Below are 72,089 nucleotides of genomic sequence, written 5' to 3'. Positions count from 1 at the left end.
TCAGCTCAATGACCAGCCAAGATCTAATTTGTGCACGCGCCTCCTCCGGGAGCCATGTTCCTTAAGTCCGCTGCTGGGAGATCAATGAGCCAGAGGCGGCGGGTGCACAGATGAGATCTTGAGCTGAGGGCTCTATCTGCACATGCACTGATTTTGGGCACCATTATTTGAACCCCACACCGCCGCCATTTTCAAAATGGCCCGTGCCGGTGTAATAAGAAAATGGAAGACATACATGACCACTGATAATCTCCCTCAACCTGGGGCTCCACGCAAGATCTCACCCCGTGGGGTCAAAATGATCACAAGAACTGTGAGCAAAAATCCCAGAACCACACGTGGGGACCTAGTGAATGACCTGCATAGAGCTGGGACCACTGTAACAAAGGCTACCATCAGTAACACACTACGCCGCCAGGGACTCAGATCTTGCAGTGCCAGTCGTGTTCCCCTGCTTAAGCCAGTACATGTCCAGGCCCGTCTGAAGTTTGCTAGAGAGTGTTTGGATTATCCAGAGGAGTATTGGGGGAATGTTATATGGTCTGATGAAACCAAAGTAGAACTGTTTGGTAGAAATGCAACTCGTCGTGTTTGGTGGAGACAGAATATGTGAAATATGGGGGAGGCAACATCATGCTTTGGGGATGTTTCTCTGCAAATGGACCTGGACGACTGATCCGTGCACATAAAAGAATGAATGGGGCCATGTATCGTGAGATTTTGAGTCCAAACCTCCTTCCATCAGCAAGGACATTGAAGATAAAATGTGGCTGGGTCTTTCAGCATAATGATCCCAAGCACACCGCCTGGGCAATGAAGGAGTGGCTTCATAAGAAGCATACAGTTATATGAAAAAGTTTGGGCACCCCTATTAATGTTAACCTTTTTTTCTTTATAACAATTTGGGTTTTTGCAACAGCTATTTCTATTTCATATATCTAATAACTGATGGACTGAGTAATATTTCTGGATCGAAATGAGGTTTATTGTACTAACAGAAAATGTGCAGTCCGCATTTAAACAAAATTTGACCGGTGCAAAAGTATGGGCACCCTTATCAATTTCTTGTTTTGAACACTCCTAACTACTTTTTACTGACTTACTAAAGCACTAAATTGGTTTTGTAACCTCATTGAGCTTTGAACTTCATAGGCAGGTGTATCCAATCATGAGAAAAGGTATTTAAGGTGGGCACTTGCAAGTTGTTCTCCTATTTGAATCTCCTATGAAGAGTGGCATCATGGGCTCCTCAAAACTACTCTCAAATGATCTGAAAACAAAGATTATTCAACATAGTTGTTCTGGGGAAGGATACAAAAAGTTGTCTCCGAGATTTAAACTGTCAGTTTCCACTGTGAGGAACATAGTAAGGAAATGGAAGAACACTGGTACAGTTCTTGTTAAGCCCAGAAGTGGCAGGCCAAGAAAAATATCAGAAAAGCAGAGAAGAAGAATGGTGAGAACAGTCAAGGACAATCCACAGACCACCTCCAAAGACCTGCAGCATCATCTTGCTGCAGATGGTGTCAATGTGCATCGGTCAACAATACAGCGCACTTTGCACAAGGAGAAGTTGTATGGGAGAGTGATGCAAAAGAATCCATTTCTGCAAGCACGCCACAAACAGAGTCGCCTGAGGTATGCAAAAGCACATTTGGACAAGCCAGTTACATTTTGGAAGAAGGTCCTGTGGACTGATGAAACAAAGATTGAGTTGTTTGGTCATACAAAAAGGCGTTATGCATGGAGGCAAAAAAACACCGCATTCCAAGAAAAGCACTTGCTACCCACAGTAAAATTTGGTGGAGGTTCCATCATGCTTTGGGGCTTTGTGGCCAATGCCGGCACCGGGAATCTTGTTAAAGTTGAGGATCGCATGGATTCAACTCAGTATCAGCAGATTCTTGACAATAATGTGCAAGAATCAGAGACAAAGTTGAAGTTACGCAGGGGATGGATATTTCAGCAAGACAATGATCCAAAACACTGCTCCAAATCTACTCAGGCATTCATGCAGAGGAACAATTACAATGTTCTGGAATGGCCATCCCAGTCCCCAGACCTGAATATCATTGAACATCTCTGGGATGATGTGAAGCATGCTGTCCATGCTCGGCAACCATCAAACTTAACTGAACTGGAATTGTTTTGTAAACAGGAATGGTGAAATATACCTTCATCCAGGATCCAGGAACTCATTAAAAGCTACAGGAAGTGACTAGAGGCTGTTATTTTTGCAAAAGGAGGATCTACAAAATATTAATGTCACTTTTATGTTGAGGTGCCCATACCTTTGCAGCGGTCAAATTTTGTTTAAATGCAGATTGCACATTTTCTGTTAGTACAATAAACCTCATTTCAATCCAGAAATATTACTGAGTCCATCAGTTATTAGATATATGAAACTGAAATAGCTGTTGCAAAAACCCAAATTGTTATTGTAATTATAAATTAAAAAGGTTAACATTAATAGGGGTGCCCAAACTTTTTCATATGACTGTATAAAGGTCCTGGAGTGGTCTAGCCAGTCTCCAGATCTCAACCCTAAAGAAAACCTTTGGATGGAGTTGAAAGTCCGTGTTGCCCAGCGACCGGTCCAAAACATCACTGCTCTAGAGAAGATCTGCATGGGGGAATAGGCCAACATACCACCAACAGTGTGTGCCAACCTTGTGAAGACTCACAGAAAATGACTGACATATGTCATTGCCAACAAAGGATACATAAAATATTGCGATGACCTTTTGGTATTGACCAAATACGGTACTTATTTTCCACCATAATATTCAAATAAAATCTTACCACATCAGACGCAGTGATTTTTCTGGATTTGTTTTCTCATTTTGTCTCTCATAATTGTGGTCACCTATGATGTCAATTACAGGCCTCTCATCTTTTTAAGTGGGAGAACTTGCACAATTGGTGGCGGACTAAATACTTTTTTTTTTCTCCACTGTTTGAGAAAAACTGCTGACACTTAGACCACACTGTTGAAAATTACTGATGAATCTGTCCGTTTTATTTTTCTTGTGCATGAATAAATTGGATATCTGAATGAGGCCTAACAATCGGGTTTTAATAGAGCCTGTAAGCACTGTTGTGAAGCTGACTGTGTCCTACCAGCTCCTTTTTGTGTGCTTGCTTCGATGCTACAAAGGCAAAACTGCCTGTTATACCAGCATCAGAGAGCGCACAGTTTGAGCCGGTAGAATGATTGTGCTGCTTATCCAAACTGTCAATCAATCGGGGGTACATCGCCCCCCCCCCCCCCACCCGATTGTACTATGCAGTCCATGTCATTGCTCCAGGAGTGATCATCGGAGGAATGCATATGGACGGTGTTTCTTGACTGAAAGATGATGTCTTGCCCAAGCATATGCTGATTCTTACCAAATGTAAGTGATTGTCACAATTAAACACGCTCATCAGCACTGACGTAACCACCAAGTGGTGTGAATTATAGTGGAGCCCAGTACAAAGGTCTCGCATCCAATGCTAAAACGCATGTGCCTATTCCAACTCTTACTGCACTGGTCTGATGACATGGGTGCCTGTGTCTAGGTGTGAGCAAAGATTAGGGGCTGCTGCACACTTATTCAGTGAGTGGGGGGGGCCATAGAGTTCTTGCAATCTATCAAACTATGTAATGGTAAAGGCTGGAGGGATATGACTGGGAGTGTTTAATGTGAATTATCTGTGTCTCTGTACAGAACTGCTTTCAACAATAACCTAACGATTGCATATGACGGCCTCAGTGCTGGGGGAAGAAAGAAAAAGCCTGGCCTGAATGGGAAGACATACAGTGAGGTCCTCACCAAGATCTGTCAGGAAGGAGGCCTGCCCCCCGAGATATCCTCTTCTCTTCTGAAGAAGATCCAGTGCCGAGATCATGAAGCCGTTCCTTTTGATGTTTTCCGTTATGGGGTGCTCACCTGCTTTGTATTGGTGGAGTTCCTATCTAAAGCAGACGCTCTGTTTAACATTCTAGATGGGGACAACCAGTCTGACCAAAGGCTGTGCCAGGCTGTGCTGGACACTTTAGAAGAAGCACTTACTGCTAGTGACTTATCTGTGCCAGCTAGCTACCTGGAGGCTGGCTCAAAACTAGGACCCGACTGTTTGGCAATCGCTATGGACCGAGCTCTCCAGAACAAAAAGCCTGGTATTCCTATGGAGCGTGGTGAATTTTTGAAAGAGGCATGCTTGCTGTTCCTTGACAAAGTCAAACCAGTTCAATGAATGACCTGTGCACCCTCTTGTCGTCTTACCAACTTCATGGCGTAATGTCTTACACTCAATTAGGTTAGGTTATGTAATTTTGAAGTTCTACCCCAATAGCCAGCCACCTATAATATTTATTAATTTATATAGTGCTATTAATTCCACAGTGCTTTACCTACAGCAGTAACACTGTCCCCATTGGGGCGCACAATCTAAGGTCCCTATCAGTATGTTTTGGAGTGTGGGAGGAAACTAGAGAACCTGGAGGAAACCCACGCAAACGCGGAGAGAACATACAAACTCCTTACCACTGAACCACTGTGCCGCCTCTGGCATTCCAGCTGTTGTGAAACTACAACTCCCAGTATTCCTGCGTCCGCCTAGGCATATTTACTGTTATAGAAAACCTCTAAATAGTATGAGTATTCACCAAAAATGAAATAAATTATATTAATCTTTCTTTTTAAACAAAAAGTAATAAAAACATAAAATAGTTTAAAAAATGGAGATATACACTAAGCAATTACACCTCAATCAAAAAGTTGCCCACATATAAATAAGCATTAGAACACCAATGTAATGAAATTATAACATAAAGAGCAGAAACACACAACACATCTCTGCAACTGCAGTCAGATGATTAGAAGTCTGGGAAAATATCCTTAAATGCGGTATCTAGAATGACCACTAGAGGCCCTCAGAGGAAAAGGAAGCAAAGCTCAACAGGATTTACCAATTCATATTAAAGGGAAGGGGTCGCGTTTTTTTATTTTTGTATTAATAATAGTGATTATTTTTGTATTAAAAATACTTGATTTCATAAATTCATTGTTTATTTAGTTTTTATTTAATTTTAGTTTTACTGAAGCACTGGGGGCTGCCATCTTGGTTTTGCTGTGTGTAATGACACTCAGATACGGCAGCGCCCAGGGCATAGAAGACAGTTGTCGGTTTCTGATCCTATTCTCTAACACTGACACTGCTTCTGCTGTGACCTGGACGCGCCCCCTGGGATGTCCAGATCACAGCAGAGGGAGGAGATCGGCGCCATCTCTGTGGAGCTCGCAGCATATGCTGTGTGCTGCACTCCCCCCGCCGGGATGTGTGAGTACGGGTGCTCACACATCTTTTTGGAAACACCCAGAACAGGAGGGGGAGGTGACATCACAAACAGGAGAGCAGATTCTGCCCACTTTTACTGCAGCTGTAATGTTGTTGTTATTTATTATAGCGCCATCAATTCCATGGCGCTTTACATGTGAAAGGGGTGTACATAATAGGGACAAGTACAATAATCAGAAACAATACAAGACACAGACAGGTACAGGAGGAGAGAGGTCCCTGCCCGCGAGGGCTCACAGTCTACAAGGGATAGGTGAGGATACAGTAGGTTAGGGTAGAGTTGATTGTGCGGCGCTGTATCAGACTGAGGGTTACGGCAGGTTGTAGGCTTGTCGGAAGAGGTGAGTCTTCAGGTTCCTTTTGAAGCTTGTCAAGGTAGGCGAGAGTCTGATGTGTTGAGGCAGAGCATTCCAGAGTATGGGGGAGGCACGGGAGAAATCTTGGATGCGATGGTGGGAAGAGGAGATGAGAGGCAAGGAGAGAGGGAGGTCTTATGAGGATCGAAGGTTACGTGCAGGTAAGTACCCGGAGACTAGGTCAGAGATGTAGGGAGGAGACAGGTTGTGGATGGCTTTGTATGTCATGGTTAGTGTTTTGAACTGGAGTCGTTGGGCAATGGGAAGCCAGTGAAGGGATTGGCAGAGAGGAGAGGTTGGGGAGTAGCTGGGGGACAGGTGGATGAGCCGGGCAGCATAGTTTAGAATAGATTGTAGGGGTGTGAGACTGTTAGAAGGGAGGCCACAGAGCAGGAGGTTGCAATAATCCAGGCGAGAAATAATAAGGGCATGTAGTAGAGTTTTTGCAGCTTCTTGTGAAAGGAATGTACGGATCCGGGAAATATTTTTGAGTTGGAGGCGGCAGGAGGTGAAGAGGGCTTAGATGTGTGGCTTGAAAGAGAGATCAGAGTCTAGGATTACTCCCAGGCAGCGAGCACGTGGCACTGGGGAAAGTGAGCAGCCATTGACATTGATGGATATGTCAAGTGAGGGGGTTGAGTGAGGAGGAGGAAAGACAATGAATTCTGTTTTGTCCATGTTCAGCTTTAGGGATCGAGCAGAGAAAAAGGATGAAATAGCAGACAGACTTTGTGGGATTCTGGTTAGTAGGGAGGTGATGTCAGGTCCAGAGAGGTAGATCTGCGTATCATCAGCATAGAGATAATACTGAAAGCCGTGGGACTCTGAGCTGTCCCAGGCCGAAGGTGTAAATGGAAAACTGCAGGGGTCCAAGAACTGAACCTTGGGGGACACCGACAGATTGGGGGCGAGATAAGGAAGTGGTGTGAGTGTGGGAGATGCTGAAAGTTCGGTTGGTTAAGTATGAGGAGATCCAAGATAGCGCCAAGTCTGTGATGCCCAGAGATGAGAGAATTTGTAGTAGAAGGGAGTGGTCCACTGTGTCAAAGGCAGAGGACAGGTCCAGGAGGATGAGGACAGAGTAGTGTCGCTTGGCTTTTGCGTTGAGTAGGTCGTTAGTGACTTTGGTCAGTGCAGTTTCAGTTGAATGATGGGGTCGGAAGCCAGATTGTAACCGGTCAATGTGAGCTAGTTCTACAGTAGGATTTCAGGAGCTGCTCCCCCTAGTGTTTAAGAGTGGAAAATATCAAACTTTTTAGTTTTTGGTTTTTTTTTAAATATTTTACTTAATTAAAAATATTTAAACAAAACATTAATACTTTACATTTTTTCAGTTATTGATTTTTTTTTTTATATATATATTATTTTGGACAACACCTTCCCTTTAAATAAAGGAAAATGATTGCACACTGCTCATAAATACATAGTCTCATAAATCTATTGTAAGAGGGGGACAATGTGGAATAAGGCAAAATAGAATAAGGTGCAATGTCCTAAAGGAAAGACCAAAAAAAAAAAAGAAAAAATATATTTTGTATAGGGAAGGATATTGCACATTGCCGATAATGTCCCAAAAATAAAGTGAAAAAATACTTTTATATGTATAAAGGGAAGCAGCACAGAACAGATAATTCATAATGAAATTATGTTTCGTCCAAAGAGAATAATGTAGATCCTTTCTCATGAAAAAAAGCAATCAAAGAAAAAGTGTAAAAGTGACAAATTATAAATCCAATGAAAAGCAAATATTACTTAAGGACCAAAGTAGATACCGCAGTAGAGGTGTAAGGGGGATCAATAGTCAGGCTGCTAATAAAGGGCAACATGTCGTGAGGAATAAGGAATCGCCATTGATGCGCGTTTCACATCTGCTTTCACCCTTTTGAGAAAGCAATCACTGGCTTATTTTTGGGGCAGTCTTATGGGCAATGTGCAATATCCTTATTCCACATTGTCCCTCTCTTGCAATAGATGAGACTTTATGTATTTATGGGGAGTCTGCAATCACTGCATTCTGAATTTTTTGTTATTGTGTATTGTCTCATCGTCTGTACATGTCCCCTCTGAATTGTAAAGCGCTGCGGAATATGTTGGCGCTATATAAATAAAAAATACTATTATTCGTCTTTTAAAGGGAACTTGTCAGCAGAAATTTCGCCCAAAACCTAAAAGATTCCCCCTCTGCAGCTCCTGGGCTGCATTCTAGCAAGGTTCCTGTTATTATTTTACCCCCAGTGAGACCAAAATAAAGACTTTATAAAGTCTTACCTTTCCTATGCAAATCTTTTTTTATAATCACGGGGGCAGGCTTTCTGGCGTCCGTTATTCTCCCTCCTGGTCCTTTATGCCGTCCCCCATCGCTCATTTCCATAGCTGATGATGACACCGCCTAGTGCTTCAGCGGTCCCCACGCATGTCCAGTGCCAGTCTCACGGGACTGAGCACAGAGTGACCGCTGGTGACATGTGCGCGGGCATGACATTATGGGCGGCGCTGTGATTGTCATCAACAAGTACCCGCCCATAATGTCGTGCCTGCGCTTTCCCCTCTGCCTCCACCGTTCTGCGCAAGCGCTGGCCATATGGCCCCACGTCACCTCTTACCATCTTTCCCTGGAGCAGGAAATAGATGGGAGGTGACGTGGGGCGATATGGCCAGCGCTTGCGCAGAACGGTGGAGGCAGAGGGGAAAGCGCGGGCACGACATTATGGGCGGGTACTTGCTGATAATCACAGCGCCGCCCATAATCTCACACCTGCGCACCCGTCACCAGCGGTCACTCTGTGCTCAGTCCCGTGAGACTGGCACTGGGCATGCGCAGGGACCGCTGGAGCACTGGGTAGCGTCATTAGCTATGGAAAGGAGCGATGGGGGACGGCATAAAGGACCAGGAGGGACAATAACGGACGCCAGAAAGCCCGCCCCCGTGACTATAAAAAAAGATTGCCATACAAAAAGGTAAGACTTTATAAAGTCTTTATTTTGGTCTCACAGGGGACACAATAATAACAGGAACATTGCAAGAATGCAGCCCAGGAGCTGCAGAAGGGGAATCTTTTAGGTTTTGGACGAAATTTCTGCTGACAGGTTCCCTTTTAATATGAATTGGTAAATCCTGTTGAGCTTTGTTCCTTTTCCTATGAGGAACTCTAGTGGTCATTCTAGATACTGCATTTAATGATTCATTTTCCCAGACTTCTACTCATCTGACTGCACTTGCAGAGAATCCATCCTTCAGATGGATGTGTTTCTGCTCTTTGTTATAATTTCATTACATTGGTGTTCTAGCGCTTATTTATATGTGAGTAACTTTTTGATTGAGGTGTAATTTCTTAGTGTATTTCTCCATCTTTTTATCTAATTTATGTTTTCATTACTTTTTGTTTCAGTAAAGAGTATTCTATTTAATTTTGGATGAATACTTGTACTGTTGGTTTTTTACTTTGCCTGAAAGATGCGCCAAATTCATTATACGTTGATTGCCTATTAATGTAGTTGACACATCTTAGAAATGTAAAGCTTTCATTAAGTCTGTTGTAAATAAATGCTTTTCTTTACTGTTGTCACCAATTCACAATCCATTCCATCAATCCATCAAAAGCCCAACAGTGAAAACTCAATCTAATGGCCGCTTTCACAGATCAGCATTTTGCCCAGTGTCTTGCGTTGGTATTTGTAAGCTGAAAAGAGGAGTGGGTCCAAAATACAGAAGCGGTATAAACCCTTCATTATTGAATTGTCTGTTTATACATCATTCCTGGTTTTGGCTTAAAGGGGTTTTCCAGAAATAATGTTTTAAATTCTATTGGCCGGCGCTTGGCTAAAATACTGTAAAGAGCTGTTAGTGCCCTTAACCTGCTACTGCTCTAGCTCTTCCCCGCTGCTGCAGTGATTGTTTACAAGCCGCAGCAGTGATGTCACAACTTTAGCGTTATAAACACTACTGCCAATCACCGATGTACGGCTGCAGCCTGTAACAATTACCAGCGCTTCCCCCTGTGGAGGGTAACAGCTTTTTTTAATTACTTTTGCTAAGCTCTGAGTGAGTGAATGTAAACGCTATTCTCAGAAAATCCCTTGAAAACACTGAATGCAAAATGCAGACTGAACACTGCCATATGAAAGAGGACTGGAGGACCCGTGACCACATGTTTCACATTGAACTGGACACACGATGTAATAGGTGATGCAGAGCACAATAAAGATCTATTTTGCCGCTCTGTTGCAGAGAGATAAGACATGTAAATATTTTACTCTTTTTATTATTTTTCATTAAGTCTAAGTAGGCGTTACCAGTCAGATTCCATTGGGGAGTGCACTTGTTCTTCATACAGACAGTGACCAATCATAAGCAGGCAGTGACACACTGGAAAAGAAAAACTCCCCCACAATAGCATTGATGCCACCTCACTGCAGAGTGATGACGTGCTGGAGCACAGCAGACCTGAGTGTGATTACCTGCAGCTTTCCGGTCTCATCTATGGCAGTCTCATTATAAACACTTCTAGTAGCTGTCCTCTTATAGTGCTGCCAGTCATAAGCAGACATCCACATGCCCAACACGTCACTTCTACAGCCTAGAATAGGCTCCGTGTGAGACCTAATGACACGATCCGTGCTCCTCACTGCAGAATGTTGACGTGTAGAAATACTGCCTATGTGAGCGTGAGTGACATCTTTTATCTCCATTAGTGTGGGGGGGAAGTACAGCAGTTGACATCCTAATGTGTATTTGAACCTTTCAATAAAGCTCATATGAATTTGAGAGGAGAGAGCTACTAGTAGTGTTTATAATGACACACAACTCTGCAGCACTGCCCCTTACCTCACACTGACTGCCATAGATGAGCGCTGAAAGCTGCAGGTAATCACACTCAGGTCTGCTGTGCTCCAGCACGTCATCACTCTGCAGTGAGGTGGCATCAATGCTATTGTCTCACACTAAGCCTGCTCTAAGCTAGTTTGGGGCCATGTTCTTTATTCCCTAATTTATTGCAGCTTGTTTATAATTGGTAAGCTTTAGAAAGAAGAGTACATGGCCCCCAGTGAAATCTCTCTGACTGGACTATGATGAGCGGTGGAATGATGCCCACAGTCCAGTCACTCAGGAAGACTGGGGCCGGCCACAACTGGAAGTTGACATGACATCACCAGATCCTGGGAGGGGTCACTTCATGGGGATGAGCGGACCGCAATAGCAGCACTCAGAGGCAGAATTTGCTGATCAAGATATTTAGAATGCCTCTCCCATCAGTTTTACAGGGATGTGCCCACTATTGCAGCGTAGTGAAGCACCCCTTTAAGTCTAAGGTAATCCAAGCACACAGAATGCCCTGCTCTACAGTAATGGAAAACCAGCTACATTCTGTAGCTTTAAATGGAATTGCAAAGAGAAAAATGCTTAAGTAGTTAATTTGGTTACTGTTTGGGCCAGGTTCAGATAGGTGTATGAAAAATCATCCGTTATCTAGGAGGAAACAGGATTGTCATCCTTGTTCCATCCATATGTCCTTTATTTACATGTGTATGGTGTTTTTATACATTAATATTTAAAAATATTTACAAGTCTAAATACAGTTTCCTATGTTAATAATTGCAAAGTATCCATAACAGTTGGATGTAATACCAAGGGGTCTGTATGGAATCCATATTTTTCTTTTCATAGACTTGAATGTGTGTGTAGGGAAAGAAATGTGGATTATGGGAAGAGCGAACTGTCATTCCTACTCACATGAGACCGCACTAACGCCTAAAGACCCCGGCAAGACTTTACATTGGTGAACTGACTTTAGCTGCACATGGTAAGATTGGAAAATCAATGTTTTTGAATGATTTCTTTTTCTATTTGGTACACATGTATAACGTTTGGCAGCTGTTTACCAAATACTTCTTTCTCTGTATCACCATTGCTCCTGGCATAATTGACTCTTAGGAAATGGCATTTGGGCATTAGTTCTGTAGTCTCAAGATGAAGACAATCCTGTGTGGACATCTCTTTATACTGTATTTGGAAGATGTTAAATCATATAAAGGGGAGTGGTGTATTCCAATCCAGAAGAAAAACCCCAACTTTGTATCCAAAGTCTTACAGCAAAACGTTTGGGTCCTAACATATAACCTTTTATTTAAATATTTCCACAAATTCAATTTTGAAATAAATGGAATGATAGAGACTCAATATTGAATCATTGCGAAGTACCAAGAGTCTTAAAGAGATGATAAAATTACATTTGTGACTACTACATATTATTTAAAACAGAATGTTACATGTATATGTATTTTTTTTAATCAATTATCTCAGTGAAATGAAAGGATAATCCGCTGTGGCAGTATTAGGTCACAATGCCATTCCTAATATTCTAGGGACACACGATGTGAATGATGCGTTATTCCTTTCTGCATATAAAGTGCTGGTGCGTTAACTATATATTGTAATTGTGCTTGTTTTTCATGTATCGGTCCAATGCATAGGTAACTAATCACTAATGCAATTATAAGCAATGTCGCAAGCATTAAGCTCTATAAAAGGGCACTCGCCTCTAAAGTTGGGATCCTCGCTGCTCAGTCTGTAATGTAGTCTGATGTATAGAAGGCTATCAGGAACCCCTACATCTACACTAGTTTTTTTTGTATTCATGTGTATAACATTTCCGCCATTTAATTTTCATGAAGACGGAAAATAGGAAACATCTTCTTGAAGACGGAGAATAGGAGTACATCTTTGGGACATTACAAACAACAAAGACACTCCCTTAGCTAGACATGAAAATACATTTCATAAGGGACATACTTAGTTGTGAAAATTCTTGGGCATTGATAAAATTGAAAAACCAACAAGAGGAGGGGTCTAGGACAGATCTATTCTACAATAAGTGACGAAGTGGATATATTGTCTATGTACCTCCACTCCCCTGGGACTGAATGAACACCTCTCTTTTATTTGTTTCCTCGAGGCAAGGGACGGATTGGGATAGGAAGTTTAGGGTGAGTTGAAGAGGAGTGGGGATGCTCTCAGCAGTTGGGTAGTGTTCAACATAGTCAGGGGTCTAATAGGGACACATAGGCACATCCTTTATTAAACCATAGATATGATGATTGATGGTCAACACGAACCTCTCTTCCTCCACATGATTCCTAGACACCTTTTACTTTACCCTTCCCTATCTTCTGTTAGCTTTCATTTTCCTTCCTATTAAATAGTCATCTTTTTTTTCAGAATTGACTCTTACGTTTTTGTTCATTTCACGTCTCTCATTCTTTTTTTTTTTTTTTTTTTTTTTTTTTTTTTAGTCCATTTCATTTTAAAAGTACCTTTTTTTTTTTTAGTTCTTTCCTTTCACAATACACCTCTGAAAACATGCTATTTTTTTTATCCTTCAGCAATTTTGTCATATCTCAGATTTGTGACACCTGTCGAACTAGTACTCTTTATACATACAGTAGTGTTTAACCCATACAATTACTTGAAAGGGTTAATACTTTCTCCCTTGCTTCCAGCAATTCTGCTTGGACATCCACAAAAATAGACCTTCAACCCCCCCCCCACCTCCCGCTGATGTAGCTGGCAGAAGATATGGGCGCATCAGGCATTTGCATTACCTCTCCAGATACTGAGGTATCTCATGTATTCCATGGTATGCATTCCATTCCAGATACAATATCACTAAGTGCTTTGTGCTTCAAACACCGTATGTGATGCTTCACAGCACAGTTCGCATACCCGGCCTTTCATTTCCTTTTTGCATTACTTTATACCTGAAATCAATCCATAAGATAAAGGCTGTAGACATATTTTTTCCTAATAACCTGTTAGTCAAATGGAATTGTCATGTTGGAGATTTTAATGAGTGTTAATGTTCTTTAGAGTCTATGGGGAAAACTTTTCTCCTTGCGGAGACTAACCAACCAATCTGGCTGTCAGTGTTGAGGAGTCTTATTCAAGGGGCTGCTGATAAGTCTTTGGCTTTACCAAGAAAGAAACGAGATAGGATGATGAAACTTTACATTTATTCTACATACTCTCCACTAATGACAACACACTTCTTACGTCGGTATTCCAAGTTCTGTAAACCTAGCAAAAAGAAGGATTTCGGTTGTGCCTCAAACCAGGCATCCGTAGCAGCCATGGCATCAGAAATGGTGTGAAGTTTGGTACCCTTGAGGTGTTTTTTTAGGTTTGGAAATAGATAAGTCGGAGGGAACTAGATCTGGTGAATAAGATGGGTGGTCAACCAGCTGGAAGCCTGGCTCTCCCAGTTTTGCCGTGGTCGCTTGTGCAGTGTGAGCGGAGGCATAGTCTTGCACGACAAGATTCCTTTGGACAGCTTGCCGCGCTTTTTGGCCTTCAGCGCTATCTTCAATTGGTCCAAAAGTTCATTGTAATACTTTGCATTGATGGTGGAACCCTTTTGAAGGTAGTTCACTAGCAGTATGCCCTCCTTATCCCAGAACACAAATGCCATTTCCTTAGTGGCCGATTTTTGGAACCTGAACTTTTTTGGATGAGGAGAACCACTGTGCCTCCACTCTTGACTGCTCCTTGTTTTCAGGGTCAAACAAATACATCCAGGTCTCATCCATAGTGACCAGTCGATCCAGGAAGTTTTTATCAGTCTGAAAACGCTGACAAATAGACCGGGAACTTTTCACTCGCATGCTTCCCTGATCGGTTGTCAAACATTTTGGGACCCACTTTACAGATGGCTCCCTCGTGTCCAAATGTTCATGGATAATGACACAAACCCGTTCATGGGAAATCCCCATGATGTCTGCTATTGCTTTAGCTGAAATTTGTTGATTCTCCTTTATGAGAGTCATGATTCAGGCAAGAATCTGCCTTGGCAGTGTTCCAGCTCTGGCCTGATCATGTCAGGGGTTAACCTATCTCTGCCTCGTTCCTGCTTTCGGCACGCTATATCTTGGTGCTGCAACTCTTGTGCAGCGCCAGTTATAGTCTATGCATACCGCGTGTGTAGCTGGCTCTGGTGAGTTCCCTGATCCGTCCTACTGCATTCCCCTGACTTCCTGACACGTGTCTCTCAGCCCGCTCCCGGACCCGTCCCTCCTACCTTATCCCCTTGTGTATTCTGATTTCCTGGTACTTGACTTATGCTCCGTCCCCAACTTGGTTCTGTCTCCTCTGATATCTCTGTGACTTACCGACTCCTGACCACGTGGCTTGCTTCTGACGCTGAGTTTAGTTTTCCGCCTTGTACTTTGACCTCTGGTTACCGATCTGGCTCTCTGACTATTCTATTGCCACCTTGTTGTGGCTTCCCTGTATTACTCCTGGTCTGCTATTAGTGAAGGTTCACTTGGATTTATTACCACTCTGCCACCTTCTAGTGGAGTTTGCGCTGTACTGCTTCAGGACATCTTGTAGTTCAGCGTGACAATTAGGTTGTGCACAATATCGATGATCTCCGGAACAACAATCACTCTGTCATCCAGGACGTTCCTCATTATTGGTGCTGAAGTGACCCGTTTTAAATTTGGCAACCCAGTTCTTAACTGTGAATATCCTTTGTGGACTTTCCTTGCAGAAACGCCTTTTATCACTCCTCTGCTCTCAGTTGCTGTGAATATAAATTAGACTCTGCCATTTTGTTTTCCCGCGTGCATAGAACACGGTTACCATAAGCAACAAACACAAAATTTTGAAAACATATATTAGACACAAGGCTTACATGTGATCTAATGTTCGTTACCATAGAAACAAAAAAAAATCACAAAGCCAAAGACTTATCAGCAGCCCCTTGTAGCTGCAATGCTTCTCTGGGAAATATTCAAATTGTCTCTTCAGGGAGGAAGGAGACGAACTTTAGCGCCACCTATTGGAAGTAGCAATCCTAAAAGTCAAAAGTGGCCCTTTAACAAGCCTTTTCATATGACCTAGGATTTATGCCAGATCAAAACCTCAATTTGCAGTGTTTCAGGATGATTGTCCCTCGTCAGTGCAAAGTATGAGATCTGATCTGGCTATATGAGAAGCTATATAGTGGGGTCTAAGGGGAAAAGTGTTATCCTTGCGGACACTGACAAATCAATCTGGCTGTCAGTGGTGAGGAGTCTTATAACTGCAATGATCCTCTGGGAAATATTCAAATTGCAGCTATAAGACTCCTCACTGGCAGCCAGATTGGTTTGTCAGTCTCCACGGGGAGAAACGTTTTCCCTTAGACCCCACTATAGCTTCTCATACAGCCAGATCAGATCTCATATTTTGCGCTGACTAGGGACTATCATCCCGAAACAGTGTCTGTAAACTGAGGTTCTGATCTGGCATAAATCCTAGGTCATATGAAAATGCTCATTAAAGGGCCACTTTTGACTTTTAGGATTGCTACTTCCAATAGGTGGCACTATAGTTCATTGTTCTTTAGAGAAAACGTGAGTCTGACCAACACAGCCAATGTTAAGAATATTTACATAAAGGTTGTATTTTAGGACCCATTATTTCTTGTTATAGCACTATATTTGGAAGACTGCATGAGCTGATGTTCATTTTGTTGAAATATTCTAATATGCACCCATTGGTTTATTTCAACACGTTTGGCTAATTATACCTTCTGCAGGATTGTACTGCATGTTGTAAAAAGAATACAAACTGTCACATCTAAAATAAATTTGATTGAGTCAAATATTCACCATACCGTTTGAATTTCGTTTTATTTTGTGAGTTGTTTTTTTAGTGTTCTAAGTCCATTCCTCACTAGATTGAAGGTAGCTGCATAATCCTAAGAATTCTGAGCAATAATGCATGATTACAACTTCATAACTGATTGTAAAGGTATGTGGCGTTTGGTCTTCCCCTGATTTGTCGCTCTGGTTCCTCAACTTTAGAAATGAGCAAACCTGAAGTTCAGTATGAACTCCGATTTTTAGATATTTGGTACAGTCAACAATATTGTACAAAAAAGCAGAAGAAACATCTAATATCAGTGTGCAGGAGAGAAGGGCAATTCACAGCCTGAAGAAAAACAAGGAGATCACTATTAAGCCAGCAGATAAAGGGGCGCCATAGTTCTCCTGAATACAACGGACTACATTAAAGAAGCAAACAGACAACTGATGGATATAAAGTACTACACCAGACTGGATGATGAGCCAACCCCAAAATATGTGAGGGAGTTGAAAAAAGTCATCAGATGTCTGGGTAGAGATTTCACAAACCTTCTGGACCTAATACCTGAGAATCCAAGGATGGGATTTTTCTATATGCTATCCAAGATTCATAACCCAGGGAGGCCAATCATCTCAGGGGTGGGAACGCTTACTGAAAAACTCTCTGGGTGGGTAGAAAATGTCCTTAAGCCACTGTTGAGAAACACAGCCAGCTATATACAGGACACCACTGACCTTTTGAAAAATCTATCTACAACAGGTCCCCTACCCGAGAGTACCTTCTTAGCCACCATGGATGTGGAATCCTTATACTCTAACATCCCACATGAAGATGGACTAACCACCTGCCAAATGTTTCTTGTAGCTAATGGGATCCCTCCTGAGTCTGTATTAAGACTCACCAAATTCATCCTCACGTTTTCTCTTTTTGCGAGGAGCTATACTTACAACGCACAGGAACTGCTATGGGGAAACAAAATGGCACCACAGTATGCCAACGTTTTCATGGCTAAACTGGAAAATTACTTTTTAGCATCCTGCAACTTCAAAGCATTGGCCTATTTCCGTTTCATCGATGACATCTTAATAATCTGGACCGAATCTGAACAAGAGCTTCTAAAATTTTATGAAAAATTCAATGCATTTCATCCTACCATAAACTTGACATTGGAACACTCAAAAACAGAAATCAGCTTCCTGGATACAACCATAAAAATTCAAAATGGTTCAATCCAGACATCGGTGTATCGGAACCCTATTGACCATCCCATATACCTCAGATGGGACAGCTTTCACCCCAAACACATTAAAAAGTCCATTGTCTACAGCCAGGCCCTCAGATATAATCGTATCTGTTCCAGCCCTGCAGACAGGGATGAAAACTTAACTCATCTTAAAAAGACATTTCTAAACCAATGCTAACACCCCACCTCCATAGATGATCAGATCATTAGAGCAACAAGGACCCCTAGAAGTGAACTGCTTCAATACAAACAAAAATAGGAAAATAGTCGAGTACCTCTGGTGGTGACATACAACCCACAGCTTGAGGTACTGAGAAGCACGGCCAAGAAACTTCACCACACTCTACGCAAGGATAACCGGCTAAAAACAATATTTAAAGATCCTCCATTGCTGTGCTACAGGCAACCTTTTAATTTAAGGAGCATCATGATCCGAAGTTCTATGCCCTCAGACACACCAAGAGCAACTTATCCTTGCAATGTAAAGAGCTTCAAAACCTGTACTCATGTAGAGACCAAAGACCGGATACAGATCCCTAACACACAGAAGGACTATAAAATTCCTGGGACATTAACACGTTCCTCTTCCAACGTGGTGTACTTAATCCTGTGCACTATATGTCCTATTGGGGGTCTCTATGTTGGAGAAACAGGACAGAATCTGAGAGCGAGGATGAGATCTCACCGCCACAGAATTAGACAAAAAAATCCATTTACCTGTGGCCAAATATTTGTGCTTCAGGACACAACATAAACCATATGAAAGTTGTCATATTAAAAGGCAACTTCAGATTACAGAGCCATCGCAAGGTCTGGGAATACAAATTCATTAAAATGTTTAACTCTGTGGACACAGGACTTAACCTGTCAGGAGGATTTATGGCCCATTACAAAATCTGAGGAGTCTATTCCAGAGACTCACCAGACCTCTGATCCTACATGGATATTGGGACAATAAAACTCTCACACCACTAATCAAAGCTAATTAAGGATTCACTTTCTAAGCTCAGTGTTTGTTTGTTTATTTAAATGTCTTTTATTATGCCATCCCTCTGCTCTGTTTGTGCATATATTTGTGTTTCTTCAGATATTTTGTCATACCATGCCTGAAGAAGGGACCTGAGATGTCTTGAAAGCTTGCTTTGTAACATCACTTTATTTTTTTTTAGTTAGCCATTAAAAGGTATCACAAGATTAGAATTTTGTTCCTCTCACTGAAAACATTCAATAATTTTTCAACTGGCTAACACAGTGCTTATACCTTTTCACTTGTAACCATGCAGGAAGACACAGTCCAGTGGAGCACTTATGAGGTGTCAGGCCGGGAGCAAGAAAGTCCAAAAAGGTGACTGTTGTAATCCAGCATTCTGAGAGCTCTTAATTACATGTATCGGTAAATACATTGGACTTTCACAAGTACGTACACAGCTGGGAAGTATTTGTTCGGTGTGTTTGTGTATTTAATCCATGTTCATGGGATATTATTATGGTAGAAATATGCAGAAGACACAAAGGTACATTCTGCAGCTGTTTACAGTCATATGATTAACTCATTAGATAGGACATATCGTATTTGCATTCATCTCCTTTTTCTATCTGCATGCTTCCGTCACAGCAGACCTTTTGTTGTAGCGTCAGTTTCCCCTTCGGGCACTAACCGTCATTTCTCAGCCGTTTAGATGTTAAGCTCACTTGATTTAATATTTCACTGGCTGTTACTTAGGCTTTATTCACATTATAATACATACAAGTATTACTTGTTTAATATTCGGATTTTACACTTGATAGTCAGTGACTGGATGAGGCCTGGAACCCTAAATACTGAATTACCTCCCATGAGATGCTTCACCACTTCTGTTGCTGCTCCTTGTTTGTGGGAATTTCAACTTTTTCTTTTGTAACAATTAATTTACATGGATTGCAAATTAGCGTTTTTAAGAACTGACATTCCTGATTATGGTCTCATGATAACATGCCACAGATGAGTAGTGAGCAAATCACTTGTCAATTTTTTTCATGAGTCATTAAATGAACATTTTAACATGCCTTCTGTATGGGTGACAAACTGCTGTCAGCGTGCATGTTACATAGAGACAGGTGTAGTAACAATCATTCTGTACACGTACACTTTGAGTTAGCCTGTGTGAATGGGCCAAAAATAAGGCCTAATAACCCCTTTGAGAATTTTAACCCCTTAAATGGCGCTGTCAGTATGTGACCGCCATAATAGCGATTGGGCTATAACTTTACTCACAAGGCCTCCACTGGAAGTCACGTGACGTGATCACGTGGATCCGGTGGTTGTCATGGTAGCACAGGGTCATGTGATGAATCCTGTGCTCACATAACTAAGGTCCTGTAAACAAACAGCCGAGTACTTGCTGTTACAAGATCATTTCTCCCGGTCTGAGCAATGCTGCTCTGATCCGGAGAAATGAATGAGCGATCAGACAGCTGGTCGTTATAGCCCCCTAGGGGAACTAGTAAAAAAAAAAAAGTTTTGAAAAGTTAAAAAAAAAAATTCAAATCACTCCCCCATTCGCCCCATTGAAAATTAAAGGGTTAAAAATATATATATATATATACACATTTGGTATCGCTGCATTGAGAAATGCCCGATCTATCAAAATATAAAATCAATTAATCTGATCAGTAAACAGCGTAGCGGCAAAAAAATTCCAAACGCCAAAATTACGTTTTTTGGTCTCCACAAATTTTGCGCAAAATGCAATAACTGGTTCGATCAAAATGTAGCATCTGCACAAAAATGGTATCGTTAAAAACGTCAACTTGAGAGGCAAAAAATAAGCAGTCATTGAGCCATAGATCCCGAAAAATGAGAACGCTACGGGTCACGGAAAATGAAGCAAAACGTGCGCCACTTTTTTAGGACAAACTTCTGATTTTCTTTTTAACCCCATAGATAAAAGTAAACTTATTCATGTTTGCTGTCAATGAACTCGTATCGACCTCAGGCATCAAAACACCATATCAGTTTTACCATATACTGTAGTGAACACTGAATAAAATATCTCAAACAATAGTGCAATAGCACTTTTTTGCAATTTTTCCGCATTTGGAATTTTTTTGCCGGTTTCCAGTACACTATATGGTAAAACTCTTGGTTTCCTTTAAAAATACAGCTCGTTCCGCAAAAAACAAACCCTCACATGCCCATATTGACTGAAAAATTTAAAAAAAGTTACGTGTCTCGGAAGAATGGCGAAAAAAAACAAAGTGCAAAATCGGCCGGTCGTGAAGGGGTTAAACTATTGGGTTGCATTTGTTTTGGGTTGTTAACCCCTTCTCACATTAGTACTTGAATTGATGACCTGTGAGGGGGGGAGGCTGAGGAGCTCTGCTTCCACCATATGCATCAGATACTAGCTAATGTATGTTACAGCATCTGTCTCTAAGGTCCAGAGCAGAGTTCTGTGACCGCAGTGTGTAAATGGAACAAGACCTGTTTCCCATCGACCTCCGCATTGCAATTGTGGGTGAACCATGGGTTACTATGACAGCCAGGGGTCTGCTGGAGGCCCCCTGTTCATTGTCATTTTTGTTTTCTTGTGAAGCTCTGCCGTAGGCTGAGCTCTATAGGAGACCGAGATTTTCACTATATACTGCGGTAATGTGGAATTACAGTATATAGTATAAATGATCAAATGATTGCAGATGGAATTGGAATATGGAATTAATAAACCTGATCAGAAGAATCAAGCCGCCAGATTTGTGGTTTTTTTTGTCACCTCCCTCAAAAATAATATAAGAAATAAAAACCGCTTATGTACACTAAAATGGTATAAATAAAAACATAATCTCACCACGCAAAAATACAAACTCTCATTGAGCCCCATCCACAATATTCCGCATTTTTGTTTCATCACGTAAACAGAAAAAGAAAATGAAGCCTGTTTGGTATTCCCATAATCGGACTGACATGGGCAATCATATATCTAATGCCCGCTTTACACGCTTCAATAAATCTTTCAATCCGTCGTCGGGGTCAAGTTGTAAGTGACGCACATCCGGCATCATTCGTGACGTATTTGCATGTGAAACCTACGTGCGATCAAGATTGAACGCAAATACGGTGATCGTATACACGTCGTTTATTCCTCATACATTGGACGCTTTGTTGTATGAACCTAGGCAATTGTAACGTGTGACATCCCTCATACGATTTTGGTGTCTGATGCTATGTGCGCAGGTGTGCGCTCTGCACCGCAGCTTAAAAAAGGTCCGCTTCAGAGCGCAGCTGAAAAGCTGCGTTCTGAAGCACCTCACAATGTCTGTCATTCACTAATCTCTGTCAGTCGGTCACTATCTCTATCCCTCACTCTCTGTCCATGTCAGTCTATCCCCCTCTCTCATATACTCACCGATCCCCGATCTCCGGCTCTGCACTGCATTCACACTGCTCCGGCGGCTTTTACTGTTTTGAAAAAGCCGGCCGCCCATTAAACAATTTCGTATTCCCTGCTTACCCCGCCCACCGGCGCCTATGATTGGTTACAGTGAGACACGCCCCCACGCTGAGTGACAGGTGTCACACTGCACCCAATCACAGCAGCCGGTAGGCGGGTCTATACTGTGTAGTGAAATAAATAATTAAATAATTAAAAAAAACGGCGTGCGGTCCCCCCCAATTTTAAAACCAGCCAGATAAAGCCATACGGCTGAAGGCTGGTATTCTCAGGATGGGGAGCTCCACGTTATGGGGAGCCCCCCAGCCTAACAATATCAGCCAACAGCCGCCCAGAATTGCCACATACATTATATGCGACAGTTCTGGGACTGTACCCGGCTCTTCCCGATTTGCCCTGGTGCGTTGGCAAATCGGGGTAATAAGGAGTTATTGGCAGCCCATAGCTGCCAATAAGTCCTAGATTAATCATGTCAGGCGTCTATGAGACACCCTCCATGATTAATCTGTAAATTACAGTAAATAAACACACACACCTGAAAAATCCTTTATTAGAAATAAAAAACACAAACATATACCCTGGTTCACCACTTTAATCAGCCCCAAAAAGCCCTCCATGTCCGGCGTAATCCAGGATGCTCCAGCGTCGCATCTAGCGCTGCTGCATGGAGGTGACCGGAGCTGCAGAAGACACAGCCGCTCCGGTCACCTCCAAGCAGCAACTGAGGTGAGAAGCGCGATCAGCTGAGCTGTCACTGAGGTTACCCGCGGCCACCGCTGCATCCACCGCTGGATCCAGTGACAGCGGGTAACCTCAGTGACAGCTCAGCTGATCGCGCGGCTGTCTTCATTTGCTGTGTGGAGGTGACCGGAGCGGCTGTGTCTGCTGCAGCTCCGGTCACCTCCATGCAGCAGTGCTGGAAGCGACGCTGGAGCATCCTGGATTACGCCGGACATGGAGGGCTTTTTGGGGCTGATTAAAGTGGTTAACCAGGGTATATGTTTGTGTTTTTTATTTCTAATAAAGGATTTTTTCGGGTGTGTGTGTTTATTTACTGTAATTTACAGATTAATCATGGAGGGTGTCTCATAGACGCCTGACATGATTAATCTAGGACTTATTGGCAGCTATGGGCTGCCAATAACTTCTTATTACCCCGATTTGCCAACGCACCAGGGCAAATCGGGAAGAGCCGGGTACAGTCCCAGAACTGTCGCATATAATGTATGCGGCAATTCTGGGCGGCTGTTGGCTGATATTGTTAGGCTGGGGGGCTCCCCATAACGTGGAGCTCCCCATCCTGAGAATACCAGCCTTCAGCCGTATGGCTTTATCTGGCTGGTTTTAAAATTGGGGGGGGGGACCGCACGCCGTTTTTTTTAATTATTTAATTATTTATTTCACTACACAGTATAGACCCGCCCACCGGCTGCTGTGATTGGGTGCAGTGAGACACCTGTCACTCAGCGTGGGGGCGTGTCTCACTGTAACCAATCATAGGCGCCGGTGGGCGGGGTAAGCAGGGAATACGAGATTGTTTAATGGGCGGCCGGCATATTCAAAACAGTAAAAGCCGCCGGAGCAGTGTGAATGCCGTGCAGCGCCGGAGATCGGGGATCAGTGAGTATATGAGAGAGGGCTGCTCAATTCAGTTACTCAGGGGATTAGCGGTCACCGGTGAGTCCTTCACTGGTGACCGCTAATTAGGGCGACACAGACAGAGCCGCAGCATGACAATGAAGTCGGGTGAAGTTCACCCGAGTTCATTCTGACAGTGCGGCTCTGTCTGTGTCTGCTGTCATCTGCCATTCAGCTCTGCTACATGGCTGTCTGTGTCTGCTGTTAGCGGCCATGTAGCAGAGCTGAAAGGCAGATGACATAGTAAAAACGCATCCCTACACATTACACACGCTTGTCAAGTCAATAAATAAAAAAAAAAAAAAAAAAGGTGCCCAATGCATACGTCACAGAACACATGATCTAAAGGAACGCACACAAAATTGATCAACTTAACATAGACTACTAACGCTCGTGTGACAGCAAATGAACGACCTACGTGCAATCTCATTCAATCGCATATGCGACCTGGGCGTGTCACATCGCATACGAGATCGCATACCTAATTGTAAGGTGTAAAGCTGGCTTAAGTCATTTTTACCACACAATAGATGCCGTGTAAACAAAAAATAGTTGAGGATTTGCATTTTTTTTCACAATTTCATTTTTTTTTTTTCTGGTTTTCAGTAAATTGAATGGTAAATGAATGATGTCATTCAAAATTACAACTTGTCCCACAAAATATAAGCCCATATATATATCATCGTCGACAAAAAAAATAGATACCGTATTTTTCGGATTATAAGGCGCACTTTTTGCTACCAAAAATTTGGGAGGAAAATGAGGGGTGCGTCTTAAAATCCGAATGTAGCCTACCAGGGGGTGCTTGAGAGGGGACACCGGAGGCAGGGGCTATGTTATGCAGGGGCTGTGTTTGGCGGCGGAGCTGCTGTGGTCGGCGGCGGCTGGCGGAGCTGATGTGTGCGGCAGCGGAGCTGCTGTGTGCAGCGGTGGCAGCGGTGAAGCTGATATGTGGGGCGTCAGCCGGCGTAGCTGCTGTGTGCGGCGGCGGCCGGCGAGGTACAGGTAAGGACTTCAAATAATGGCGCACTGAATCCGTGCAGATGGAGCTCTTGGCTCAAAAGGCTCAAGCGCTCCATCTGCGCACGCGCTGCCTCTGGGCGCCATTTGTTTGAAGCACATCTTCAGAATAACCCTTGTCTCGCCGCCCCCCTCACAGAACAGAGCCTGCAGAAAGCAGAACAAACACAGAGCAGAGCCAGCACAGGGCACAGCAGAACCAGCACGGAGCAGAGCCAGGACAGAACAGAGCAGCACAGAGCAGAGCCAGCGCTGAGCAGAGCCTGCAGCCCCAGCACAGCGGTAAGTCACCACTGGATTATAAAACAGACCCCATATTTTTTATTTTTTTTTTTTACCTATTTTTTTTTCCTCTGAATTTGGGGTGCGTCTTATAATCTGGTGCGCCTTATAAAACGAAAAATACGCAGATATGAAACATTCTCATGTCCTTAAAGGGTTAAATCTGATCAGTTATGCATCATTTGACAGAATGCTAGTAGTGTAGTCCTGCTACTTCTATGCACAGTCACACTATCAGTAAACGAGTGACCCTCAGTAATAAGTTGAACGGATCCTGCCGAGATCTGTTGGCAAAAAGTTCTGCAAAAACAACTTTTTTTTATTTGTTGTTAAATAACTGTCTTCTGCAGGATTCGATTCGGTTTTTGTTGTTTTTTTTTTTTTTTTTTTTTAATGAAGTCTATGGAGAACAGATTTATTACAAATGCAAGAAAAACGGCTAAATAGGAATCTGTAAACTGATCCATTTTCCATAGACTCCAGTGTTACATCAAAAATGGATCCATATCTTTTTACTATTTTTACTAGTTCTATGGATGCAGGGTTTTGTGGTGCATATGCATTTTGAGGGGTGTATACATGTATGTATAGATTTTAATGATCTAACACATGAATATCTATCGTGTGTACCTCTATATATATATTTATATACATATATGTATAATAATAATAATAATAATTTTATTCATTTATATAGCGCTATTAATTCCACAGCGCTTTACATACATTTGCAACACTGTCCCCATTGGGGCTCACAATCTAGAGTCCCTATCTGTATGTCTTTGGAGTGTGGGAGGAAACCGGAGTACCCGGAGGAAACCCACGCAAACACGGGGAGAACATACAAACTCCTTGCAGATGGTGTCCTTGGTGGGATTTGAACCCAGGACCCCAGCGCTGCAAGGCTGCAGTGCTAACCACTGAGCCACCGTGCCGCCCATATGTATGCGCCACAATGATCTGCTGTGTGAGACCTATATGTACAAATCCTCATTAACTACATATCTCTCTTCTCTTCTATTTTATCTATTCTATTCTATTTTATCTTTTCTTTTCCTCCGTTTGTCTCCCCTCCTGCCTTCACTGCTGGCTTGAGCTGCGGGTGTTGCGTAGTGCGCATGCGCACACTCGCTCTCCTGTCACTTACAACTGATGGTGTTGTTCAGGGCGCGCGCCTCCACCCTCCTCCCCCCTGTGTTCGCTCCTGATGGCCTCCGTAACGCTGACACCTTGCGTCATCGCTGGAGAGCCGGAAGTGACGCGACCCGGGGGTGCGGCTGTGGACACGTGCGCCGTGATCTGAACAAGACTGACACTTTTCTTGACCTATCAGCACTCATGGCTTGATTCAAAAACTCCACCTTTCCAGGCACCCCTTACTGGCATTCTCTCATGTTCACTCCCCCCTTATGAAGCTTGAGGCGAGACGCGTAGGGGCACACGCTGTGTGATTTCACTGGCATAATCTGACAGATGGGTAAGCAGTATTTGGCTAAAATTATATTTGCTTAAAATGAAATGCTACGGATACATTTGTGTTGGCATGCATTGATGCAGCCACTTATATATGACATGATATAAGGAGATTTCTGCTACTTAGATCTGGAGAGTGTTTGTTGTTCACCTCTGAACTTCTATCCATTCAGCCAAACTGGCTTACCCTGCTATTCCCATGGCATGTCACCTTGATATATGATTTACCTTAGTTCCATGGGTTACTTCATCTTTAGCCTGTCATACTTTACATGTATGGGTGAATGTGCTACATCTTTCTGTCCTCATTTTCCCTATGTTCTTTAAAACACTGTATCTAATCATACATTATGGAAATCCAACCTGCTTTTATATATTGTACAATAAAAATGTCTTTTATATGCATCAATTAAGGTTGGGATTTGGATTTGTGATGACTTCTTTATGCACGTTTAGTCCTTTTGCTCTTTGGTCTTCAAAAAAAATGGATCCGCCAGACATCAGCTATTTAACAACGGACAAAACAGTTGTGTTTGCAGAACTTTCCCAACGGATCTCTGCAGGACGATTACTGGACATGTGAAATCAGATCCTGGGCCACTGATTGCTACTGAGAAAATGAAGCCTGGAAGAGAAGAACAGGCAGTCTACCAAACCTGCCTTAGGGCTCATGCACATGTGACGCCCTGGCCTATCAGGTTGTCACAGGGTATTGTGCAATCTGCCCTCCTGTACAATATCCACCTCCTCCTTGGTTATGGGTCCCTGACCTTTGGTGTTGCCAAGAACAAGCTAATCAAAATCCTAGGAACACTCTGGACCACACCCACCAGACACACCAGTGGACGGCCTGAGTGGAATAGGGTCGCCCACTTGGAGGGTTGGTTAAGGGGAGGTCAGGAGTGTTGGGAGCAGAACAGTGTTGTGTTGGAGGTGAAAGTGAGAGGACTTCAGGAGCTGGGCTCCTTGGAACTACTAGGTGGCAGATGTTAGTCTAGGCCTGGTAGGAGCTGGACCCCGGTCGCAGGGGATCGTGACAAGGGGCACGGACTGTCGATGAGAACAGCCGGCGGCCTTGTGCCATCACCGGGCAGGGGCCAGGGCACGACTGGGTACGTGGACCCTAGGTCAGGAAGTAGCTTCAGGCGTCCTGGCAATTAACCCGACGAGGCCGGAGCCTTCAAGATCTGTTCTCCACCTGCTCCAAAATCAGGGTACTAGCGCAACGAGGGGGATAGGACTTTCCACTCACACGGTCCAGAAAATCCCAAGCGTGAACCCTGAGAGCAAGCTCACCCAGTTAGCCACACTGGTGAGCGGGACCCGATTAGTTCCACACTAAAGGGACCAACTAGAAAACGAAGTGCCAAGGCAAAGGTCACAGACTAACAGGCAACACCAACGGGCACGGGATCCAGGCGTGCTCCCTCCCAGCGACAGCGGTGTCAAGAACTTTGGTTTACCACAGTTGTCGGTGTCAGCGTTATTGGACTGAGTGAGTACACAAGTGACCCTTACCGTCCCAAAGGCACCTCCCCGTCGCCCTCATCGAGTCCCAGGGTATTCCCCCTACCTGTGGAGGGAATAAACACCTGGCTGCCCACTCCATCGCAACCGGGTACTCTGAACTGCAGCGGTGGTCCTCCACCTTACCACACACCACGGGTGGCGTCACGAACTTCAAACATAACACCCCATGTAAATATCCCCCCTTTATTCCGAGTGGCCGTGCGACCCCCGACCCTCGGGTCCGGAGATCCCTCGAGCCACCGCGGATCCGGATCCGAGCAGCCCGGCTGCTGACGCGGGGGCAGCACACGCATGTAACTGCTGAATATTCTGCAGCGATGTTACAGCACATGTGCGCTTCAAATCGCTGCAGAAACACTGCATAATGGATGCAGTTTTTCTGTACAAAAAAAGCCGATTTCATGCGCTATGGCTGCTGCCTCCACCATAGACAGAGCGGGAGCTGCATCCATAGCGCACAAATAATTGACATGCTCATTTTATGAACGCATGGATTTGGGTCAAAATTTTAGCACCCAAATCGCTGCGTTCATAAAAGCATTGTGCGCACGTGTCATGCACAATCTACATTGTGCAGGGGACGCAGGACGTATGCATTTACGCTGCAGTGCAATACGCAGCGTAAATGCATGGAAGTACGCAACGTGCGCATGAGCCCTTAGGGTATGTGCACAAGTATTAGGATTTGGTGAAAAATTTTCTGGATCTCTTGGCAGACATAAAAAGCAGCTGCAAAAATGTGTTTTTTGTGAAATGTGCAGGAAAAATGCTGGAAGAATCGACCTGCTGCAGATTTGTTTCTGCACAAAATCTGCAAGGTGAAAATAAGCATTGTGTGCACTATACTCAGGATTCACCTTCACTTTGCTGGTATCAGGAATCCCTTCAGGTGTTGTGACAAATCTTCACTCAAAAATGCATAAAAAAACCACTGCAAAAATGCAACATGTGCACACAGCCCAAGGCCTCCTACACACATCCAAGTCTCTGGTACATGTGATGTCAGTTTTCACATGTACCGGAGTTATGGACTTGGTCACACATGCCTCTTTTCACAAGGACTGTGTCCCCGTGTGGAGTACATGCATGTCTGTGTGCTCCACACGGTGACATGTCAGTTTTCTGCCTGCAGCATGGGTGTCACATGGACCACCACACACTGATGTGATCGGTGTGACACGTACTAAAAAAAACACCGTTCACATAAAAAAAAAAAAAATTATACTTGCCTGTCTCCAGCAACAGTCTCTGCCTCTACTGTTACTTCGAGGCTAACTCATCATGCTCATTACATATTCACTGCACTGACCGCGGACCCGGAAGTAACAGCAGCATCGGGGACAGGTAAGTATACCAGCTCATGCTGTCCGTGTGCTATCCGGATGTCACACAGATAACACAAGGACAGCATATATAAAAAAAACACACGTACGCACCTTCACCACGGACCGTGCAAAACATTTGTTTTGCACAGATGTTTGAAGGAGGCCTAAGGGGTACTTTGCACGCTGCGACATCGCAGGCCGATGCTGCGATGCCGAGCGCGATAGTACCCGCCCCCTCGCAGCAGCGATTTCCTTGTGATAGCTTCCGTAGCGAACATTATCGTTACGGCAGCTTCACATGGACTCACCTGTCCTGCGACCGTCGCTCTGGCCGGCGACCCGCCTCCTTGTTAAGGGGGCGGGTCGTGCGGCGTCATAGCGACGTCACACGCCAGGCGGCCAATCGGAGCGGAGGGGCGGAGATGAGTGGGATGTAAACATCCCGCCCATCTCCTTCCTTCCGCATATCCTACGGAAGCCGCAGTGACGCCGGTAGGAGATGTTCCTCGCTCCTGCGGCTTCACACACAGCGATGTGTGCTGCCGCAGGAGCGAGGAACAACATCGGACTGTCGCATCAGCTTAATCATGGATTACGCCGACGCTGCACCGATGACACGATTACGACGCTTTTGCGCTCGTTAATCGTATCATCGAGCCTTTAAACACTACGATGTCGCATGCGATGCCGGAAGTGCGTCATTTTCAATTTGACCCCACCGAAATCGCACCTGCGATGTCGTAGTGTGCAAAGCCCGCCTAAGGGCCAGTGCACAAGTTGCAAATGTTTTTTTCTGCTCAGATTTGTAAGTTTCCTGATACCAGCAAAGTGAATTAGAATCCGGAAGTGTTGTGCACATGTTGCTTATTTACTCCTTGCAGATTTGGTGCAAAAAATAATCTGCAGCATGTCAATTTTTTCAACGGTTTTGTTGCAGATTTCACTCATACTTATGAGGGGAAAAAATCAGCACCAAAAATGCTTTGAAAACATGGCAAAAACCATGCGCTTTTTGTTGATGCATTTTTCCTACCAAGAGATACAGAAATTTCTGCACTTACCGTGTGCACATAGATTAACATTCTATAAAAATCTAGGCCCCAAAATAGACATTACCACAGCCCTTAGCAAACTATGCTTTGAAAAGTAGCTTCAGTTTGAGATTCCTTAGGCCATGTTCACACGATTTGTCACTGATCCTTTTTTTGCTACAGTTTTTCCAAAAACATGGTAAAAACCTGTCAATTCTACTGTTTATAGAAAGTTGCGTCCAAATAAACACATAAGGGTACTTTCACGCTAGGTTTTATTTAATGTGTCCTGAACGTTTTTTTAACACAAAAACGTATCCAGTACAAATGCGTTTTCATTTCAATGCATTTGCAATGGACTTGCGTTCATGTGCATTCACATGTGGTTGCGTGTGGTACAGTCAGGATCCAGCGACTTCCAGTATTTTAACTTTTTTCAAAACCGCTACTTGTAGTGTTTTTTTAGCTGCGTCCAAATACTGCAAGTCACTGGATCCTGACTAAACAGCACGCAAACGCATGTGAACGGTGGCATGCTGATAGACAGGATCCTGCTTGCTCTACTGAGCATACCCAGAAACCAGCCTGGCGTAATCAGTATCTCTCTGCTCTCTTTCTCTCTCTCTGCTCTCTTTCTCTCTCTCTGCTCTCTTTCTCTCTCTCTGCTCTCTTTCTCTCTCTCTGCTCTCTTTCTCTCTCTGCTCTCTTTCTCTCTGCTCTTTCTCTCTGCTCTTTCTCTCTCTGCTCTCAAATTCAAATTCAAATATGCTTTATTGGCAGGACCAAAATACAATTAGTGTTGCCAAAGCAAGAGAAATACAGTAAGTGTGGTGGGAGGGGATCAGGGTTATGGGGAGTTGGGGGGCACAATTTGGGCTCTGACAGTCCATTTAGGGGTCTTAGGTTCCCCTCAGCTTATGACATGTGGTGACATATTGGGCGGCGATCTCCACCATTGATTCCTCTTCCCCCAGTAGGAAGCGGAGTTTCATGTCCTCATCCATGGATGGAAAGCCCGGGCTATGGGTGGTAAATTTCTGGAAGTGGGAGCCCCTCACTGCTGAGTATTTGTCACAGTGCAGTAGGAAATGCGTCTCGTCCTCCAGAGCCCCCTGCTGGCAGTGCTGGCACAGTCTGTTCTCTCGCGGCTTGTATGTCTGTCGGTGCCGCCCTGTTTCCACCTCTAGGCTGTGGGCACTCAGTCTGTACAGGCTCAGGGTCTGCCTGTCTTTGGGGTGGCGTAGCCTTTCCAGATATGGGGCCAGAGTGTAGTCCCTCCGCAGTGACCGGTAGATGGTGAGTTTCTGGGAGTTCTCTAATTCACTCTTCCAGTCCTCTATGTATTGCATCTTGCAGCTCTCTCTCTCTGCTCTTTCTCTCTGCTCTTTCTCTCTCTGCTCTTTCTCTGCTCTTTCTCTCTGCTCTCTTTCTCTTTGCTCTCTCTCTCTGCTCTCTTTCTCTCTGCTCTTTCTCTCTGCTCTCTTTCTCTCTGCTCTCTTTCTCTCTGCTCTCTTTCTCTCTGCTCTCTTTCTCTCTGCTCTCTTTCTCTCTGCTCTCTTTCTCTCTGCTCTTTCTCTCTGCTCTCTCTCTCTCTTTGCTCTTTCTCTCTGCTCTTTCTCTCTGCTCTCTCTCTCTCTTTGCTCTCTCTCTCTGCTCTCTTTCTCTCTGCTCTTTCTCTCTGCTCTCTTTCTCTCTGCTCTCTTTCTCTCTGCTCTCTTTCTCTCTGCTCTTTCTCTCTGCTCTTTCTCTCTGCTCTTTCTCTCTGCTCTCTTTCTCTCTCTGCTCTTTCTTTTTCTTTCTCCTCTTTCTCTCTCTGCTCTTTCTTTCTCTCTGCTCTCGCTCTCTGCTCTTTCTCTCTCTGCTCTTTCTCTCTCTGCTCTTTCTCTCTCTGCTCTTTCTCTCTCTGCTCTTTCTCTCTCTGCTCTTTCTCTCTCTGCTCTCTTTCTCTCTCTGCTCTCTTTCTCTCTCTGCTCTTTCTCTCTCTGCTCTTTCTCTCTCTGCTCTCTTTCTCTCTCTGCTCTCTTTCTCTCTCTGCTCTCTTTCTCTCTCTGCTCTCTTTCTCTCTCTCTGCTCTCTTTCTCTCTCTCTGCTCTTTCTCTCTCTGCTCTTTCTCTCTCTGCTCTTTCTCTCTCTGCTCTTTCTCTCTCTGCTCTCTTTCTCTCTCTCTGCTCTCTTTCTCTCTCTCTGCTCTCTTTCTCTCTCTCTGCTCTCTTTCTCTCTCTGCTCTTTCTCTCTCTGCTCTTTCTCTCTCTGCTCTTTCTCTCTCTGCTCTTTCTCTCTCTGCTCTTTCTCTCTGCTCTCTTTCTCTCTCTGCTCTTTCTTTTTCTTTCTGCTCTTTCTCTCTCTGCTCTTTCTTTCTCTCTGCTCTCGCTCTCTGCTCTCGCTCTCTGCTCTCTCTCTCTGCTCTTTCTCTCTCTGCTCTTTCTCTCTCTGCTCTTTCTCTCTCTGCTCTTTCTCTCTCTGCTCTTTCTCTCTCTGCTCTTTCTCTCTCTGCTCTCTTTCTCTCTCTGCTCTCTTTCTCTCTCTGCTCTCTTTCTCTCTCTGCTCTTTCTCTCTCTCTGCTCTTTCTCTCTCTCTGCTCTTTCTCTCTCTGCTCTTTCTCTCTCTCTGCTCTCTTTCTCCTCCCCCAGCGGCGTGTGCATTTGCAGGCTGTTCGGTTGACTCCCGATCACATGACTGCAATGCCCGTCCATAAACTGCAAGTGAAAGGATCCTGTATATAACACATACGTTTTCATGCGTTTTTCTTTGGAAAAACAGGATCCGCTTTTGCTGCAAAAAAACGCAGGACACGTTAAAAAAACGTAGTGTGAAAGCAGCCTATGTAACTCTTTGTGTGAACACGCTTTTATACCTCAACTAGCTTTTTCTGTATGAGATGTATACACTAGGGAGCGGAGTATGCACATAACACAATTCCGTGGGAAATTTAGCAATCCCCAACCATTTGTCCTGTCACATCTTGCACAAGGAAAGAATTCTGAGGTCAACCACTTAACTTGATTTTAATGCTCTTAAGTGGATTCCTGGTTTTCATAGTACTAATTTTTATTTTTTTAACGTGTCCAAGAACTAACAGGCAGGTAGCAATTGTGCCCAATGCTGATCTCTACCGGCAATTCAGCTTACTTTCTGTACACCGTTGTGCTGATTGACAGCTGGCTCCCTGGTGCCCAAGCTGGCTGTGAGTTGGCATGACATTGGCAGGGCCACCGCGTCGACAAAACAGCCTATTGTGTTTTTTTTTTTTTTTAAGTGTTTTGTTCGACTCTGAAACGCTTAGATTAATAAAACTGCTCTTGTTCAGCACCGTCATCTGCATTAGATATCTTGACCAGCAGCACAGCAGAATTATCCATATATCCCTTTCTACTATAGCAAATTGATAATGTGGGTACTATTCTCTGTGCGATAGTTTTTAATTTAGGCTATTGATGGCCTGAATTTCTTGCCATGAAAATTAACTTAACCCCTCCATGACCTTGGACGTACCGATATGTCCATAGTCGTGACTGTCCCTTTAATGCGGGCTCTCGCAGCAACCCTGAATGCTTCTCTGCACATGCCTGTTGATCTGATCAGCCAAGGTGTTCTGTCCTCCCTACATGTACATGAATCTCAAAATACCTTTAAAATAACCATGAAAGGTCACAGAAAAGGGAATTGAGTTTTTTTTTTCTCTTAATAAAATGTTAAATTTATTTACATTTTTAAAACTGCATGTAAAAACATATTCAACATCAATATAGGACATGATCTGATAATCCAAATAAATTGGCAGCGGTAAAACAGGAAGAATAAATAACTGATGTGAGGACCAATCATAAAAATATCTATCACTTGGTATATAACATATAATTTACAAAGTTCAAAGTGCATATATAGTTATGTATAATACCAATAGTGGAAGGTATATGAGCTAAAGTATAAAAGAAGTGACTTGTAGTAAGAAAGTGCATGTGCTGTGCAAAGGAATTCTTTTAGAGTCTGATATACCTTGTGAATGGTCCAGGAAATCCTGTGTATCGCTATAACCCGACGCGTGTTTCAAGCGTGCTTTTCTTAAGGGGTGCTAAAGGGGAGTGATGCTGATGGCTCTTAAATACTTTGCTTGGTTTGAAATTACCGCCCGTAATTAAGAACAGGTGTTGTTTCCGGTGCCGGAGCTTTTGTGGCGCATAAAGCACATGAGTACCTTCACTATTATTGACCTCCCCCCGTTGGTCACGAGACGCATAACAACCCGCGTCATCATAGTAATAGACGGTACGGAATGTCAGCGTGTATTTGCCGGCGGTGAACGGAGGTCAGTGAATGGAGCATGCGAGAGATGCGCACCACTGTATATGAGAAACAAAAACTTTGAGTTTGCATTCTAAATGTAGCCCACTAGTAAGGAAAAAGTATGTGAGTGTAAGATAATGAATTTAAAAAGTGAAATGCAATGCATAAATATAAATTGATAAGAAAATACATTCAATATTGGGCAAAAATTATATAAAAAAAAGTGAGTGTGTGATTGTGATTATAATAAAGTGGTGTGTGGAAATTAAATGAAATAAGTGAGAACAAATTATTTCGTTAGATAATGAATTGCGTATTGATAGCAGATGCAATGTGAAAATTTGTAAGCATACACTGAATAAGTTAAACGATGCAGTAAATATATATAACACTAAAAAGGAATAAACTATAAGTTGATATCATTCCTTTACAGTTTTTAAAGTAATTGTTTCTCCTTTTCTTGAGTGATTTTCTTCTGTTATATCTTTCTTTATTAAGCATCACGATATTATTCTTCAAGTGAAGTCAGAAGACCAACATCTTGCACAGATGGGAAAAAAACACGGGCCAAGATCCAGGTAAATTGCAACCAAACAAGAGAGGTAGATGGAACCTATAATGGAATATCAAATAATTAATAACTATTCACAAACTTTTTTTATTAATTTTTTTTTTTATCTATGTTCATGAAATATTTCTCAAATTTTTAACAAAATTCTTTAAAAAAATCTCTAAAAAACAATTTTAAGAAAGATACCCCTATAAAATTCACTTTATTTGTGTAATCAAGAATAAAGACTAAGATTTAAAAAAAAAAACATGTTAGGCAACCACGAACCCCCCCACCCTAAAAAAATTGTCCAATTCAAATGTAATGAAATTAGCTCCTAAATGTAAAATAAATGAATAACTCCTATTGAAAAAATCTTGCTGAATGAATTACAGTTATGAAGTCACCGCTATAAAATCGATACTATACAGATATTATAAAAAGGCCCCGAACCCGAAATTTTCATTTAGGCCCAACGGAGCTATACTGTTGAGTCTGTATATCCATTTGCTATCCGTTCGCGCTGGAGTTTTTTTCAAACAACCCCCTCTAAAGGCCCAGTCACACTAAACAACCAGTGATCCCAACAACGATACAACCTGATAGGGATCGCTGGTAAGTTGCTAGGAGGTCGCTGGTGAGATGTCACACTAAGCAACGCTCCAGCGATCCCACCAGCAACCTGACCTGGCAGGGATCGCTGGAGCGTCGCTACACGGGTTGCTGGTGAGCTGTCACACAGGCAGATCTCACCAGCAACCAGTGACCAGCCCCCAGCCAGCAGCGCTGTGTGGAAGCGATGCTGCGCTTGGTAACTAAGGTAAATATCGGGTAACCAACCCGATATTTACCTTGGTTACCAGCGCACACCGCTTAGCGCTGGCTCCCTGCACACCTAGCCACAGTACACATCGGGTTAATTACCCGATGTGTACTCTGCTACGTGTGCAGGCAGCAGGAGCCGGCTTCTGCGGACGCTGGTAACCACGGTAAACATCGGGTAACCAGGAAGCCTTTACCTTGGTTACCCGATATTTACCTTCGTTACCAGCGTCCGACGCTCTCACACTGCCAGTGCCGGCTCCCTGTTCCCTGCACTCCTAGCCAGAGTACACATTGGGTTAATTACCCGATGTGTACTGAGGCTACGTGTACAGAGAGCAGGGAGCCGGCACTGACAGCGTGAGAGCGGCGGACGCTGGTAACGAAGGTAAATATCGGGTAACCAAGGTAAGGGCTTCTTGGTTACCCAATGTTTACCGTGGTTACCAGCGTCCGCAGAAGCCGGCTCCTGCTGCCTGCACATTTAGTTGTCGCTCTGTCGCTGTCACACACAGCGACGTGTGCTTTACAGCGGGAGAGCAACAACTAAAAAATGTTCCAGGACATTCAGTAACAACCAACGACCTCATAGCAGGGGCCAAGTTGTTGCTGGATGTCACACACAGCAACATCGCTAGCAACATCGCTCGCTGCTACATCACAAAAGTTGTTCCTTATTAAATTAAAGTCATTCCATTGTTTGTTGAAGTCCGCTATTAGTCTTACTCCATTTTCCATAGTTTTAGTTTTGAAGGTTTGTTTATAAAGCAAATAATTCCTGTTCATTTTTTTGCCCTAGAATAAGCCTGCTTGATACATTTCTTGTTATAACCTCTTTCCTGGAATCTTTGTTGTAAATTCTCTGAGTGTTTCTCAAAAGATTGGTTATTAAAACAGATCCTTCTGGCACGTATAAATTAGCCAACCAGAATTCCTCTAATGGTGGCCCTGGGATGAGAGTAATCTGCTTTTAAGAAGGAGTTGGTGGCTGTTGGTTTGCGGAAAATCTCAGTAGAGATATCCCCATTGTCCATAATGGATATGCCAATATCCAAAAAATCAATCTTCTTACCAAACTTATAAGTGAGTTTCATGTTGATGGTATTATTGTTTAATTCTAACATGAATTTCTCCAAATCAGAGGTGGTACCATCCCAGACAAAGAGAATATTATCAATGTATCTCATCCATTGATGAACTTGTTCAATGCCCTGTATTTGTTCACTGGTAAAGATTTCCCTTTCCCAGACCCCCAAAAATAAATTTGCGTAAGAAGATGCGCAAGAGGCACACATTGCGGTCCCTTGTTTTTGTAAATAGACCTGTTTATGGAAGTAAAAACAATTATGCTTTAGAACTAATTCTTCTACTTTTAGAATTTATTTTGACATTCCAGGATCCATATTACTACTCTTAAGGCCACGTCACACTAAGCAACATCGCTAGCAACATCGCTGCTAAGGAACAACTTTTGTGATGTAGCAGCGAGCGATGTTGCTAGCGATGTTGCTGTGTGTGACATCCAGCAACAACCTTGGCCCCTGCTGTGAGGTCGTTGGTTGTTGCTAAATGTCCTGGGCCATTTTAGTTGTTGCTCTCCCACTGTGAAGCTGTGTGTGACAGCGACAGAGCAACAACTAAATGTGCAGGCAGCAGGAGGCGGCTTCTGCAGACGCTGGTAACCACGGTAAACATCGGGTAACCAAGAAGCCCTTACCTTGGTTACCCGATGTTTACCTTTGTTACCAGCGTCCGCCGCTCTCAGCGGTCAGTGCTGGCTCCCTGCTCTCTGCACACATAGCCACAGTACACATCGGGTAATTAACCCGATGTGTACTGTGGCTAGGAGTGCAGAGAGCAGGCGGACGCTGGTAACGAAGGTAAATATCAGGTAACCAAGGTAAGGGCTTCTTGGTTACCCAATGTTTACCGTGGTTACCAGCGTCCGCAGAAGGCGGCTCCTGCTGCCTGCACACGTAGCAGAGTACACATCGGGTAATTAACCCGATGTGTACTGTGGCTAGGTGTGCAGGGAGCCAGTGCTAAGCGGTGTGCGCTGGTAACCAAGGTAAATATCAGGTTGGTTACCCGATATTTACCTTAGTTACCAAGCGCAGCATGCTTCCACGCGGCGCTGCTGGCTGGGGGCTGGTCACTGGTTGCTGGTGAGATCTGCCTGTGTGACAGCTCACCAGCAACCTGTGTAGCGACGCTCCAGCGATCCCTGCCAGGTCAGGTTGTTGGTGGGATCGCTGGAGCGTCGCTTAGTGTGACATCTCACCAGCGACCTCCTAGCAACTTACCAGCGATCCCTATCAGGTTGCATCGTTGTTGGGATCACTGGTAAGTTGTTTAGTGTGACTGGGCCTTTAAGAAACCAGGCAATTCCTTTGAGGCCATCTTGGTGTCGTATAGAGGTGTAGAGTGCCTTAATATCTGCTGTGACCAAAATCATGTTCTCTGTCAAATTTAATTGGTCTAAGTGCTGCAGGGCCATAGTGGTATCTTTTAAGTAGGAGGGTAGAGAAGCAACAATGGGTTTAAGGAAATAGACTATTCTTTGGCAGATTACCTCATTGAGGTCATCATTGCCCGAGACTATGGGTCTGCCTGGGGGGGCCTGTAAATTTTTGTGCACCTACGGGATGATGTAAAAAGTGGGCAATTTGGGATTCAAAAGACTGATATGTTTAACCATTTCTTCAGAAATAAGTCCTGTTTCATAAGCTTTTTCAAGAATAATCAATAATTCCGCTTTGAATGACATAAGGGGGTTTGTGGCAACTTGGCGTAACATTTCTTGTCCTCCAGCAAAATGCGGGCCTGTTTAATGTACATGTGGTTAGGCCAAATTACCACATTACCCCCCTTGTCAGCCTGTTTGAATACCACATCATCCCAATTTTTCAATTCTTTAAAGGCTTTTTGTTCCTCCCAATTCAAATTGTGTGTCCAGGATGGTTGTTTTGCAAGCCTCTCTATATCTTTAGTAACCATTTTGGTAAAGATATCAACCAAGGGACAAATGCCTAAGGATGGAAATGTTTTGGATTTATGGTACAAATGTGATGGAAATTTACTGACCTCAGTTGAGAGTTCATTTTCATCAAGGAGAGATTCCAAAGTAACCAATGCCTCCAGTTCCTCCCTGGTTTGGAAAAGAGAATTTGATTTGAAATGTAGTTTTTAAGGAGGACCTTTCTGGCAAATAAATGGATGTCCTTAATCGTTAGGAAAGGATCTAGAGAACGGGCAGGAGAAAAAATTAGGCCTTTGCATAAAAGATCATATTGTGCATCATTTAAATGTGCTTAGATAAATTAATCACCTTAATTTGCTCCCTGGGTTGTTTCTGCTTGCCTGCAGTCTTTGATTGAGGAAAGTTTTTTTTTTCTTTTGCCAAATTGTCTGGTAATAAGGCCATAGGAATTATTGGCCTCATGGTCACTGGCTGATGTATAGCCTTCTCCAATGGAACTAGAAGAGGTTATGGAACCTCTGCGCATCTGAAGGTTAGCCTGAGGCGATTTTTTTTATACTGCCAACGAAAGATTTTCTTATTCTTGTAATCCTGAACATCCCTAAAAAATGTTTTCTTTTTATTGGTACTAATGTCTTGCTCCCATTTTTCTAAGTCTTTATTAATTTATTTACTGTAATTCTCAAAGGTTTCCTTATCCATATTATTTTGTAAAGAGGATTCAATTTTGACAATTTCCTCTTCAATCTCTTGTAGGGCCTGATTATTATGTTAATTTATGATTTGCAAGAAAGTAAGTGAACAACTGTTAGCGGTTTCCATCCATCTTTGTAAAAGATTTAAATTTTTAAACTCAAAAGTTGGAAAAAGTTGAATCCTGAGGCCTCTAGTTATAATTTTTCGGGAAATATAACTATCTAATGTGGTTATGGTCCACCACATTCTGTTTTTTTGTGTAGAGCATTTTTATAAGTTTTGATAGTTTCTTTATTGGATGAAGACAATTCATTAAAATCATGGAATGATCACCGTCCAAATAGATCAGTGGCCTTAATTTTCCAGTTCAATTCTCTGGCCTTCATATCCATTTTCCACATTGTGGAGACAGAATAGATACTGTTATATAAACAGAAAAAGGAAACGAGTAATCAAAATATTCCGTATTAAAAACCTCTCAAAATACCTTTTAAAATAACCATGAAAGGTCACAGAAAAGGGAATTGATGTTTTTTTTTCTCTTAATAAAATGTTAAATTTATTTACATTTTTAAAAATGCATGTAAAAACATATTTAACATCAATATAGGACAGGATCTGATAATCCAAATAAATTAGCAGCGGTAAAACAGGAAAAATAAATAACTGATGTGAGGACCAATTATAAAAATATGTCACTTGGTATGTAACATAATTTACAAAGTGCAAAGTGCATATATAGTTATGTATAATACCAATAGTGGAAGGTATATGAGCTAAAGTATAAAAGAAGTGACTTATTGTAGTAAAAAAGTGCATGTGCTGTGCAAAGGAATTCTTTTAGAGTCTGATATACCTTGTGAATAGTCCAGGAAATCCTGTGTATCGCTATAACCCGACGCGTGTTTCAAGCGTGCTTTTCTTCAGGGGTGCTAAAGGGGAGTGATGCTGATGGCTCTTAAATACTTTGCTTGGTTTGAAATTACCGCCCGTAATTAAGAACAGGTGTTGTTTCCGGTGCCGGAGCTTTTGCAGCGCATAAAGCACGTGACTACCTTCACTATTATTGACCTCCCCCCGTCGGTCACGAGATGCATAACAACCCGCGTCGTCATAGTAATAAACGCTACGGAATGTCAGCGTGTATTTGCCGGCGGTGAACGGAGGTCAGTGAATGGAGCATGCGAGAGATGCGCACCACCGTATATGGGAAACAAAAACTTTGAGTTCACATTCTAAATGTAGCCCACTAGTAAGGAAAAAGTATGGCGAACCTATGCCATGCTGTCGCCACACTGAGCCACTTTGAACTGTCGATGTGATCGCGCCGGCAGTTCAAAGATGTGTTTAGCAGAGGAGACATTTCTCCTCCCTCTGAAACGCCTCCTCTCCTGGGCCGCAGGCCTGTTGCCTAGGAGATGGAAGAGTGTTAGTAGGCGGCGCCGGCGTCTTGTGGCCGCGCGGGAACTGAACTGACTGAGGACCCAATGGCGCACAGTGGTGGAGTGAGTGCTGGAAGGTGAGTTTTTTTTTTTTAATTTTTATTTTTAAACTGTGTGCGGCTGTGCCAAGGTGTGGGGGACAGTGCCAGCCCGGGGCAAACAGACAGAGCCCGGGGCAAACAGAGCGAGCCCGGGGCAAACAGAGCGAGCCCGGGGCAAACAGAGCGCGAGCCCGGGGCAAACAGAGCGCGAGCCCGGGGCAAACAGAGCGCGAGCCCGGGGCAAACAGAGAGCGAGCCCGGGGCAAACAGAGAGCGAGCCCGGGGCAAACAGAGAGCGAGCCCGGGGCAAACATGCCAGGATGGGGTACATTTAGCAGGAAGGGGAACATGCCAGGAAGGGGGGAAACATGCCAGGATGGGGGTACATGAACATGCCAGGATGGGGAAAAATGCCAGGATGGGGAACATTTAGCACAGTGGAGGACATTTACCAGGATGGGGAATATGCCGGGATGGGGTACATTTACCAGGATGGGGCCATGATGGGGACAAATATACCAGAATGTAGGAAATATATATCAGGATGGGGGACCTGTTTACCAGAAAGTGGCCAGGAAGGGGGACAGAACTACACAATGAAAGGGGAGGGGAGCAACTCGTACATCTTTATGGGATTTCAAGATGTTCAGACTTTGAAATGTAGATGTGGATTACAGGGTGAAATCTGATTGCATACCATGCTAAAATCTGTCTAATATGCTACAATTTTTTCCAGAAAGATCAATCCAACTGCTGTGTCTGGAAAGGGCAGGGGCTCAGCTTCAATGTGTGGTAAGCATGCATGAGTGTGATGCCCCCTGCTGAAGAGAAGACTGCAAAGGTAAAGCTGGTGTCACACATAACGACGACGACAACGACGTCGCTGCTACGTCACCATTTTCTGTGACGTTGCAGCGACGTCCCGTCGCTGTCGTTGTGTGTGACATCCAGCAACGACCTGGCCCCTGCTGTGAGGTCGCCGGTCGTTGCTGAATGTCCAGCTTCATTTTTTGGTCGTCACTCTCCCGCTGTGACACACACATCGCTGTGTGTGACAGCGAGAGAGCGACGAAATGAAGCGATCAGGAGCCGGCACTGGCAGCTGCGGTAAGCTGTAACCAGCGTAAACATCGGGTAACCAAGGGAAGACCTTTCCCTGGTTACCCGATGTTTACGCTGGTTACCAGCCTCCGCTCTTGCTGCCAGTGCCGGCTCCTGCACTGTGACATGTGGCTGCAGTATGCATCGGGTAATTAACCCGATGTATACTGTAGCAAGGAGAGCAAGGAGCCAGCGCTAAGCAGTGCACGCGGCTCCTTGCTCTCTGCACTGTGACATGTAGCTGCAGCACACATCGGGTTAATTAACCCGATCTGTACTGTACCTAGGAGAGCAAGGAGCCAGCGCTAAGCGCGGCTCCCTGCTCTCTGCACATGTAGCACAGCGACGTTATGATCGCTGCTTCTGCTGTGTTTGACAGCTAAGCAGCGATCATAACAGCGACTTACAAGGTCGCTGTTACGTCACCGAAAATGGTGACGTAACAGCGACGTCGTTGTCGCTGTCGCTTAGTGTGACACCAGCTTAAGGTTACAATCAATTATTTACATAATAGGATTGGTTGGCACTTCGGAAAAAAAATGAGTTTAAGGCTACAGTTTGGGCACTCTGCCTGTGAAAGGTTCGCCATGACTGACCTAGGATCACTTTGCTATCTGTATAGAATTCTGTCTGTTTCAGGTCAATGTCCATTTCAGATGTGACGAGTTCAGCTAACTCGACAGCTAAGACTGCAGCACAAAGTTCTAACCTGGGTATGGTATGTTCTGGTTGTGGTGCAAGTTTGGCCTTTCCCATAATGAACCCGATGTGACTCTGATGTTTAGAATCTATAGTCTTAATAGAGCCTTGCCTTGTATTGTAACAGGAGCTGCGAAACCTAAGGGATCGTACAGCCTGTTAATAGTAGACAGAACGCCTCTACGTGTGAAGGGTTTTTCCTCCTGGCTGACCTGAATGGTGAAAGTGTCTGACTTCAAATTCCAGAGGATTCCCATACTGTGTTGCATTGGCGCAGGGTCTGAACCTATGTCTAAGTCTTTGAGACTGTCACATAAGTCCTGAGAAGGGAATGCTTCCATCAGTTCTCGACTATTTGAGGCTATTTTGTAAAGCCTGAGGTTTGAGCAGGCGAGCATCTCCTGGGCTCTCCTGAGGAGACTGACGGCAGTCTCATTTGACGGCATGGCTTTCAGACAGTCATAAACATAAAAGTCCTTTTCTAGGAATTGTTTAATAACATCTGATCCATATTCTGTTTCTCCTTCCTGAGCAGACCTTTTGAGTCCATAGATGGCGACTGCAGGGGAAGGGCTGTTGCTGAAGATGTGTACTCTCATGCGATACTCTGACTTCTTTAGAAGGATCATTGTCTCTGTACCAGAAGAATCTTAAGAAATTCCTGTCCTTTTCCCTCACGAGGAAGCAATGGAACATTTGCTGAATGTCAGCAACAAAGGCAGTGGAATCTTTACGGAAACGCATAAGTACTTCTAGTAGTTTGTTGTTGAGGTCTGGACCTGTCAGAAGAACATCATTCAGAGAGACGTCATTAAACTTAGCACTAGAGTCGAACACTACTCTAATCTGGCCTGGTTTCTTGGGATGGTATACTCCGAACATGGGTAGGAACCAGCATTCTTCAGAGTCTTTGAGAGTTGGAGCGATCTCTAAATGACCATTCTCAAAAATCTTTGTCATGAAGGAGAAGTGATCTTTCATTTCTGATTTCCTTTGTAGGTTATGCTTAAGAGAGGTGAAACGTTTAAACACTTGATCTCTGTTATTTGGCAGACGTGGTCTGGGGGTTCTGAAGGGAAGAGGTGCGACCCAGCTGTTGGTCTCATCCTTAACAAGTCCCTTGCCCATTTTCTCTAAGAACAACGTGTCCTCCATAGACATTGCTGTTTGATTATCATGTTTGGTTTTCTGGAAGACTGCACACCCTAAAGGCCCAGTCACACACAACAACTTACCAGCGATCCCGAAAACGATGCGACCTGATGGGGATCGCAGGTAAGTCGCTGGGAGGTCGCAGGTGAGATGTCACACAGTCAGATCTTACCAACGATGCAGGAACAATACAGGTCGCAGTAGCGACCTGTATAACGATCTCAGCAGTCACTGTAACCCTGTCACACAGTGTCAAACACATCGATGTGTCCTGCCCAGTAGGACATCGCCTTTGAAGAAAATGACCTGGACCATTCTGCAACGACTAGCGATCTCACAGCAGGGGCCTGATCGCTGGTAGGTGTCACACATAACAAGATCGCTAACTGGATCGCTACTGCGTCACAGAAACCGTGACTCAGCTGCGATCTTGCTAGCGATCTCGTTATGTGTGACGGTACCTTTACTGATCTTCATAGCTTCCCGACAGCATATTGTTGTCATCAGTAAAGTCTGTTAGGTGATTGGGTATCTGGAAGCTGTGCAAAAGTTCTTTGAGATGGAATTCATTGTTGCACGGTTGGCACAGAGATGGACGACCATTTTCCAGAGTATTTGTCAGCATGCTGGTTACGGAGGAGGGAGCGTGAAGGCGTCCGAGACATACGTCTCCTATTATGACCCATCTTAGGTCTAGCTTTTTGGTGTAGGGAGCATTACTGGACCCATTGATGTGACTTCTCACTTTATGTACTTGCAGGATATCTCTTCCCAGCAGTAGCATTATCTGGGCCTGCTGGTCAAGTTCCGGTATAAGGTGTGCTATACGTTTTAAGTGAGCATGGTGGATTGCTAGCTCTGGAGTAGGAATTTCAGATCTGTTGTCAGGGATTTGGTTACATTCAATGATTGTGGGCAGTGGTAGATGGAGCTGACCATCTAAGGATTCGATTTGGTAGTAGATAGCTTTCCTGCCTGCTGTTGTCACAGTGCCTGCACACATTTTCAATGAGTAGGGAGTGCTTGACCCTTTAAGGCTATGTGCGCTCTGCACCGCACCTAAAAGGTGCGCTTCAGAGCGCAGCTGAAAAGCTCCGTTCTGAAGCGCATGGTGCCGGCAGAGACTGTGCGCTCTGCATGCTGCCTCTCCCTATAGACAGCATGCAAACCGCACGGAAGAAGTGACGTGTCACTTCTTAGAACGCAGCGATTCGGGCAGCAGCCGAATCGCTGCATTCTAATATGCCACGTGCGCACGGCTCCTGCACAATCTCCATAGATTGTGCTGGGGACGCAGGACGCATGCAGTTACGCTGCGCTGCAGATCGCAGCGTAACTGCATGTAATACGCACACGTGCGCACATAGCCTAATACCGAAGGATCTGTTACTTTGATCATCCAGGATGGCATACAGTTTTACAGCTTTGTCTCTTTGGCCCTTTGGATAGACTCTGACAAGGCATATCTTAGAGCAGGATCTACTGTCTATTGTCCCTCTGCAAACGTCTGTGCATTGTGAAGTGATCTCTAGTGTAGTTGTAGCAGTGTTCCTCTCCTCCCCGCCATGCTCACGGTCAGTTGAAGTGTTCTGTGTACTCCATGGAGCTGGGCCGGGGTGTAGAGCTGCGTTGTGGTCTGCGGTGCCATATTCTGTGCATTTTACACTGACCTTGCAGTCCTTGGCGAGATGAGTTGTTAAGCAACACTTGTAGCAGATACCGTTTTCCTTCAGGAAGCTTTTGCGATCTGGCATGGGTTTACCTCTGAAGGCTCTGCAACTCAGGAGTGAATGCTGCTTCTGATGGAGTGGGCACTGCTTGCTAGGGTCCTGCGTCTTCGTCTCTACGTGAGAGTCACCGGCAGACCTGTGAACAGAACCTGAAGAAACAATTGTCTTAGGGCGCTCTCACACATCCGGCTTTTCGCCAGTTTGACGGATGCGGCGCACGCCAGTACAGTATGATACAGTACAGTGGCAGCGCTGCAACTTCCGGGTCACATGCTCCGGTCACATGACCGCATGTGACCGACGCTTGTTGTGCTGCCACTGTACTGTATACACTGTACTGATGTGCGCCGCATCCGTCAAACCGGCGAAAAGCCGGATGTGTGAGATCGGCCTTATGCACTGCCACAGACGTCTTGCGTAGATTTGGAGCTGGTGATAGCGTGGCATACGACATTGTAAAGTCAAAGCTGGGATCGTTCCTGATCCTTACTTGCTGGTGTACGAATTCTACAAAAAGAAGGGAGGGAATGGAACACCGTGTTTGTATTTGTACGTGGAACCATGTGTGAGCCACCTCTCCCGCAGATTGTAGGGCAATTTTTGGACTATAGGGTTAACACCTCTGGCTGTGTTGAGGAACGCAAGTCCCTGTAGGTCCTCTTCACATCTAGCAACTTGGACTTCCATTAGCAGGTCGCATAGTTCGGAGTTTCTGGAGACCTTTGTTAGATATTTTGGGAAGTCGTCGATTCTTTTGAATAAGGCTTTTTCTATTGCTTCTGCTGAGCCATAACACTCATCAAGTCTGTTCCAGATCATTTTGAGGCCAACCTCAGGATGATTTATATTAATGTCTCTGATGATTGCTGCTTGTTTGCCTGACTCTTCTCCCAGATATTTGACTAAGGCTAGGTTCACACTTCCGTTGTTTTGCATCAGTCTCAATCCGTCGCCTTGAGGAATTACGGTATCCTGCAAAATATTTTGCAGGAATCCAGTTTTTCCAGTGGGCTGTTCCAAACACAAACGGATCATGACGGATCCGTCAAAGAACGAATGCATAACGGATGTAATGGACGCGATGGATCAGTTTTTTTTCTCAGGATTCCTGTGAACAGAATCCTGTGAAATTACACATCCGTTGTGTCAGTTGACATCTCAAAAACGACGGATCCGTCATTGCGTCGCAACAACGGAGCTGACGGAAGCAAAACAACGGAAGTGTGAACCTAGCCTTAGAGGTCTATTTCTTCCCTGTGTAGGAACCCCAAGTCTATAGTGATATTTTGGAAGGAAGCTTTCCAGGCCCTGTAATCTTCAGCTTGGTCATTAAATTTTAAGAGCCCCTTAGCGACCAGATCACGTCGCGTAAAGAACTTAGCAAAGTCTGTTATGACCCTGTTATCAGCGAGGTATACTGGAGATGGGTCACACTGGTAGTGGTGTGGGGTGCGTTCATACCTGTTAGTAGCCTCTGGGTGACGCCAGCCGGTGTCGTATTGCTTTGGTCTGGTGTACCACATGTCAGCATGGTAATTTGCCTCTGCTACCTGGTGGGTGGCAAGGTTGTCATCAGCAGAGTTGCCTTGCGTGATGTTTTCAAGTTTATATCTGTCTTGGGGTCGTGCCTGATATTGAATCCTGTTTGTTTCACCTGAGATGTGCTCTCGTGTTGATACTGGTTTAGAGTCAGGAAGTTCGTTGACATACTGAGATGTGCGTTATGATGCATCTTGTGGTATGAACTTCAGGCTCAGTATGCTGTCTTGTCTTTGCAGCTCTGGATTTTGCGCATCTTCTAGGCACTCTGCTTTGGCTAGAGCAGCTGCAGCTTCCTTTTCTGCTGCTAGTCTTTCTAGAGTGGCGTCTAGGCGTGCTTTCTCAATTTGTGCCCTTCGGCTTTCTTTAAATCTAGGTGTGCTTTCTCACTATCTAAGCGTGCTTTTTCGATATGTGATCTTCCCTCTTGTTCGGCTTTCTCTACTTTCAGCTGGACCTCTTTGTCAACGAAGGTTGCTCTCATTTTGACGGCTTCAGCTTTTGTGCGGGCAATGGCGCTGCTGATAGACGTCTTTGAGGAGATAGAAGCTACGGATCTCGTTTTGTGTGAGGATTTGTAGGACATGTTGCCTTTAAGGGTGTTGCTTGGCTGTGCAGAGATTGCTGTAGCTGTACTGAGTCTCTGAGTAGCCTTTGTCTTGAATCCCACTAGCTGGATAGCTGCTGTTTCACTGTTCTGTCCTCCCTGCATGTAGCCTGAGCATATGCAGTTTGACAGGCAGATAAACCTTATCCACCTTAGTGGATGATACTGATACTGATACTGATAAGTGAATAATTAGACTGTTGCTTGAAGTCTGTGCATTTATTAACCCCTTCAGCCCCAGGGCACTTTGTTTTTGCGTTTTTGTTTTTTGCTCCCCTTCTTCCGAGAGCCGTAACTTTTTTTTATTTTTCCGTCAATCTTGCCATATGAGGGCTTGTTTTTTGCGGGACAAGTTGTACTTTTAAATGAAACCATAAGTTTTATCATATGGTGTACTGGAAAACAGCAAAAAAATTCCAAATGCGGAAAAATTGCAAAAAACGTGTGATGGCACAATAGTTTTTGTGATGTTTTATTCACGGTGTTCACTATATGGTAAAACTGATGTGTGGGTATGATGCCTGAGGTCGGTGCGAGTTTGTAGACACCAAACATGTATAGGTTTACTTGCATCTAAGGGGTTAAAAAAAAAATCATAAGTTTGTCCAATAAAAGTGGTGCATGTTTTGCGCCATTTTCCGAAACACGTAGCGTTCTTATTTTTTGGGATCTATGGCTCAGTGATGGTTTATTTTTTGCGTCTCGAGCTGACGTTTCTAATGGTACCATTTTTGCGCAGATGCTACATTTTGATTGCCTGTTATTGCATTTTGCGTAAAACTTACGGCGACCAAAAAAACGTAATTTTGGCGTTTGGAATTTTTTTGCCACTACGCCGTTTACCAATCAGATTAATTGATTTTATATTTTGATAGGGCATTTGTGAACGCGGCGATACCAAATATGTGTGTGTTTATTTATTTTTTAACCCTTTAATTTTCAATGGGGGGAAAGGGGGGTGATTTGAACTTTTAGTTTTTTTTTTTTACTTTTTTTATTTTTTATACTAGTCCCCCTAGGGGGCTATAGCGATCAGCAATCCGATCGCTCTTATCTATCTGCTGATAACAGCTATACAGCTGTAAACAGCAGATTCAGTCACTTTCTGTTTCTCTCTGCTCGTGGCCGAGGGAAAACGAAAGTGAAACTTCATAGCTGCAGGCGTCATCACATGACCCTGTGCTACAATGGCAACCACCTATAGTCACGAGATCACGCACGTGACGTCCGGTGGGGGCGGCGGTAATAAAAAACATGGCCGCGTGCATATAGATCTTGCTGCCAGACTTTGGCAGCAAGATTTAAGGGGTTAATGGCCGCGGGTGGAAGCAATTCCACCCGCGGCTAGCAGGCACACATGTCAGCTGTTGAAAACAGCTGATATGTGTGCCGACCGCCGCCGCCGGGGCTTAACGGGACATGCTCCATGACGGATATTTCCGTCCATGGTTGTGAAGGGATTAAACGTAGGTAAATATATTCAGATTGACTGATTGATGGTGAAACTAGAACAACAGATGTGTACAATCAGTACATGCAAAATATAACAGGGTACATTTATGCATAACAGATGCAGATGCCTGCACAATATATATATGGATTACAAACCGCTTAATCCTAACTTAGAAAGGCAGCTAACTAAACACTGAAAGTCCTGAGTTTTAGATTGCAATAAACGTGGAAGGCCTTACCAGCGATTCCTACACAAGGGGATGTAATAGTGATGTGTTGGTCGCGAACGATCCGACACAAAGATCCGGCTCCCTGCTGTGACCGACAGGAGCCGGATCACCAATGAGAGCCACTAATATCTAAACTAATATCGCCGCTGAAACCCCGCCCACCCTTGGCTAAATTCCGCCTACTCAACAATCTAATTGGTCGCTTGTAAGGGGGTGGGATTTAGCTGTGGGTGGGCGGGGTCTTTGCGGCGTTACTGTAATCTTAAATATGTGTTCACCTGGGGTGAACACATATTTAATAAGGAGCCGAGAACGATCTGAAAGATCCGGCTCTTTTTGGTGAGCGGAACCATGGCAACCAGATCACCAAAAAGAGCCGGACTGCTCATCACTAGGATGTAAAATGGAGACTGGCTTTGCTTATGAGCCTGCAGGAAATGAGGCCTTCTCCCAAAATGCATTGCAAGGAGGAATAATAATAATATAATAATAATAAGTTTTATTTCTATAGCGCCAACATATTCCGCAGCGCTTTACAATTCAGAGGGGACATGTACAGACAATATGAGACCATACAAAATAACAAAATTAAGATACCAGGAGGAGTGAGGGCCCTGCTCGTTAGCTTACAGTCTATGAGGAAATAGGGGAGGCACAAAAGGTGAATGGGGGGGAGAAGAGGAGAAGAAAGAAACATTTTATTACAGAGCTGGTGCTACTAAGTTTGGTCACAAGAGGGAGCCAACGTATAACTCTAGGAGCCAAGGTAGAACCCTATAAATGAAACCTCAGTTTACAGCAAATAAATGATAAAGGCAGATTAAATGCGGAGGCAGAACACAAGGTGCGGCTAACAGGCGTGATTGGATCAGAGATCACCTGCGCCTGTTAACCAGTTGCATCCCGCCGTCAATCTTTTTCCTTAATTTTGTTTAACAATAACATCATCATATCAAACACGGTACAGCTAACATTTGTGTAATGTTACATTAGCCCGATAGATGGCAAATGATATTTTAAACATAGTATTGAACAGTCACATGGTGTCTATGACGCCTGCTGCACTTAAAATATAGTAATATTGTTGTCTATACACCTTACCATTTTTATATATTCATATATTCAACCAGTTTCTATGTTAAGCATACAAACAACTCAATTAATCGGTATGATCATATCATAAAACCAAAATAGGAATAAAAAGGCAACAGCTACATAGCATTGCAATATTTCAGTATACCGCTGGGTACCATTCCGCATTCCAACACCCAAAGGCATCTACCAGTATCATTGTGACTTCCTTTAGGTTTCCGTGAGTGTATTGGGAGAGGAGTTCCATAGGCCCCAGATTTTATTGAATTTTTCCGGGCACCCCCTGTTACAATAAACTACTCGTTCATAGGGTATGGTTGCATTAACTAATTTAACCCAGGCCCGTACAGTCTGATCTGAACCTGCCATCCACCTTAGGGCTATCAACTTTCTAGCCATGAATAAAACCTCCCTAAGAAATATTTTCATGTAGTGGTCCCATGACTGCTCTTCCATTACCCCAAACAGACACAACAGGGGGTCACACAAAACTGGAATCAACACAACAGATGATAACTGGGAGGTTACCCCCTGCCAAAACAAAACTAAAATTTGCCCCTGAAAGGTGACACCGTGGGCATTCCAACGTATGAGAACGGCCCATATTGAACAGGCATGTGGGAGTGAGATATACCTGGTGGACAATGTAGCATTGAATCAATCTATTATTGTTGGATGGGGACACTGTAGTTGGAGATTCCAGTATCTCCCCCCACTCCTCTCCATGTAAAGAAGGAATCAGAAGTTTCCATCTGTCCTGGGCTGGCAAGGAAGCCGACTCTACCCCTACCGATAACAGGTAAGTATATATAGCTGATATCAGACCCCGGGGATTTCAGAATGCTTATCATAGGAAATGATGATTTCGGTTCCCTTGCTCCGATTTTCTGCATATGAGACTGGATCGCCGTGCGAACCTGAAGGTATCTAAAGAACTGGCATCTTGGGACGCCATATTCAGTTTGAACTTGCTCAAAGGATTTAAAGGTGTTGGTTCCCAGGGTAAAAAAGTCTCCTAGTACAGGAGCATTGTGAATGACCCAAAATTGCACCAAGGAATGATCTATCAGAGTGGGGAAGTGACCTTTTCCCCATAACAGGAGTTCCGCCACCACCCCCTCGAAGTGTACCACCCTTGTAGCCTGCCGCCACACTGATCGTGCCAACCTAAGAATAGGCACCAACTAAATTATAGAGATGACCTAAGCTGCTCACTGAAATTCTTATTAGGCAGTTTGCTTGATTAACCCTGGAGATTTGATTAACAGCAAAGTTATTGATGCATATTAAATGTTCATTATTATGCTTTAGGATCATAATCCTATTCCTGCATCGTGACTCAGCACTTGGACTTCCATCACCGAGTAGACCTAATGGACATTGTGATGTAATGTGCTTAGTCCAAGACAGTGTGCTTCTCGGGAATTTAATGTGGTTAAATCAAAGGCCTACTTGACTTCGAAAACCCCATCGCAAGGAAAAGATGCAGAGAGAAGACGACGTGTGTGTCTGTGTGTAACCTGAATGCACCCCCTCCGCCATTCTTCAAGCCCATTGTCTGCATGTTAATGGCATCTATATCCTCAGGATTCAGGTACAGTTGAAAGCTATGGTTGAACAGGGAACTATTGCCACTATTCAGCCTGTTTGTGTCACTAGATCATTCCTTGTGCATGGAGCCTTAGTTATCAAAGTGTATAGAGTAGCCCAATGGAGTTAGTTGAGTTGTTTTTTTGCTATCATACTGTGTGTGTTGTGAGGGTGTGCTAAGGGGCAACATATGGTGTTGGAGATCACTGTGAGGACCTCATAACTTGTGGTGGGGGGACTGTAGGGACATCAGAATGGATGAGCCTCATACAGTATTGTGGGAACTGTGGGAACATCAGAATGTAAGGGCCTCATACGGTATTGTGGGTGAAAGAAAAATGTCCGTAGACCTCGAGAGCTAAGAAGACGTTGTAGACAATCCGTTCCAAGCAAAGACTGAAGTTTATTCCGAGATGGCAACAGAGCAGATAAGACAGGTTATCGTCACGAAGACACACGCAGGTGTCTTGCAGAACAGCAGAATTAGCAACAGATGAAGAAGTGGTCCCCGATAGGCGTGTGGGGGCTTTTATACATGTTAGACAAAGGAAAGCTCATACTGCAGAGAAAGGCGTACACATTAGAAAACAAAGAATATAATGATACATCGTGACATTATTTACGAGCATTGCAGTAAAAACTTATCAGATCCCTATGGGCCTCCATGATACTTTTAATTAATTCAGTAATGTCTTCATTGTGGACATCTCTGATCCCTGAAGGCGCCTCTATTTCACATAACTCTTCAAACACTGACAACTCTATTGACAACTTTGTTTCTTTATCAATTCAATATACCTGCTATTCGTGACTACACATCACCATCTATCAACTGACACAATTGTATTGTTCTATACAAATTAACCTTTTTGAACTTTTTCTTGTACTTGCTAATAACACTGATGTCATGTCTAGCTCCTCTCTGGGGGGAGAACTCTAGCCAATACATCTCGTTAGCTGCAAAGTTAGTTTGCTCAAGTCTGCCTAAGATGGCTGTTAGATACAACATGGCTGCTCAGCATATTATGGCTGACTATTCTCTAACAACTCCCCCTTTTGTACTCTTGCCACCGCCAAGGCAACCGTTTCTCAGGGCCAGCGCCTGCGGGCAAAAGGGGCTCCTCCGGCCCATATCCAAGCCGGGGAGCGGGTTACCGGTGGGAACCCATTGGAACCGTACAGACATCTTAGGTGCAGGGAAAGGCAGTCACCACCAACCTGCCGGGAGCAACAACACCGCAGCCGTCTGTGGGACCCGTCCATCCAGCCGTGTGTTTTACCGAGACTGTGTCTTCATCATTGGGCTGAGTGAGTACCACCGTGCCATGCGGCACAGCGCTGCCCCTGCGACCCTGCACCTCCCCAGGCCCCGTAACCTGCCTGCCATCCATCCCTACCCCATCACCGGGCCCCGGGACAACCAAACCCCCTACCCACGGAGGGGAGAACTAACAACAAAGCTGCTCCCAGTCACCGCTCCCGGGATCCCCGTCTAGAGCAGCGGTGGTGTCACCAAAATCACCACAACCGTGGGTGGCGTCACGGACAATATCCATAATCAAAACCCCCACAACCAATCACCCCCCTTTTCACTCACGGGCGAGGAGCGCCGCTCGAGTCCCCTGAATCTGGCCCACCGCTCGAGCCACCACCGAGCAGCGGCAGCCGGACCCGAGCAGTGGAAGAGCGCAGCGTCCCCTCCTCCGCCCGTGACAACTTGGTGTCACGAACAGGATCCTACCGCTCTGCCGTCTGGTAGAGGTGCGCCTTGTGACCACCGGAGGTGTCCGGCCGTTAAATTTGAAAAGCCGCCATCTTGGACGCGAAACGTTCCCACTCGAGCGTCTCCTCGAGTAGTGGAGGCGCGAAGGCCTAAACCCCGCCCCGATAGAGGAGGAGCCGGAAAGAGACTAAGGGGGACAGAAACAAGATGTCTGCGCCCGACGAAGCCGCCGGAGGAGCGGCGGACGCAGCCGCTGGAGCACCCGTAGGTGGGAATGGGCCTGCCCAGGTCCCGGCCGCGTTGGCGGGGGGTGCCGCGCCCCCAGCCCTCGCTCAGGTGATGCCGTTCTCTTTGCCCTATGTGCCCGGAACTGCCTGGCTACCGCAGTACGATGGGAAACCTGATGCTTTGCAGGTTTTCTGGAAAAAACTTAGTCCGCTGCTAGAACTGTACCCCCTGACTGATAAGCAACGTGCAGCGCTAGTGCTGGGGCAGCTAACCGGCGCGGCTGAGCAAGAGGCGGAGACCTGGGCCGAGGGGGACCAGTCCTCTGTAGCCACCATATTTGAAAAGCTGCAGACTGCATTTGAGACCCGTACCGAGGCAGAGTTGCCGACAACGGCCCGCAGATAGCATTCGGGACTATGCTCTGCGCCTGCAGACCGCACTCCGCACACTGAAGCGGGTGGACACTATCAGCAGCGTGGACAGTAACAAGATGTTAAGCGAGCAGTTTGTGCAGGGGATGAGGTCCTCAGAGGACCGCAAGCAGCTTCGGCTGTGGGCCCTAGAACACCCTGACGTGGACTTTGCCATATTAAAGGAACGGGCCATCAAAGCTCTGCAACTCCCAGCATCGGAAGCTCCTGAGCCAACCCTGTGGCCAGTTGAGACTGCTACCGTTGTGGTGGCTCCTACCCCACCGGCACCGCCAGTGCCTGCAGCCCCAAGCGGGACAATGGAAGAGCTCGCTGCTTGAGTTCGCCGCATGGATGGGGACCTTGCTAAGATTCTTGCCGCACTCCAGCCTCCAACCAGATCCCAGGCACCGGTGAAGATGCAGCTCGCCGACAGCCCGGAGGACGTCCCCTGGATGCAGCGGAGAAGGGCCCATGACTCCCGGAATGGGCCCCCAATCTGTTACAGGTGCAGCAAACCCGGCCACTATTCCTGACGGTGTCCGTTAAACGAGCAACCCCTGGGGCCACGGGCCAATCCTCAGGAGTAGAACCCCATGGCCCCCCAGACTGACGGGACCGGTACATCGGGGCCCGGCCCATAATCCCCGTGGCTGTGGACGGCATACCGGTGATGGCTCTCCTGGACACTGGATCACAGGTAACCACACCATACACATTGTATCAACGGTATTGGGGGACCGACGAGCTGGCTCCCCCAGATGCTAGTATAACACTGATTGCTGCTGATGGACTCCCATTGACCCAAGTGGGATACAAACAAGTGGTCATGATTGTGGGGCGAGCTGAATTGCAACACCAGGGTATGATTGTGATAATGAATGAACCCAGTGATCATAACCCGAAGATAGTGCTAGGAACCAATGTGATGGAGCACTGTATGAGTGATGTGTTGACCTTACTGCAGCAGCTGGCCGCCACGGCGGCGGGGAGCCGACAGAGAGCTGTGCAGCGTGAGATCCGAGCCTTGATGTACCGCCAGCATGTGAACTCGACAGGAGGAGAGATTGGTGGGGTGAGAGTGATGGATGTTGCCCCGTTGACTGTGCCCCCCAGGAGCGAGATGATGATTTGGTGTAGGGCGGCAGTAGGGCCCCAGGGGCGTGATTATACCGCCATGATAGAGCCCATGCCCTCCGAGCACTGGCCCACAGTAATGGCCGCCCGAGGAGTGGTAGATGTAAAAAAGGGGAGAGTGCCTGTGAGGGTGCTGAACTGTGGGGAGGAAGAAGTCAGGCTTCCCCGGTATGCTACACTTGCCAAGTTGCTCACACTGGACCCCCACACCATCCGCGAGGCAGTCCCCCCAACCTCACCACCGACTGCCAGCACTCACCCGCCCCAAGGGGAGTTAGATGAGTGGCACCGACAGTTACATGTAGGCACTGACGATACTCCTACACATCACAAAGAAGGGGTATACCGGGTGGTACGGGAGTATGAGCAAGTTTTTAGCAAACACCCCCTAGACTTTGGGCAGATTAAAGGGGTCCAACACCATATCCCCACCGGTGAACACCCCCCTATCAAAGAGAGGTACAGGCCTATTCCCCCTGCACACTACCAATGTGCCAAGGACATGTTGAGGAACATGAGGGAGGCAGGGGTTATCAGGGACAGCTGTAGTCCCTGGGCCGCCCCGTTGGTGCTGGTTAAGAAGGACGGCACCATGCGGATGTGTGTGGATTACCGGAAGATTAACCAGATAACGCATAAAGATGCTTACCCACTGCCCCGTATTGAAGAGTCCTTGGCCGCACTGAGAACCGCGAACTACTTCTCTACCCTTGACCTCACCAGCGGGTACTGGCAAGTGGCTGTGGCACCCGAGGACCGGGAGAAAACTGCCTTCACCACCCCAATGGGGCTCTGTGAATTCAATAGTATGCCGTTTGGGCTGTGCAACGCCCCTGGAACCTTCCAACGGCTGATGGAATGCTGTCTGGGGCATCTAAATTTCGAGACCGTCCTGTTATACCTGGATGATGTGATTGTGTACTCCCAGACATATGAAGCCCACCTGGAGCACCTGGCCGAGGTGTTCGCGTCCCTTGCCAAATACGGGATGAAGTTGAAGCCCTCCAAGTGTCATCTGCTGAAACCCAGAGTGCAGTACCTGGGGCATGTGGTGGGTGCAGAAGGTGTCGCCCCCGACCCCGAGAAGATCACTGCCATCCAAGACTGGCCGAGACCAACCACAGTGAGGGAAGTAAGGCAGTTTCTGCGTCTGGTGGGGTACTACCGTCGCTTCATCAAGGGGTACACGAAGATGGCTGCCCCCATGCAAGACCTCCTCGTGGGACAGACCAAAGGTGGTAGACCCCTCCGGAGCCCCACTGGTGTGGGAAGAGAGGCATGAGGAATCCTTCCGCCAGCTGAAAGCGGCCTTGACCGGAGAGGAGATCCTAGCGTATCCTGATTACAGCCACCCGTTCATCCTCTACACCGATGCCAGCAATGTGGGATTGGGGGCAGTGTTATCCCAGGTCCAAGATGGGAAGGAAAAAGTGATTGCTTATGCTAGCCGAAAGCTCCGACCGACTGAAAGGAATCCTGAGAACTACAGCTCTTTCAAGCTTCAGCTCCTGGCGCTGGTGTGGGCTATCACCGAGCGGTTCCGCCATTACCTGGCTGCAGCAAAATTCACCGCTTTCACGGATAACAATCCGCTGACCCACCTGGACATGGCCAAGTTGGGCGCGTTAGAACAGCGGTGGATGGCCAGGCTAGCCAACTACGATTTCACCATCAAATACAGGGCCAGTCGTGCCAACGTTTATGCTGATGCACTCCCTCGGATGCCCCACTTGTCGGAAGAAGGGTGCGAGGATGACGACCTCGAAGAGATAGAGTTGCCTGCGTTTCACCAGCCACCAACTGAGAAGGTGCATGTCCACCAACAACGGGTGAACCTGGACCCGCTGCCCAGTCAGGAGTGGCAGGAAGCTCAAAACCAGGCGCCCGCTGTCCGCCTAGTCAAGATCCTGGTGGAGCAAGGCACTGCTGGAATAGACCCTGCCGCCCCAGCTGAAGCCCAACGCCTGTGGTGAGAACGGACCTGGCTGTATCTACACCAGGGGAAGTTGTACCGTGAGCTGATTAACCCAAAGACTCATGAGAAAATCCGCCAGTTGGTGATTCCCCAAGCTAATGTGCCCACCGTTCTACAAGCGTACCATGATGGTGCCGGACACTTCGGATGGAAGAAGCTGGAAATGCTGTTGAGAGAGCGGTTCTATTGGAGCGGGATGCGGGAGTCTGTAGAGGCCTGGTGCCGAGAGTGCGGCCCTTGCACACTGAGAAGGAAGGACGAGGCCAGCCAGAAGGCGCCCCTACACCCGATCATTACACATCAACCGCTGGAGCTGGTCACCCTGGACTATGTAAAGCTCACGCCCAGCCGAAGTGGGTACACCTACGCTCTAACTATAGTAGACCACTATTCAAGGTTCATGGTGGTTGTCCCAGTCAAAGACCTAACTGGCCGTACCGCCGCTAGAGCGTTCCAGGCTTATTTCTGTCGACCACATGGATACCCTGAGAAGGTGCTTACTGACCAAGGCCCGGCCTTTGAAGCGGAGGTGTTCCATGAGTTTTGTCAGTTGTACGGCTGCAAGAAGATCCGGACCACGCCTTACCATGCCCAAATCAACGGCATGTGTGAGAAGATGAACCACTTGGTCCTGGGCCTCCTCAAGACATTGCCGCTAGAAGAGCGGAACCTGTGGCCGGAGAAGCTACCTGACTTGGTCGATATGTACAACAATATCCCTTCCAGCTCAACAAAGTGCACCCCAGCATACCTGATAAGGGCTCGCCCCGGCCGGCTACCGGTGGATCTGGACATGGGATTGGAAGCCCCGGAAGCACTCCCTTCGACAGCTGAATGGGAAACTCGGCGGAGGGTCCAGTAACAGATTTAGGAATATGTTGAGAAGAACTTGAGTCGGAGTCTGGAACAACAGGAGCAGCGCTTTAACCAGAAGGCGTCTGCTGGCCCTTTCCAGCCTGGAGATGTGGTGCTGAAGCGAAAGAGGAGGACCCACAAGCTGGATGATCAATGGGAGCAAACCCCATATGTCATACAGGCCACAGGATGGGAAGATGGGAAAGCCTACCAGATCAGTCGTGACCAAGGGGGCACCTTGGCTACGGTTTCCCGGGACCATCTAAAGAAGTGCCCACCAGCATTGAGAGCAGCGGCTGAAGTTCCGGTTCCTCCACCAGCGGAGAAGGCAAAAGAGGTAATCCACACAGTGATGTGTGACTTCCCAGCGGACTGGCCTACACAGAACGGCGCGGTGATTCTTCCAGTGATACTGTTCCCACAACCCGTGGATGAAGAAGTGATGGAGGCGGTGAACCTGTGCCCAACTCCCCTATGCCTCCGCCTACCCCACACGATAGCAGGGAAGAGGAACTGATTGTCCCCTCTGCCCCACTGCCTGTCCCCACTGACACCGGACCCCGGAGGTCCACTCGGCCCAACCTAGGTAGACCCCCACTTAGGTACAGGGAAACTTCTTTAAAGGGGAAAAATTCTGTGTGTGTTGAAAGTACCGTTTAAAAGAATGATAAGTGAATGAAACAGAAGAAAGTTACCTGATTGTCAACCTTGATTTGAAACCGGTCGTAGCTGGCAGCTGGTCCCCGTTGGGACCCCCCTTCACCACCTTACATAAGAAACTGCTTATGAACAGGCCCGAGAACTTGCAGGGCAACCAGAAACTTAGTGGCATGTAAATTAAAAATGTTGTTACAGCTTCCACCGTTACCGCCTCCGGAGAGGCAGATTGGAGGAAGGGCCCGCAGTGGAGTAGGCTGGGGCCCAGCCACCACCGGAACCGGTGGCAATCCTCTGGGGGTTTCAGGGGCTCCCCATGGACGTGGGTCCCCTGAAAAGGACAGAACCCGCTCGGGCAACTTGTGCAGGACTGGGGTCAAGGGGTGCTGTCTGTTTACTTAGGGGCAGCATCAGGGCCAGGTTGCTTGGGTGGGAGAGAGCGGAAGCCGTAACCGTTTGCAACTGTTAGTAACGTTTAAGTAAGAGTACCTCCCGATGTGGGAAGATGTTATTATACTTGTATGTCTGTTACCGTTTTTTATCTTTTTGAGTTGATGAAAATAAAACCGGTGATGGACGGGCAGCTCGCGGACGGTCTGCATTTAACTAAGGGGGAATGTGGCGCCCTGGACAAGCCAGGGGCCACAGAGCACAACACCCACACACCCCACACTCCCAGCAGGCACACCAAAGCAAGAACACAAAACCCTTGTTGCCTTCCTCCAGGGGCTGATGATCACACCAGGGGGTGGGCCAGGCGGTTGGCCCCGCCCACTGAGGAGTTCACAGTCCTGGAGGCGGGAAAACCAGGCAGATGAGTTGGAGAAGTGAAAGTGAGAGGAGAAAAGTGACAGCTGAGCAGCCTGAAGTTGGTCCGGGTGTGTGGCCCGGACAGATCAGCAAGGTTGGCAGACGGTGGTGACCGTCTGCAGGAGTGGCCGATTGGAGTCTACCGTAAGGACCGTGGACGGGCGGTGGTCCGGCGGTACTGGACCGGTACACAAAGAGGAGCCAGCACCATCTGGCAGGGGCTTTTCGGACCCCGGCAAGGCTAGGAGCCACCGTGAATTTGCCAAATCCGTTAGTGAAGGGGACCTCCTGGGTTTCCAAACAGTCAAGTCCCGACAGAAGGCAACCGTCCAACCGAGTGAGAGAGACACCGCCACCACCAAGGCAACCGTTTCTCAGGGCCAGCGCCTGCGGGCAAAAGGGGCTCCTCCGGCCCATATCCAAGCCAGGGAGTGGGTTACCGGTGGGAACCCATTGGAACCGTACAGACATCTTAGGTGCAGGGAAAGGCAGTCACCACCAACCTGCCGGGAGCAACAACACCGCAGCCGTCTGTGGGACCCGTCCATCCAGCCGTGTGTTTTACCGAGACTGTGTCTTCATCATTGGGCTGAGTGAGTACCACCGTGCCGAGCGGCACAGCGCTGCCCCTGCGACCCTGCACCTCCCCAGGCCCCGTAACCTGCCTGCCATCCATCCCTACCCCATCACCGGGCCCCGGGACAACCAAACCCACTACCCACGGAGGGGAGAACTAACAACAAAGCTGCTCCCAGTATCCCCGTCTAGAGTATCGGTGGTGTCACCAAAATCACCACAACCGTGGGTGGCGTCACGGACAATATCCATAATCAAAACCCCCACAACCAATCACCCCCCCTTTTCACTCACGGGCGAGGAGCACCGCTCGAGTCCCCAGGATCCGGCCCACCGCTCGAGCCACCGCCGAGTAGCAGCAGCGGCCGCAGCAGCGGCAGCCGGACCCGAGCAGTGGGAGAGCACAGCGTCCCCTCCTCCGCCCGCGACAATAAGGCCCCTTTACACACTGAGACTTTCTAGCGATCCCACCAGCGATCCCAACCTGGCCGGGATCGCTACAAAGTCTCTGGTGAGACGCTGGTGCGCTGTCAACAGGCAAACCTGGAAAACGACGCAACAGCGATACGGACCTGCAGAACGACCTAGCTAGTCATTAGGGACGTTGTAAAGCAGCTTTTTGAAAGGGAAGTCGTTAACGAAGTCGCTGTAAAGTCCCCTTTACACACTGAGACTTTCTAGCGATCATGCTGCACAGCGGAAAACAAAGGACCAAAGAATGGTTCTGAGAGATGTGTATTGATCAGCAACCTCACAGCAGGGGCCAGGTCGCTGATGTTTTCACACACTGCAATGTCGCTGGGGAGGTCGCTATTACGTCACAAAACCGGTGACGTTACAGCGATGTCGTTTGCGATGTTGCAGTGTGTAAAGGGGCCTATACAATGTAACTTGGCAAATGAACAGGCATCTGTCTTCCCATCATTAATTCAAAAGGAGAAATTCCTGTGGATTTGGAAGCCACAGCACGGATGGCCAGCATAATAGCTGGTAAAATCAAAGGAGCAGATCCGACTGTGTCTTACTTGATTCATCGTCCAGTGTACAGCCAGTACATGCTTCATGCACAAAGTGAGGCCCTTTTCCACGGACGTTAACAACCAAGAGGAAAAACCCAAGGCATGTAAATGACTTGTAATTTCAGAACTTTCTTTGGGCCATTTTTGCAAAAGCACAGATGAGATGGATACATCCCCTGTGCAGGCTTGGATGTAAAAGGGCCGGGATGGATCAGGGTTGATTAATGCCATGGTTGCAGAGAGAGCCCGCTTTAACCCCTCAAAAGCCTGTAGGGCTTCGATAATGATTTGGACATAATTATTCTCAATACCTTTTAGGAGCTCATATATAGTGGTTTAGCAAGGCAAGCAAAATCCACAATAAATTCTCTGGAAAAAATAACAATGGGTACAGAGAAAAATCCGTTTGCAATGTCAAGACATGAAAACACTTTACATTCATTCCTCAGCTGCGACATGACTTCAGGGACAGATGCAACAAAGTAAGCAGCTAAGGCTGCTTTCACACTACGTTTTTTTAACATGCGTCATGAACGTTTTTTTGCTGCAAAAGCGGATCCTGCTTTTACAGCAAAAAAACGCATGCAAACGCATGTGTTATTTTGCAGGATCCTGTCACTTTAAGTTTATGGGCGGGCATTGGAGTCATGTGATCGGGAGTGAGGGGAATTGAACGTGACAGACTGGGAGCCGGCATCTAACAGCTGTGGAGGCTCGTAACCAAGGTAAACATCGGGTAACTTGCTTGGATACCCGATATTTACATTGGTTACGAGCGTCTGCAGCTGCTAGGAGCCGGCTGCCTGCACACGTAACCAACGTAAACATCGGGTAACTAAGACCGCGGTTACCCGATGTTTACCTTGGTAACGAGCGTCCTCCGCTCTCAGGCAGGGGAGATTGGAGAGAGAGGGAGGGGGAGGCAGGGAGGTGGAGAGAGAGAGGGAGGAAGGGAGAGAGGGAGGGAGGTGGAAAGAGGGAGGGAGGTGGAGAGAGAGACTGATCACCCAAGGCTGGTTTCTGGGCATGCTCAGTAGAGCAAGCAGGATCCTGCCTATCAGCATGCCAGCGTTCACATGCGTTTGCATGCTGTTTAGTCAGGATCCAGCAATTTGCAGTATTTGGACGCAGCTCAAAAACGCTACAAGTAGCGTTTTTGAAATAAGTTAAAAAACTGCAAGTCGCTGGATCCTTACTATAACGCACGCAAACGCAGGTGAACGCATGTTGACGCAAGTCCATTGCAAATGCATTGAAATGAAAACGCATTTGCACTGGATCCGTTTTTGCGTTAAAAAAACGTTAATGACGGATGTTAAAAAAACGTAGTGTGAAAGCAGCCTAACGGAGTGTACTTATTTACAAGTCTCAGGTCCACAACCATGCGAAAGCTACCATCTGTCTTTTTGACAGGCACGATGGGGCTGTTGCACAGGCAGTTTCTATGCACGACCACGCCCTGTTTTTCCAACCCAGAAACTGCCACCCGTATGTACGGGAGTATTTCTTCAGGAATTCGGTACTGTCGCTGGAAAGGTGGTAGCTTATCACCATCAATTTTAACCTGAGTTTGCATTAGACCACAATCAGTTTCATTTGAAGTCCACAATTCTGGGAACAACTGTTTCAATTCATCTTTTAAAGCATCATTTGCAACATTTTCCCCAAAATTTCATCAGTACATAGATTAAAGCTGGCAATGTCTACTTCATGACTCTCCAGCTCTTCTTCCACAGGCACAATAACAGAACAAACAATGGCTCTCTTGTCACGCCACAGAACTCAGTTACATAAATCAACAACAATTCCCAATGCTCCTAGTACATCAGTACACCAGAATGGTGGAGTCCAACTGTGGATTTACCCAAAAAGTACATCGAAGACCCCTTTGCTTCGATCCCCCTGAGTCCTGAAATCTCAGGTTCACTGGACGGCTTTTTGTTGCTTGAATACAGGACCCTTCAAATCCTACCAAAGTGGTAGTTTCAGGCAGTCCAGGGGGTGACTGCAATTTGTGCCCAGTTACAAAACCGAGGCTCCTGTATGAACAAGAAAGTCTTCCCACGATAGCCCCTCCATTCTCCCTCTGACATATGGTCATCCATCCCTGCCCAGGGAAAGATGGGCAAGAAAGGTGAGGGGAACAGGGGGTTCACGGCATCAATCCGTGTATCCCGCCGTGGGAAGCCCAAAAAAATCCATCATTCTCGTCTATGAGAGTCTTTCACCCCACAGCCCCCACCTCTGCTCCAAAGAGACCATCAGCGAGAGCCGGGTCCTCATATTCCTGCAGCTCCTTCACTGCTGGAGCATAGAAACGAGGAGGGGTGGCTCCACCCTGAATAGCATTGATCTCTGGGCCTGTGTAATTAAGAGCTAGGGGGGCGGAAGGTCCCTGAGTGGCAGGGTTAACCATTTGAAGACCATTGTACTGCTGATACTGCCGGAGATCATCCACGAGGTCTTACTCCCTGCGGATGGGGTCCGGGAATACCTCGGGACATGGGGGGGTTAAATGGTACCCGAGGTATGTTCCTCTGCTCCAAATGAGGACACTGACGTTAAATATGTCTCACCTGTCCACCGAAATAACACACCGGAGGACCCCTATTGGGGTTCCGAAAGGGGGGCTCTGCCGACTGGGACCGGCCCATTCTCGGCAGCTGGCCATCCCCCCCCCCTGGAAACCCTAGTCTCCGTGAATCAGCAGATGCAACCTGAGGCGCGCGGTAGGCAAAAACATTAGATTCATCTCCCTTCGTCTCGGACTGCATAGTTCTGACATTGGTTAACAAGGCTTCGACCACATCCTCAATAGATTCAGCATTATTCAAAACCCCTGAATTGAAAGCCCCGTCCAAGGGTACTTTCTTCACAAACTGTTCCATCATCGCATTTCTATTCCCTTGATCCATACTACTCAATAACTTGTCAAACACTACGCACCAGGCTGCAACCCACTTACTTGCTTCAACTCTAAGCTCATCCCCTTTCTTAATTTTGAAGGACTTTAACAATCCTGGATTAGACTTTCTCCCTCGTGGCTTTTTGGAGATCACTAACTTCATCCTCCCCTGAGAATCTGTAAGGTCATAATGAATCCCTCTTCCTTCTTGTATTTTGTAGTGGGACAAAAATTCAGGAGGAACAAAGGACAAAGTATCGGGCAGCATCCTCTGTGGACTCAATTTGAAACTTATTCAACCATGATTCAAAACCACGAACATTACGGAACATCCCTTTACTTTCATCCCAATTGGGCAGGTTTTTAATAAATTTAAGATGTATCAGGGATGCCTGGCCGGGAGCTATTTTAGGGGTAGAAGTGGCATTAGGTTTGTCCTCTATCTGGGATGAATCGTCCCCATCATCAGCCTCCCCAGACTCTTTCTTTAACTGCTCCTGCATCAACTGAATATGTTTTGTCACTACTTCTTGTTTTTCCATATGTTCTCTCATCCAGTTCTGTAACCTAAGTCTCCATTCCTCAACTTTCTTCCCTGTCACACTCTGACTCCGTGCCACCTCCCCCTTCTCTTTCATCGCTGCATGCAGGTCCTGGAGCTCATACCCCTCCCTTTGTGCTACCTCTGCTTGCTTTGTCTCATTCAACTGCGCTTCTCTCTCCCCATACATTATTCTATTCCACGTGACCCCACTAATATGCTGTCTCTGAGGCTGTCCTTCAATTGTCTGGTCAAATGCCATCACTGTCTTACACAAAGCCGCAACTCTGCACCCTTCCCTAACTAGCCTCTTCTTTCTGTCTAATTCTCTATTATCTTGCACAAACCTGTGCATCCTTTTTAACCGTGTAACTTCTGTATTAACCCCTTCCACCTGGGGTGTGTTAGCGTGCCTTTCTGCCTGTCTTTTTAACCAGTCCATATCACTTCAGTGGTCTACAAGGACGAGTTTTAACTCTGCTCTAGTATCAACCAATGCGATTCAAGCAAGAGTTAGATACTCACACCTCTCTGTATGGAAGACCCGTGTGCCGCCTTGAGTCGACCAAGTGAGATGTAGTTGCTTTCCAGCCTCACCCACTACGCTTGCCAGATGTATCCCTCAGTCTTTTAAAGCCTCTTTGCTACCGTGGCACAAAAACTCTTCTCCACGTCCTTGTAGATAAACTCACAAAGACGTTTCTTCTTAGTTAAACATAAATCTCTATAGTCCTTAGTCTCTTATAATAAATAAAGAAAAACAATCGGGCAGACAGGGATGCACTCGTGAGTGGTTCTCTTCCGGCTGGCTTCCTTTGAGTGACTTCCACGTGGCGCCACGCTTTTTCTTCTTTTTCCCTTCCAGTCCTTAGCTCTCGTCTACAAATTCTTCCTAGGTTCTTCTTGGAGGCAGCCACCGTCCTGGCTTCTCCTCCTTAGCGGAGCTCGCCACTTGAAAGAAAAATGTCCGTAGACCTCGAGAGCTAAGAAGACGTTGTAGACAATCCGTTCCAAGCAAAGACTGAAGTTTATTCCGAGATAGCAACAGAGCAGATAAGACAGGTTATCGGCACGAAGACACACGCAGGTGTCTTGCAGAACAGCAGAATTAGCAACAGATGAAGAAGTGGTCCCCGATAGGCGTGTGGGGGCTTTTATACATGTTAGACAAAGGAAAGCTCATACTGCAGAGAAAGGCGTACACATTAGAAAACAAAGAATATAATGATACATCGTGACATTATTTACGAGCATTGCAGTAAAAACGTATCAGATCCCTATGGGCCTCCATGATACTTTTAATTAATTCAGTAATGTCTTCATTGCTGACATCTCTGATCCCTGAAGGCGCCGCTACTTCACATAACTCTTCAAACACTGACAACTCTATTGACAACTTTGTTTCTTTATCAATTCAATATACCTGCTATTCGTGACTACACATCACCATCTATCAACGGACACAATTGTATTGTTCTATACAAATTAACCTTTTTGAACTTTTTCTTATACTTGCTAATAACACTGATATCATCTCTAGCTCCTCTCTGGGGGGAGAACTCTAGCCAATGCATCTCGTTAGCTGCAAAGTTAGTTTGCTCAAGTCTGCCTAAGATGGCTGTTAGATACAACATGGCTGCTCAGCATATTATGGCTGACTATTCTCTAACAGTGGGCACTGTGGACATCAGAATGTAGGGGCCTTGTGGCGCCCTGGACAAGCCAGGTCGTCACAGGTACTACAACAACACACCCCACACCCCGGCTAGGCACACCGAAGTCAGACAAAAACCCTTGTTGCCTCCCTCCAGGGGCTGATGTCCACACCAGGGGGTGGGGCCAGGCGGTTGGCCCCACCCACCGAGGAGTTCACAGTCCTGGAGGCGGGAAAAGGAGGTCAGATTAGTTTTGGAGTTGGAGAAGTGAGGTTGGTAGTAGAGGAGACTGACCGTGTCCGGGTGCGTGGCCCGGACACACACAGCAAGGTTGGCAGACGGTGGTGACCGTCTGCTGGCGAGGCAGATTGACGTGAACCGTAAGGACCGGGGACGGGCGGTGGCCCGCCGGTACCGGATCGGGGAGCGAAGAGAAGCCAGCACCATTCGGCAGGGCCTACGGACCCCGACCAGGCTTGGAGTCGCCGTAAAACCGGTCAAATCCGTTAGCGAAGGGAACCTCCGGGGTTTCCCAGCAGTCAAGACCCGATTGAAGGCAACAGCTCAAACCGTGAAGGGAAATACAGTCACCGCCAAGGCTACAGTTCCCAGGGCCAGAGCCTGCGGGCAAAAGGGGCTCCCTCAGCATCCATCCAAGCTGGGGAGCGGGTTACCGGTGGGAAGCCACCAGAACCGAGAACACAACACAGGTGCAGGGAAAGGCAGTCACCGCCAACCTACCGGGAGGAGAACCACCGCAGCCGTCTGTGGGACCCGTCCATCCAGCCGTTTGTTTTACCGGAGACTTTGTGTTCATCATTGGCTGAGTGACTACCACTGTGCCGTGCTGCCCCCGCGACCCTGCACCTCACCAGGCCCCGTATCCCGCCTGCCATCCCTCCCTCACCGGGCCCCGGGACAACCAACCCCCCTACCCATGGAGGGTAGAAAGCAACATCCAAGCTGCTCCTTGTCACCGCTCCCGGGATCCCCGTCCAGAGCAGCGGTGGTGTCACAACCTCACCACAACCGTGGGTGGTGTCACGGACAATATCCCTAATCCAAACCACCCCCCCTTTTCACTCACAGGCGGGGAGCGCCGCTCGAGTCCCCGGGATCCGGCCCACCGCTCGAGCCACCACCGAGCAGCAGCAGCAGCCGGACCCGAGCAGTGGGTGAGCGCAGCGTCTCCTCCCCGCCCGCAACAGCCTCATACAGTATTGCGGGCACTGTGGGGACATCAGAATGCAGGGGTCTCATACAGTATTGCAGGTACTGTAGGAACATCAGAATGGAGGAGCTTCCATACAGTATTGTGGGAACTGTGGGGACATCAGAATGCGGGGGCCTCATACAGTATTGAGGGCACTGTAGCGACATCAGAATACAGGGGCCGCATACAGTATTGCTGGCATTGTCGGGACATCAGAATGTAGAGGCTTCATACAGTATTGCAGGTACTGTGGGAACATCAGAATGGAGGAGCTTCTGTCGCGGGCGGAGGGGACGCGCTCGCCACGCTCGGGTCCGGGGCTTCTGCTGCTGCTGCTCGGTGGCTCGAGCGGTGGACCGGACCCGGGGACTCAAGCAGCGCTCCTCACCCATGAGTGAAATGGGGATGGTATGTTTAGGGAGATTGTTCGTGACGCCACCCACGGGTCGTGGTGATAAGGGCACCACCGCTGCTGGTAACGGGGATCCCGGGAGAGATGGTAGGGTGCAGCTGAGATGTTGTCCCCTCCGTGGGCAGGGATTGGTGATCCCGGGGCCTGATGGTGTAACAGGGAGGCCGGATGGCTGGGGTACAGGGACTGCGCGGCGTGGTGCCGGACGGCACTGGTGTACTCACTCAGACAATCACTGACAAAGTCTCTGGTAAACCAAAACGGCCGGATGGACAGGTCCCGCAGCCGGCTGCAGTGTTGTTGTTGTGCTCTCACCGGGCGGCTGATGGTGGCTGTCTTTCCCTGCACCTTTTAGAATGTTCTGACTCCTGTGGTTGCCCACCGGTAGTCCGCTCCCCGGCGTATAGGTGCCGTAGGAGCCCGTTTTGCCTGCAGGCGCTGGCCCTTGGATCTCTAGCCTGTGGCGGTGGCTGTATATCCTCTCTGGGTGGACGGTTGCCTTCAATCGGGACTTGGTAGTTGGAAACCCCTGGGGTTTCTGTCACATTCGGATTTGACTATTGACGGCGGCTCCATGCCTGGTCGGGGTCCGATGGCCCTGCCTGTGTGCTTAGCTTCACTCCGTTCCCCGATCCAGTACCGGCAGGCCGACGCCTGACTCCGGTCCTTACGGCTCTGCGGAGTTCCACTAACTCCTGCAGATGGCCACCACCGTCTGCCAACCTTGCTGTCAGTGTCTGGGCTCCAACCCAGACACCCAAGTGTTCACTCCTCTCACTTTCACCTCCAAACTCTAACTCATACTTTTCCCGCCTCTAGGCCTGTGAACTCCTTGGTGGGTGGGGCCAACCGCCTGGCTCCGTCCCACCTGGTGTGGACATCAGACCATGGAGGGAGACAACAAGGGTTTTGTGTTTGGCTGCTGTAACTGCCTAGGGTGGGGGTGTGTGTGTGTTGGTATGTATGTGACTACCTGGCTAGTCCAGGGCGTCACACTTCCATATAGCATTGTGGGCACTGTGGGGACGTCAGGATGCAGGGGTCTCATACAGCATTGTGGGCACTGTGGGGACGTCAGGATGCAGGGGCCTCCTACAGCATTGTGGGCACTGTGGGAACATCAGAATGCAGGGGCCTCAAATAGTATTGCAGACACTGTGGGGATATCAAAATGCAGGGGCATCATACAGTATTGCAGGTACTGTGGGAACATCAGAATGGAGGAGCTTCCATATAGCATTGTGGGCACTGTGGGGACGTCAGGATGCAGGGGTCTCAAACAGTATTGCAGACACTATGGGGATATCAAAATGCAGGGGCATCATACAGTATTGCAGGTACTTTGGGAACATCAGAATGGAGGAGCTTCCATATAGCATTGTGGGCACTGTGGGGATGTCAGGATGCAGGGGTCTCATACAGCATTGTGGGCACTGTGGGGATGTCAGGATGCAGGGGTCTCATACAGCATTGTGGGCACTGTGGGAACATCAGAATGCAGGGGCCTCAAACAGTATTGCAGACACTGGGGATATCAAAATGCAGGGGCATCATACAGTATTGCAGGCACTGAGGGGACATTAGAATGCAGGGGTCTCAGTTGCGAGCACTGTGCGGACATCAGAATGTAGGTGCCTCCTACAGTATTGCGAGCACTGTGCTGACATCAGAATTTTGGGGCCTCATACAGCATTGTGGGGGCATCAGAATGCGGGGGCCTCACAGCATTGCGGGCACTGTGGGGACATTAGAATGTAGGGGCCTCATACACTATTGTGGGCACTGTGGGGGTATCAGCATGTAGGGGCCTCATACAGTATTGTGGGCACTGTTTGGATATCAGTATGTAGGGGCTTCATACACTATTGTGGGCACTGTGGGGACATCAGCATGTAGGGGTCTCATACAGTATTGTGGTCACTGTGGGGACATCAGAATGTAGGGGCCTCATACAGTATTGTGGGGCACTGTGGGGACATCAGCATGTAGGGGCCTCATACAGTATTGTGGGCACTGCGGATATCAGAATGTAGGGGCCTCATACAGTATTGTGGGCACTGCGGATATCAGAATGTAGGGGCCTCATACAGTATTGTGGGCACTGTGGGGGTCATCAGAATGTAGGGGCCTCATACAGTACTGCGGTCACTGTGGGGGATATCAGAATGTAGGGGCCTCATACAGTACTGCGGTCACTGTGGGGACATCAGAATGTAGGGGCCTCATACAGTATTGCGGTCACTGTGGGGAAATCAGCATGTAGGGGGCCTCATACAGTATTGCGGTCACTGTGGGGATATCAGAATGTAGGGGCCTCATACAGTACTGCGGTCACTGTGCGGATATCAGAATGTAGGGGCCTCATACAGTATTGTGGGCACTGTGCGGATATCAGAATGTAGGGGCCTCATACAGTATTGTGGGCACTGTGCGGATATCAGAATGTAGGGGCCTCATACAGTATTGGTGGGCACTGTGCGGCTATCAGAATGTAGGGGCCTCATACAGTATTGTGGGCACTGTGCGGATATCAGAATGTGGGGCCTCATTCAGTATTGGGACATTATGCTGTGTCGGGTGTCATTGTGGCAGCCCCAATACGGTTTGTATGTGTGGAGGGGGGGGTGTGTGGTAAGGGGAGTACTGTGTGGCAAATTTTGTGGGGGAATATACTGTGTGTGGGGTGACCTTTTGGGGAGCATCATTTTCTAAGGGCTATCGTAGCGGTAACACCAGGGGGGCTCCAGTAAGGGTACTGCTAGAATCTGGCATATTGACCTTCTGTCGCTCCTTGGATCACCTGCCAGCTGCTTTGGCGGTTTGGAGCCAGAAGCGCTGATGACGTTGGGCTGCTGTGGCGGGTTTTCTGAGGGCGGACACGTGAAAATAACAATGCGTTTTTGGCAGGTTTCTCTGATGTGCCTTAGTCACACATTTTTCAGGTTTCTTGATGTTATTGAGCCCAGTCACTGACCACTGCAGACAATCACAAGCTGAGGGAAGAACCATGATGTCATCCCATCTAGTACCTGCCCAGGTATGGCAGATTTTGTCATGTTCACCCTATGGCAGCTGTTAGTGTTTAGATTTTGGCTTGGCCATTTCTTAAAATACATCTTTTGTCCTCGTGATTTTACTGTAGAAAAAAGGTGCAAATCAAGTGAAGTGTGACCAGAGGCGAAGTGGAGGTGTGTGAGGTACAGAATTAGGGGAGGCCGGATCTCCGCTCCAGTCTGCATTACGGGGTCACTGTCCCTTTAAGCGTGTGAGAGTACACAGGAGCCATTATTACGTATGTCTTCTGTGTACTACAAACCGCTGCATGAAACCATGCGTCACAGCGCTCCGCCCGACAGGCCTCTCCTGAAGACAGCCCCCTCGTGACGTCACAGGGCCGCCCTCCTAAGCTGCTGGGAGTTGTAGTCCGCACCTCCATGAAGCCCCTCTCCCTCTTCAGCCGCACTCAGTGACATGTCCTGACAGCACCCCTCACACCCACGCATCAGAACTACCGATCCCGGCGTGCAGTGCGCGGAGGACACCGGAGGCCCCAAGGAGGAGATCGGGGAGCAAAGTCACCATGGCCCGGCCGACACTGCCGGTGCCCAGCTCCCAGAAGGCGCTGCTGTTGGAGCTAAAGGGGCTGCAGGAGGAGCCAGTGGAGGGGTTCCGGG

General features: G+C 46.5%; 2 protein-coding genes and 1 long non-coding RNA gene across 3 annotated transcripts in view; 2 read left to right on the top strand and 1 right to left on the bottom strand.

Annotated features, from left to right (window-relative positions):
• The window catches only part of TPGS1 (tubulin polyglutamylase complex subunit 1), a 23,850-nt gene extending 15,996 nt beyond the window's left edge, over window positions 1-7,854 (top strand). Inside the window, exon 2 of the mRNA XM_075337883.1 lies at window positions 3,711-7,854. Within this exon, the coding sequence (XP_075193998.1) occupies window positions 3,711-4,239 (529 nt within the window). The 3' untranslated portion in view covers window positions 4,240-7,854. The remainder of the gene's footprint in view (window positions 1-3,710) is intronic.
• Window positions 7,855-34,016: 26,162 nt separating this feature from the next.
• On the bottom strand, window positions 34,017-63,993 carry LOC142294569 (uncharacterized). Its single transcript, XR_012751306.1, has 3 exons — window positions 63,932-63,993; window positions 39,033-39,096; window positions 34,017-35,189 (listed from the first exon to the last, which is right to left on the bottom strand). It is a non-coding gene; the product is annotated as an uncharacterized LOC142294569 (long non-coding RNA).
• Window positions 63,994-71,754: 7,761 nt separating this feature from the next.
• The window catches only part of CDC34 (cell division cycle 34, ubiquitin conjugating enzyme), a 37,827-nt gene continuing 37,492 nt past the window's right edge, over window positions 71,755-72,089 (top strand). Inside the window, 1 exon segment of the mRNA XM_075337882.1 lies at window positions 71,755-72,089. This exon segment is cut by the window's right edge and continues 20 nt beyond it. Within this exon segment, the coding sequence (XP_075193997.1) occupies window positions 71,996-72,089 (94 nt within the window). The 5' untranslated portion in view covers window positions 71,755-71,995.

The sequence above is a fragment of the Anomaloglossus baeobatrachus genome, chromosome 1 (assembly GCF_048569485.1).
Source record: "Anomaloglossus baeobatrachus isolate aAnoBae1 chromosome 1, aAnoBae1.hap1, whole genome shotgun sequence".
In the NCBI taxonomy this organism is placed as follows: Eukaryota; Metazoa; Chordata; class Amphibia; order Anura; family Aromobatidae; genus Anomaloglossus; species Anomaloglossus baeobatrachus.
This window is presented reverse-complemented; position numbering and strand designations above follow the sequence as displayed.